Source organism: Semicossyphus pulcher, unplaced genomic scaffold (assembly GCF_022749685.1).
Source record: "Semicossyphus pulcher isolate SPU_LCO1_2020_fin unplaced genomic scaffold, fSemPul1.0.p SCAF_11, whole genome shotgun sequence".
NCBI classification, from domain to species: domain Eukaryota; kingdom Metazoa; phylum Chordata; class Actinopteri; order Labriformes; family Labridae; genus Semicossyphus; species Semicossyphus pulcher.
Window position 1 is genome coordinate 14,737,851 of NW_027211615.1, and position 72,089 is coordinate 14,809,939.

The following is a 72,089-nucleotide window of genomic DNA, read 5'->3' on the forward strand; positions in this document are numbered from 1 at the left end:
TCTTCCTGGGGTCTCCATTATTTCATTAACAACATTTCATTAGCTGGATTACATACATCCATAACATTGTACAACAAAAGTACAACAAAAACATTCATCCATAACGTTCATACTCACAGTACAACAAAAATCACTACAATACATCACACAACAATCAACACAAGATCAAAAGCTGTTGAGCTCTCCATAATCTATGTTCTGTTCAAAAGTTGAGAAAAGAAAGTACCTGAAAACGTATCCCCTAAATCACAAAAAACATTGGATCAATAGCGCAAAGTCCATTTCATATCTTCCAGGTCATTAAGTGTCGTCCCTATTTTTCTACTGTCTAATTTAACATCTCTGATCTCATTTTGATAGTTAATCCTTTTTTTCCACTCAGTTTTGTTACATAATTCCTTAATTTACAATATATATTCCACGGTAACACATCACCTGATTTCTGTTTCTTTGCATCATATATTTTTTTGAGTTCATGCACCTGAAGCTGGGGAAACCCCGATTCTGATTCTGATGAAGCATTTCCAGGGACCTCATAAAGATGTGACTTAATTTTTCCAGAGGGTTCAGAGGTAGCAAAGAGACTTACCTACACCTGGCTGCAGTTTCCACTTCCACTTCCACTTTTAAAACACTGTATATTAAAAGCTAATTAATGCCACTCACTCACTTGTTTACCATAGTGAGTGAGCATCTGTAGCTATATAATTCTAATGTCTGAAGTAGTATGGAATCTGCTGAACCATAGAGCCTATTTCTCAGCATTTTTATATTTTATATTTTATCTTCATTTCTTATTTATTGTAAATATTCTGCACATACTTGACACATTTCTTACTTCTATCTATATTTCCTATATTTCTTCAGGATTCTCTCTGTGTCAGAGCAACTGTAATTCCCCCCCGGGAATCAATAAAGTATTTCTGATTCTGATAAATGATGATCCACTTGTGCTGAAGTTGCCACACAGAAAGATCAGGATGAATGTTAAACAGTGCCATCTTGTGGATCGACTGTTACTCTACAACAAATGGCGTGTAGAAGCATTTAAGCAAGGAACCTGATGCACACAAGCAGCAACCTCCATGACTGAGGAATTAAGCCAGAGTGCCAAAAGCTACATAAGAAACACAACTACAAAACTACATAAGGAAGAGGCTACCTTATTCAGTCACTGAACTGAACTGAACATCTCGCTTGTGTTTGTGTTGCTGGTGCGTTTGATCGCACTGTTTCAAAACTTGTAAACTAAATGCATGGCTTGATGACTTACCTGACTCCAGCAGCAGAGTCCACAGCCATCTTGTTGACAGCAGCTAAGAAGTTGTTGGTGAAGGTCTTTCCTGCTGTCATGATTGCAGCTGCTCCCACTATGTCAGCCAGCAGGTGTAGTTGGTGAGCTGCGCTGGCTCTCACAGCAGGGCACAGGTGGCTAAAGAAAGACAAAGACAAACAAGTCACTTTGTTTCATTTGATTTCAAGTGCTATTGCTTCTGCACTTTTATGCGTTATATTATATGATTCTTCACTGTATACTTACTTTACCCCAGTGTTCACTAGAACACTTAGTACTGGTCCTGGGTTGCAGTTCTGCACCAGCACCTCCAAGGCCTTGTTGGAGTGCCCTGTAGGACGCCATTTGCACTGGCTTGTGCGATCCTCAGCAGAGCCTGTCTTCTCCGCTTGAGTGTCCATATCGCCCTGCAGGTACGTGAACAGATACACCAGGGTGTGTATTGCTACAGATTTTTAACCTGAAGAGAAGATTTAACGGAATGTGTAAATTAACAGACAAATAAAATAAAGAAACGACTTCCATACCTCCTCTAGCACGATGAAGCACACTTCATGAAGCCTGATCCTGAGTTCGTCGGGATGGTGCTGCGCCAAAGCTTGGATGTTCTCAGTACTTCGATCTTCTCCCTGTGTGAAGAGGACAAAGTTAGTGGACTGTACTTTAGTTTTAATTCAGGAACAGCATTAATGTTCCTGACACACCATCACTTAACATAACATACACATAAAAGACTACTACTTTCAGTGCCAGTTTTGCTCTTCTTGATCGTCTGTATATGAATTGTGGTGTGATGAAGTCCATGATGTGGGTCTTCTTCTCTGTCTTGGAGAACTTTATTATATATTACCTTATAAGAATTTAGCTTCTGTTTGAGCTGTTTCGGTTTTATCTTCACTTTGCTTTTTAATGTGTTTCTTTCCTTTGTTGTCACTTTGAATTGTCTAGTTGCTGAAATGTGCTATATAAATAAACTAGCCTTGCCTTACATGATTTGAGTCTCTATATGTGTGTGTGGTTCTGCAACAATAGAACAGTACAGACTAATTAAGAACGATCAAGTAGTAAATATATACAGTAAATTCAGTTCAAATTCAGTTTGAACACAGAACTAGAAACCACTCAGATAACACCTACAGTGTTATTTGCTTGAGCTAGCTTGTAATGAGTTAATAAGCAGTAATTAGGCCTACCAGAAATATATTAGTCTATTCGCTGTAGCCGATTGAATACTTCGATTTATAACGTGTTATTATCCAATCGAAATAAATAAAAAACAGGAAGTTATGTTGATTCTTCATTAAAAACTTAACGTAAATAGTGTAAAAACCACTAAAACATTGTTCAGGCCATAAACGCACTCACGCAGACGGTAATGTCAGGCCGGAGGAGCTGCTGGTTTCCTCTATCAGTTCCCGGCTTGGCCAGCAGATGGCAGTGTGTGACCACGACTGCTGAACAGATGTGAAAGTGTGGTACCAAATCTTCAGCCGAAAGAAACAGTGCACAGCAATACTACACGTCATTTGATACAATATACTCCATACTGTGACCTTATTTCTCAACGCTACATGCATTATTTTTGAATTGACATGTGTGCCTTTATTTTGGAAGGTAAGTACCTTTGTTTACCCTCCGAGAGAGCTAAGACCAGTGGACAATAATGAGGATGATGATGCATAAATCTACTCTGACAGCAGCTAAGTGAGTTTATAAGTTGTAACAGAGCTGAGATAGAAAGGGAGCAGTGGAGGGAAGTGATTTAATGAATCTAATCTAGGATATAAGACATGCGGGATTTGTGTAGATCATCATTTGTAGATAGAGGAATAACAGCTACAGAAGATACTATCAGAGTTTTCTAATTATGTAGAACACTGATGGTCGGTGAGATAGTGATTTCAAAAAACAACTTGTTCCCCAGTTATATTCCTGCTGATAAACCTTGAGAGGATATTTTGTACTGCGACTTGTCAGACCCGACATGTCGAACTGTCGGCCGGACAAGTGCAGAGAGTTCAAACTTTAATGTGTTCCATCCCAACAGTCCTGTAATAATGTAACTCTTAGTGGTTAAAATTCTTTCCTCGCTTTATCCCCTTCCCAGGAAGTAAGAGGTCAGAGGTCACCTACACAATAACCCCCCCTGGATCTGTGAGACATTCAGGGTCCTGTGTAAAGACACAATAAAACATGGACACCACCTTGAACCCCAGGAGAAGGACTTCTCTCTTAACACACACAAACGCTAACCTGATGAAACCCTACAGAAGAGACTGCATTTTATTTCTGCCTGAATTATAACTGACAAAACTGTGCATCAGAAAAATCAATACTCCTCTTGTGCAATATAAATCTGCTCTGCTGAATTGGAGTCATTAATATCGTTTGGCCTGGGGTGGCCTTATCGGTCAATAATTCGCCTGCAAACTGGTGTGTCCACACACACACACACACGGACACTTGGACGTCACCATCATCGTTGTGTAAGGTTGCTGACGCATGGACGGGGGTAAAGTCCAGTCTCAACCAAAGTGGGGCGATTGGCAATGGTCAGGATTTGTCAGTGTTTACCTTTTGATCTTCATTCTTTACTTTTATTGGTTCAACCTTTAACTTTAAAAATGTTTTTGTGTGCTTATTCACTTTGCACACTTTTGTGCCAATGTCAATATGAGTTATATAAAAGCGATGTGTGTGTGTTTCATCCACTTTTCGACCATGTAACAATAATGAAAAGAAGTTTTTCAGGTGTAATAAAGTTAAACTTTTATTGCAAACCAAACATGGTCACATAAATCTTAAACAATTTTACAATTTACAGTACATTTAACATGAATTGTTACATATACATATTTAAGCATACCTTTTTGTTCATTATACATTAAAACTAGTACACATGACTCCAAATATACAAACAAACTTAAATACCGTCAAACTGCATTACAGCAATATTAAAATGGAATGTTCAGTTTCGATGTCGTCAGCTCGGCTCGACGCCGCTGTTACATTTTCGTGAGGCGAATGGAAGACTATGTGAGGGGGACGTGTTGGCAAGCAAGAACTACGCAAACGCTTCACTCTCTTTCTAGCAGCAGTGCTCTCTCAGTTCTCTCTCTCTCTATCAGCGTTACTGTTTTACGTGCAAATGAAGATATGAAACATCCTCTGAGTTCCTACGTCTCACGTGTTAAAGACAGAGCGGGTGTTTTAATTTAGTGCTACATCGTTCCTCTCTGGTGACTCCAAAATAAAACGGACAAACCCAAAAAAGATGCGAGTTCTGATGGAGAGAAAAAAATAAAGGCACATTTGAGAGAAACAAATTTAAACATCCCCCTCTGTAACATTCAGCTTCAGATGAATCCCTTTCCAGACAGTAAATGAGAAGAAACTAAAGCACCACAATGAATGTCGTCTCCAAGCTACTCAAAAAGTCGGTCCTTGTGGGTGCTTCGACAGAATCTCAAGATGTTTTTCGCTACATGGATGGAAGATGGAAATCCTGCCCAGGGCTGGTACAGTACGGTCCAGCCTGACGCGTGTGCTTGTCGGTTGTAGTTGCTTGTTAGCCGCCTCAGATGTGTGCAAAGGACGTCCAGGCTGCAGAGCTTTTATGGTGAAGTGTTGTTGTAGAAAGGATTTGTGCGTCGGTACATCAGGGCATGATGGAGGATTACAACCCCGGCGAGTTCTTTTATTTTGGCGGGCATCCTCTTGCAGGAAGTCTTCTAATTGCATTCAGGAGTTGGAGAGATTGTGAAAAGTTTGCATGTACAGATTGTTTCAGGTTTTTGCAGGGGTTGTTTCGGATCTTTCCATCATCCTGATTGGAAATGTAAAGTGGGGTCAAGATGCAAGTTCATGGACAAACCCCAGTTAATGTCCTGTGAGTCTGCATTGGGGTCTGTATTGAGTGTCTGTTTAATCCTATAGGTAGGAGTCCATAGACGGGGCGTAGGAGAAGCCCACGAAGGCCTCAGCTGCCTCTTTGATGCTGGCCGTGACGAGCACGCTGTCCGGGGAGCAGCCAATGGAGCTGGGCACCGGCTCGTCTGTGAACTCTGGATCAAAGTGCCGCAGGTCGTTGGGTCCCGTCTGAGGGGGGAGGAAGGAGGGAAGGAGAGGGGATTAGTCAGGCTGGAATAGTCAAAATTCCTTCCCATAATTGGAGATGTTTTAATTCACAGGGAGGATGTTCCATTCCCTTGATCTAGTTATGTAAAGGTAAATATTTGCCATTGTGGACTTTGGCTACTTTACTGTCGGACATCATGAGGACTTATTAGAGTGTTATGAAAGGAACGTACCACGTTGGGGTTGAAGGGAGGGGTGATCTTCTTTGCATTGAGGTCGTCCCAGTTGATCGGGGAGAAGAATATGTGGTTCTTTATTTCAATCTGTAATAAACACAGACAACCAATAATTAAATGATGCCCTTTAAGACATGTATTATGTTAATGTCGGATCACATGACCAAACACTTACAAAGTCCTCTGTGCAGCCCAGCCTCTTGGTGCGGTCCTTCTGCAGCAGGCCCTCCAGCAGGTGTCGGGCTGCGTTGGAAATGTTGGGTTTGAGCTGCAGCGGCTTGTTCAGGATGTTGTCGTACATTTCTGCTGTGTTGCGGCTGTAGAACGGAGGCTGGGGAGGGACAAAAAGGAGAGTGAGATTAGCATCTGGACAACAACAATAAGGAAGAAATGCACATGACGAAGAATGATTGTATCTTTTAAGTAATGCATAGATTCAGGTAGAAACACGTGGAACACAAATAAGATAAGGACTTGACCAGGTTGTTTTCAGCATACAGTGTTGCTCAGTAGTATAGTATGCATTTGTAATGCTTCAAGCTATTTATGCAAGGTGAATGTGACTATTACTCACCAGGCCGTAGAGCATCTCATAGAGAACAGCTCCTAAACACCACCAGTCTACTGTTCTGTCGTACGGCTGCTTGTGTAGAACCTCAGGAGCTAAATACTGCAGAGCAAACAGGAACAGATGGTGAGAAACATGACTAAATAAAACAGAATTACACCAAAAGAAAAGAACAAGGGAGTTCTGACTGAGTGTTTTTTTTTTTTTGTCCTTACCTCTGGCGTACCACAGAAAGTCGACGTGGTCCCATTGGGTTCGATGTTCTCCTTGCACAGGCCGAAATCTGTAAGGATGATGTGTCCCTGCGAGTCCAGCAGGATGTTCTCCGGCTTCAGGTCTCTGTAGACGATGTTGAGGGAGTGGAGGTACCCGAGCGCGCTGGCGATCTCTGCAGCATAGAACCGTGCTCGGGGCTCGAGGAAGCAGCGCTCTCTCTGTAGGTGGTAGAAGAGCTGGAAGAGAGAAAGAGAACAGAGGTTATAGTAACTTTAAATGTCTTCATTGTGTCATAGATGAAACGAGGGCCTAAGGTGGAGTGAGAGAGGGAAGAAAAGAGAAAGGGAAGAAGGAGAAGGAGGCTAAATGCGCCCTGTTTCCCGATGAGGCTCATATTTAATCAGCGCTGTCTCTGCTCGTGCAACAATCACAGGAAATTAGCTCGATTAGACACACACTGAGCCTGCTAATTTTGGCCCACAGTCTCTCCCGCTGTCCCAACCCACCCCACGATTTCCTGAGAGGTGTTTCCTTTAGAGTGAAAGAAAGACTTATATTCTGCCTCTCATGACAGGATATCCCCCGTGTCTGTCTGCCTGCCTCTGTCTGTGTCTGACTCCGAACACTCCTGTCCTTTCATTTCTTCCTCGAGCTTTATCCATCTTTCTAATTTCCTCCTCCCTTATTCATTCATCTTTAGCTCCTTCTTTAAATAGCCCAGCTTCTCGCTTTTCTCTTCCATCACCCCTGCTTCATTTCCTTATCTTTTTTAGCCACTAACTCACCTCTCCTCCGTTGATGTAGTCCAAGATGAAGTAGAGCTTGTCCGCCGTTTGGAAAGAGTAGTGCAGGCCCACCAAGAACGGATGCTTGACATTCTTTAGCAGCACATTCCTCTCTGACATGATGTGCTTTTCCTGAAAAACACAAAGAGAAAGGTGGTTAAACATGAGACACCTTGTGTCGTATGTGTGAGAAGTTTGTATGAGAGCGCGAGTGTGTATTTACCTCCTTCTTCTTGAGGATGGCCTTCTTCTGTAAGACTTTGACGGCGTAAAACTCGTCATCGGTGCGGTGTCGTGCGAGCAGGACTTTGCCGAAGCTGCCCTTGCCAATGACTTTGAGGAAGTGGAAGTCGCTGGGTTTGGCTGAGGGGTTTGAGGAAGGACCGAGGTTGATCTGTTGGGATGGACTGGGCTGTGAGAGGAGAAGGAAAGGGAGAAAAAGGGTGAGGATGTTAGAGCCATAAATATAAGCAAAGGAAGGAGCAGACAATTCAGTGTTTAGTGCAAAAGATACTCACAGGAGGAGATGGGTTTGTGTTCATGAGCTCAGCATCCTGAGGCGGACTCAAGTTCAGAATAGACTGAACTTCAGGACTGCAAAAACAAAGAGTTCAAACTTAGTTTATCTCATAACAAAGAACAACATTATCATCCCGCATTGTTGACGTCTGAATCAGCTGATCTGGGAGGCAAATGAAGTCACAGAGTGTCTCCACAGGACAGCTAACTGGCTTGTATTTCCCAATGCTTTGCCCCACCGCTGACTGCAGAACAATAACATGAGTCAGATGGTACTCACTGCTTGCAGGCGTAGGAGTTTGTGGCGAGCCGTTGAATGAAGTCGTTCAGCCCCATCCTCCTCTGTTTCATAAAAGCTGCAACACAAAAGAGAAAAAAGAAGAAGAAAAATTTAGTTTTGAATAAAAAGTTAAAATAAATCCATCCGTGTCGAGAAGAATGAGCATAAAAACATCCAGCTATGATTCCATACCGGTGACTAAAGCCACTAGTCCTCTACATTTGGAGTAAGTCATGACCGGCTTCTCTGTCTCTGTTTTGATCGTCATGATGATGAGTCGAAAAGCAGCTCTGCACTCATCAACTGTCTGAAGCCAAAATATAACTCTCTCTCTTTTTGGCTCAACTTTTATTAACAGGATGAGGGAGGAGCTGCCCCCCCCTTCCTCCCCAAAATAACACACACCCACACCCCACTGGTGGGCGTCCTCCTATGCAAACATCGCCTCCTGCTAAGTGGACCGTGAGGACAGGATCAATCCCGCGCTCGGCCAATCAGAGGTCGTTGCGCTCCCGGCACGTCATAGCCACACCTTTTAAAATGTGCTTGCGTCAAAAACATTGGAAAAAGGAGGAAAAAAAAGTTCCTTACCACAAGTCCAGTCAATGAAAGGCCGGGTTGTACTATTTGTACATATGTTTGTGCAATGCCATAGAAACGCAGCTTCCCATGTGTCATACAGTCTGTAAACGTCTCCAAGACAGCAAAGTATCTACACAAGGCTGCAAAAACAAATACTATACTCTAATGGCATCCAGATGCGTCCACTCAGAAACATGTGGTGCCTTTAATGTCCCAGGAGTACTGCGTAAACAGCAGAATGTAAATGTAAGCGCATGAACTCCTAAAGAGAGTTCTTGAGATTTTTAGGGATTATTCTCCAAGTTCCTCATTGTTTATGTAACCCTGAGTCCATGCTCTCTATCCGACCCTTCTCAGTTTGCAGCCTGGTCCTAAACAAATAATCTGATAGCCTTTTAACCAAGCCTATCAGCTTCTCTGTTTGGCTGCCTCTCAATTAAAACGGCCCGGGTGACGCAGGTTCCCTCGGTATACAAAAGACGCGAGGGGAGAGCCTGAGCAGGGGGAGAGGCTCCGTGCCAAGAAAAAGCCGCTGCAAGTGGAAAAGTACAGACTGAGAAACTCCTGAACTCGCCAAGCTCAAACAAGAGAGGGAGATACGAGACTCACAATCTGTTTTAACCAACTGTGGAAACCTCCCGGAAGCTGCCAAAGTAGTTCAGTGTCATGGTCAGAATGAAATTATGAGTAAAAATGGCACCATGAGCTGCGTTCTGTGCGCTGGTTGGCACACTGTGGCGCGGAGCAGACGGGCTCAGTTAGGTACGGTTATGTAAGGCACCTGGTTTTTATCTACACTCCTGCGTGGAATGGAAGTAGGCCTATGAGTCTGACTCACCTATGGAGGCCAAATCCATTTTAAAAGGGTATTAAAAAGCGTGCGTAAAAATGAAAGAAACAGACAAAAGACTATCCAAACTTGCGTAGATGACGCAACTCGGGACAATACAAATAATGAACTTCAACTTTGCTGCACAACACAAACAGCAACAAATGCATGCGCAAAATTACAACCAACGTATAATTTGACATGTAACCAGAGTCTAAATAGCCTGTGCTTCATCAAACACACTCCGGATTCAGTTTCCAGGCACAACAAACAAACCTTTCAGTTCTGACCGAGTTTCATTTCAAAGCCTGTCGCCAAGGAGTTCAACAAGTTGCTAAACACAGTTGCCAAGGCGCCTCTGGCACTTTTCACAAGACCCCCTGTCAGCTAGGCTTCATACAACGGCACCATAAATCCAGGTCACTGGATTATGGGGTGAACGGAGCGCCCCCCAAGAATGTCTGCCAACGCTTTCTCCCCCGCCACAGACAGAGAGTGGGCTGGGATCCTCAGATGTCCCCTCACAAAGAAACTATTCATATCTCAACAAGAGGGTAAACGAAGAACTAGCATTAAGTCCAACATTAAGATTGTTATCGATCTACAATGAAAACAAAGAGTGTTATACGATTTATTCCCCGAATGGAGACATCCTTTAAAAAATGTATGTGCAGTCTACTCACACGTGAGAGCGGTCGTTTTGTCTTTCATAAGGAGGCTTTATTTGTCCGATTCACAAGAAGAAGAAGAGAGACTCAAGCTGTAGGTTCCTCGGCAGGAAGGTTATCAAACTACTCAGTATTGCCCTCCTTGTAGAGTTTCATCCACAGAATTTTTTTTTCCCTCCTTTCTTTTTTTCAGGGCGGAGACGTCCCGCCCTCTATTTCCTTCCACTCTACAGTTTGTGTTTCATGCATGGTCGGCTGCATGGGTTCTCCTGCAGGGCGGGAAGGGGGGTTATGCTGCTTTCAGAGGCTCCTCATGAGCTCCTAATTTTGAGTCCATTATAAATGTAGACCAAAATGACGTTATTTATCTATTCCATTAGTTAGTTACCTCTGATTTTTGTGCCAGATATTTCTATGAGCCTTTGAACTGTAAGGAAGTACTATAAACTAAACATTGTTGTACCAACTTGCAACAGTTACGATCACCATATTGCAATATATTGACACGAAATCAAGGTCAAAATAAAGGCTAGTAAATAAAAACAAGATGCAATCATTTGGATTACTTAGGTTCACTCTCAGTTGAGCTTCACTAGTCGGCAGTTATTTTCCACTACAGCCTGCTGAGGTCATTCACCCGCTGAGCTGGCAATTAAATAGTAACCTGGATTTGGAAATTTACTGAGTTAACATTAAGTCAAAGTTAGGAGCTGCGGGAAGTCAAACCCATTACTTAACCATGTCTCCTCATGAATTGTCCTTGAGCTTCAACTCGGGTATTTGCTCAGGGTAATGTTTTGCAGGATTTTAGACGAGTGGACAGACGTAATAAATGAACGGTATGAGGATACAAGTGGCAAAGGAGTCACAAAGTAAGGAATAAAGTGTGTTTGGAAAGGTGTTGAATTGTTATTAAACTGAAAAGGCTGAGCTAAAGTCATGCAGCATTTAAGGCTCCTCCTTAGATGACTAAGAGTCAGGAACATGGCTTATGTGTGTATGAGAGAAAGAGAGAGAAAGAAAGTTTCTATTCTTCTGCTCCTGACCTTTGACCTCTAATCATTGTGTTCCTGCATGTGTGACTCTGCAGTTTTTAAATATAGCCCCCAACTTTTTACTGTCGTCTCTCTCCCTCGACTCAGGTCAAATCTATTATTAATCGTCCCCAGTAGCCACCTGATGCACACACACACACACACACACGACTCGAGCACATTCATATTCACACAAACACACTTGCAGAGCTGGAGGGCAAAACAAACCTGCAGGGAGTCTGACAGCACACACGCACATGCATGCACACATACTCACACATTCTGGAGGGCAAAAACAAGCCTGCAGAGAGGCTGTCAGAACATGCACACACACATCCTCACACACTTTCTAAAACAGAGAGAGAAAAAAGAGCACATCAGGTACCTGCTTTACTCCCTCAAGGTGTCCAACAACCCTCCTCTCCCTCTGTGCACCAGCTAGAACTTAACACATTTCTGTCAGAAATAGATATTTCTCCTTGAGACAGCAAAGGTTGCAGCACCGCCACGCTTCAAGAAACATTTAATCTACAATACGTCAGCACTGACACTACAGCTGCACTCCATGTGGGACTCAAACCTACTTCTCCCATCAGCACTTGAAAGCATCAAACAAGTGAAACATCACATTTTGCCCTTTCAGATAATCTGAACACAGGGAAAGTGTGAGCTAGAAAAATGTCGCCCTTGAAAAGTTGCACAGATGTACTCAAGAAGACCCTCAGTTAATAAGCAGCTGTGTAAATAACACAAGTTATATGTAAGCTCTAAAGAAGAGATAGCCTCGTAAAACTGTGATTCTTTACGTCTATATATTGCCTTTCGTATTGCATTAATCCTCCGTCGTCCAATTTCCTGTTTACGTGCAAACGGCTTTTATTCTGAAATGATAATACTAATGAGAGACTTCCTGCGGATCGTTAATCTGACGTAAACGAGGAAAAACGGTAGAAAAGAAGGTCAAGGTGTGAAATATTTCACGTCTTAACACTACATGAAGAAACATAAGGTTAGTTTCTGCTCAAATATCGTTATGTTTAGATATCATTTGTGTTTTAAATACGTTTTTAGCTAAAATAACCCCTGCTAATTGTTGACTAAGCTAGTTTTGTGCTAATTAACTGTGTGCTGTAACCAGCTTTTATGTTGGGTTAGTTGTTTTCAATCAAGCTTAAAATTACAGTTAAGTGTCAGACAATCTTTCTGAGGTAGAGGATTAAAAGTAGCAATGAAGAAGAAGACATTACCTTCTCCGTTGGGGTGTAATCGCTGCTCTTGTGTCTGCATCTGTGCTTATAGCCCCGAGTTGAATGAAAAGACGGAGAGGTGTTGAGAGAAGATGAGGAGAAGAGGAAGAAAAAAGAGAGAGAGGGAGAGAGGGAGAGAGCGAGAGCGAGGGAGCGGTTCAAAACAAAAGATCCCCTCAGTAGTTTTCCTATCTGGCGCTCCTTCCCGTCTGGATTTACAGGCTGGTTGCGTTTGGGCCCTGAACAAGAGGAGGCTCCGCAATTACTTGAGCTGTGTTTGTTGCTTTTCTATTTCTGTGTGTGTGTGTGTGTGTATGTGAGGCTAGTATGTTATGTAACCCACTAGTGGTACTGTCATCGGTGCCAAAGCCATGATTGACTCTCACACACACACACACACACACACACACACACACACACACGCTCAAACACTTAGCGGGCCATTTCGTGAAAGGACAGGAAGCGGTTCACTGCAGTGCCCGAGGGGTTGAGGTGCAGGATATTGGAGTTTTGGTACAAACACACACAAACACACTCTACCCACCCACCTAGAGTGTAACGACACACACTCATAGTCCAGCATATGCCCATTTTCACGCTGTCTTCAGGGCAGACGACATCTGTCCATTAAATCTGCTCATCCCTTTCATTTTCCCATGATCCCTCAGTCTTGAAATGCCGCCGCTCTCTGCAGAAGAGGATGAGGAGGGTTTTTGTGGCTATACTTGATCTGGCGTTGAATGAGAATGAGCCTCGGTGGTGAGGAACCAAATGACACCGTTACATAAAGGCTATTCAGAGAAGGACAGCCAGGCTTTTATTTTGCCATGGTGGTCTGTTGTGTGTGTGTGTGTGTGTGCGCGCGCTCGTGTGTGTGTAGCCTACTTGTGACAATCATCCAAAGGTTGAGACTTTTCTGTGTTTGATAGTCTTGGCTGCTGTGTTTCAGTCCGCTGCTCTGAGTGGGTTCATGAGTGTGTTTTATTTTAAAGGGCCCAGAGTTTCGTAACGATTTCCCTGAAATGAACTGATATATAACAAGACAGTTAATTGAAAGCATCTTGTTAATTGGTGCTCATTATGGGGGGGAAATGGAGACACTGCTCAATGGATAAACACGCAAGTATCTAATTCTCATTAATTGCTATCATAAGCGTTAGTTGGGGAAGCTAAATATGGAATGAGTGAAAACAACAGTACTTTTGGGGCATGTCATGCCTTGATCAGATTGTGAAAGCTGAGAGATGACAGGCGATGAGAGGCAGAGGAGGAATGTAGCAAAGGTGAGTAACAGGAAGTAAAGTGGAACTAATTGTAAAGACCTTCCAGTTAACATCAAGTGTTTAACCTTGTAAACACCTCCATGTGGTGTTCTTCTTCATGTGCTACAAGACATATCAGGGACAACATCAGCAGTCATCTCCATGGCTGGGCCTGTCTGCTTTTAAACTGCGATGTACAGAGGACAGGCTGAACAACACGTTTTCAGATTGGCAGGTTTGTGATGTAACAAACCTAAGGAGCCAATCCTGTTAATGGACGGGGGAGATGGATTTTTACGGTAATTAAACTCATTTAGCAGAAAAAAAACATATCAGACACAATTTATAATTTCAAGCAGAGCATTTTATAAGTCAAAAAACATGACTGGAGCTGCTCTTTAAAGTCACTATAAAACAGAGAGCGTATTTGACACGAAGTATTCACGTCACTCCAGTAAAAATGGACATTAAGGAGTGACTTGTCTCTATGATTGATTACAGTTTAAAGTGAAGGAGCAGATTCAGAACGTCTAATCATGTAAGGGGAATCAGGTAAGGGTGAGTGGTGGGAAAATCTAAAGGGTTAGAAAGCATTGGATGCGAACCTGCTAGCTAGCTTGTAGGTGCTACCTTCCAGACGATACTGGCAGCACTTGTAGTCATGTAGTCAACTTTGACCCCTAGGCCACCAGGAGGGCCCAAAAAGTGAGAACATTTTTGCAAAGGTTAGATGTTTAGTTTTGTGTAGAGGGACACGTGAGAGCTCAGATTTGGCTTAAGGCTAGAATCATGTTGTGGTTGTGGAGGCGAAATGTACACAACCTTCATTCAAGTAGAAGTACAAACGCTTGTGACTCTGTTAATACTAGAGTAATGTAGTGTTTGTACTTTGGTAGTTCCACCTCATGGTCTAAGGAACAGGGAGCAGCACATTACGTCATCGGCTGTCCTTCCTCTGAATGCATCGGTCTGTTTTCAGCCTGTGCTTTAAAGCTTCAGCACGAAAACGACAACAAACAAGTTCAGGCTCTTCACAGACTTCCATACAACTGTCAGGACTTGGGAGTGTCTTTGTGAACTATAAAGTACACACATATGTTTGTGTTGTATTATTGAGTATGTGCGTGTCAGTGTGAAGGTGTGCATGTTTGCCTCTGAAGGGCAGGTTGACACAGGTGAGCCTTGCGTCATGAATAGAGGCAGAAAAGAGTAAATAACAGCTCCAGAGAGGGAGCTGCACTGGGGATATTATTTGGGTTAATGAGAACAAAAGTGTAAAGTTTGGGCATGAAACACACTCTGGTTTTGTAATAACACGTTGCGTAAACCTTTTGGCTTGTCAGGCAGAAGAGCACCTCAAGTCAGAGTGAAAAACAGATTACCTATGCTGCTCTGAGGTGATAAACATGCTAATGTGTTTAAAGAATCAGGGTTTCATCTGCGGAAAATCTTTGTTACATAAGAACATTTTCTGAGACGAGCGAAAGATCACAGACATTTGTTCTTCCTGACGGTTCAAACTTTACTTTGTGTAATCATTATCACTGAATGTGTTCCTCTCTCTACTGCTCCCTACATCCCTGTTAATGACTCATCATATGTGACAAACTTCAACTTAAAGCGCCCTTAAAACCAGTAATTGCCGCACAGGGAACAACAGGGTGAAGCAGCATCACAGCCGAGGCCACAGGAACAGCTCGTCACCAGCTCGGCTAATTACTCACATTTCTCTCCGTACAATGGAAACTACTGTAATTAGGTGGATAACTTCTTCCAGTGAAAAACACATCATGTTAATGTGGTTCTTCTTGTCACATTTCTTTCATGGAGATGTTGCAGGAGGCAGCAGTTCCTTGCAGGTCTGCCACAAAGGGTTGCAACTGTAGCAAAGTGACGAGTGATGGTGGGAAGTGAGTGAGTATATGTACTCCAGATCTGTATTTAAGTACAAATTTGAGACACTTTTATTTTCACTTTTCTACACACCCTTATTTTCCTAGTTACTCTACATATGAAGACATTGCATACAAAACATATGACCAGCTTACGACATACGAAAGATAAAACAGGATATTAAACTGTTGAAATTAGCTACACCTACAACAGTTTAATTGTACCTACACACTGTTGCATCACCAATTATAATCCAAACATATATAATCTGTAATCAATATGGTAAATGGCCAGCCTCTTTCTAGTCTTCCAACCAATCAAGGTCCTCCACAATACATGTCATATTCACCCTTTCACACACACTCATCATCATGCCATGCGAGGCCACTAATCAGCTAAGCACTCACACATCGTAGGCTATGCCACGGAATCTTAAAGAGATTGTCGACAGAGTGAGGCGTGAGGGATCGAACCGCCAACCTTCCGTTGGAGTGGGCGACCCACTTTACTTCTGAGCCACATCCGCCCCAAAAACTGTGCAATTTTCGGAATCACACGTACGTTAAGTGGATTTTTATACTGCAGTATTGCAACATTTACATACCATCCAAAAGCAATAATTGCATAGATTCCTATGCAGAAAATGTATAGTAGTAGTATAGTTAAATAATGCAATGCATTTGATATTAGAATATGTTTGAAATTGCCTTTGTCACATTATGATAAACAGTTTAAATATATCGGTTTAAAGTGACAGAAAGTTTTTTCCCCATGAGCTCAACCACACACACGAACAAGCTAACCTGAAGAGCTGCTGTACACGCTTGGCTCGTACACGATTCTCAGCTGAGTTAAAGGTATCAATAAAAAAGTAAACACATAAACTTTATGGCAAAATGTGATCCGCACACATGAAGTATTTCGTACTTTGGATCTGACTCTGATTTGTGTCAGTTATATAGGGCATGATGGTAAATTAAAGCCACTTAAAGTCTTATTGGCTGTAAAGCAATGCTGCACTCTAATCCAGTGACACACATATGCGGTTAGCAACCAACCTAGAAACATGCACGCATTATTCTGCTGCAGAAGGTGGCAGAGGCTGTAAACAGATGTCTCAAAGGTCACCGAGTGTGTGCGTGATGATCAGCGCTCAGCACCGTCTCTTTAAGTACTGTTTTGCTTTCGAAGCTGGATTCCAGAAAACAACAAATAGTCATCTTGGTTTATGAACAATGGTTATTATCCTGCAGCTTAGAGGGTGGATGAGCGAGCCAAGTGGTACAGTAAAGTTACAAAGTGAGTGTGTGTGTGCAGGCTGAATCATTATTCCGATGTTGAAAATAAACAAAATGGTAGATAGTAAAGAGAAATGACCCGGGCCTGATGGCGAGGGATGATGGAGAAAGATAACAGAGTGTGAAAGACAGACGGGGAAAAGACGGAGGGACAGGAGGAAGTGGAAGGATACAGAAGAATGGCGTGAGGTGCTGGTGTACTTACTGTTCTCAGGGCAACAATAGCTGTCTGGGTCTGACTCATTGTGGTAGTACAGGTCCATCGCCTGGGGGAGAAATAGGGCAATGGTTAATTTACATAAAGAACACTTACACGAGAACTACATGCAAATGAAAGAGTTAACAAGTGTAAAGGTGCATAGATTATTGATGCATTCACACTGCTTTAAGAGAGATTCAGATGTGAATTCAGTTCCAGTCATGCATGTTCACACCATATACAGTAAATGACCTGATACATTAGGTAACGCACTGCTGTTGTTGTGACAACCCTGCTAATCCAGTTTCCAGGTTATAGTCCTGTTTGCATTTTGAACAATAATAATAGGTTTTCTTTATCTTGCAACTGTACAGCCCTGAGGCTTATAACGACTTTTAATTTCCTGTTAGAAAAATTCAAAATAAAGGCCACAATCCAGGTCGCTGAATTGTCCTTTTTCCTTAAAACGCTTGAAACATTACCTGTAATATTTATTTTAAAAAGGGGGAACATTATTCTTTGTTTGAACTGTAAACACCTTGCTTTGTTTTGAGCAGCTTAAAGCAGAAAAGTTTGCAAAGCACTGACGGCTGCCTGTCTCAGCTCCTGAAAAGAGCATGGTGACTGTGAGAGAGGTCACGTTTTTAAACAGCCAGGCTCTAAATCAGCATTTTTTTTTAAAGCTGCTGGTTCTGACCCAGACTTGTTCTTGCCCCAGTTTCACTTGGATCCCCACATGGTGTGTTTTAATGAGGCTGGGTTTCCAGGGTGAGACTGCATTAAATCACAGGAGTCCTGCGCTGAGAGTGGTGGGAAACCTCTGCTCTAGGAACATGACGACAGAGTGATATTGTGGGATAAAAAGCTAGAAGTACTGGTCTTTGGTGATAAATATATGTAGTAATCTGTCTGTACATGTAAAAGCTTCAAATCCAACCATCAACTAATGTACTGACTTTTCAGAAAGTGAAAGTACTCAGAAAGTAATTGTGGTTTAAAAGGAAAATGTTTCTTTGGTGGAACTGAAAACAGCTTCTTGACAGGTGGGCCTCAACTGGTAACTACACTTTTGTATGTTGCCACAAGCCATTTGGTAAATGGTTTAATGTAACTTTTAGTCTAAAAACTAAGTAGTAAGCCTGAAATCACTGAGTGCTGCGCTAAAGGTGGTGGAAAGCCTGCTCTGAGAACATGACGACAGATTGTTATTGTGCTAAAGTGAGACTTGATGCCAGAGCAAAACTGGTCTCACTCAGGTTGGGCCAGAAATGAATGTAAGAATAATTGGTTACAATTAAAGGAATGGCATTCGAAATCCAACTCTGGTAGAAGTCCATCAGCGTAATCAGCACAATGTCCTGAAAGTTACAAATGTAAAGTGCTCACTCTACAGACAAATGGCTGCTGTAACTGGTATAAAACCATCGTTTCAAACTGAGGTGTGAGGCCCAGTCTTTTCTCTTATCTTTGCCTTTATTTTGAAATAGTGAAAAAGTTGGACTTGCAACATTATGTTGATGAAATCATCAGACAGGTTTCACTGGAAAGTACTCTTTACACAGTCTGACAACATCTCTGCTTTTATTGTGAAATGTTGAGTAATTTTGACATGAAAACAAATTATAATGAAATCACCTGAAAGGGGTTATGGTTTAAAGATCTCCTTGGATATTCTGAAAATAACTTTGCTTTTATTTTGAAATTTATAGACAAGGGGCCCCAACTAGAAGCTGTTGCCACAATCCTTTAGTAATGTGGTAAATGTAAACTTTTACTTTGAAAAGCAACTTGTAACTCAAGCTGTCAAATACACCTAGTGGAGCAAAAGAATGGTGTAGACGTATAATGGTTTAGGTGTGTGTGTGTGTGTGTGTGTGTTGATTTTAACTTGACCCATTTGATTATAAAGTAAACACACTGCTCCATACGTGGCTTCATGAATAGCTCAGACACACCAGCGGGTGTGCACAAAGGTTCACTCACACAAATGTCTTAACAGCAACTACTTAAGTCTGTCCTACTTTTCCCTTCCACACACGGTAACTTAAAATCTGCAGCCGTCTCAGGACCTGCAGCATTTGCATCTCAGGACGTCCCTGTCGTGTCAGATATGAGTTTTTTTCGTGATGTCGCTGTCAATCACACTCTTCAAAGTGTTTCTGTAAAATACGATCTTAGCCTAGTTTGTTATTCCACTCCGCGGCTCTGAACACTCACGCAGCGCTCGGTGTTCTCCCATGGGTGTTTTTCCCAAGACAAGCTGAGGCATGTGTGTGTGTTCTGGGTCGGTGTGTGCGTGAGTCGTTTCAATCTCATCAGTTTGTTTATTCAGTCGATGCTTTCAACTATCTGCCTATCATGCTGGTCATTTCAACTCCATACAAGTCTTAATATAGCTGACTGCACACTTACAGTACACACACATACATATTGCATGCTGATGATACCCCCTTTTACGTCCACATCTTTTACCCTTCATGCCCCCTTTCCTCCTTTCTTTCTCTTTCTCCCTGTTGTTTATTGGTTCGGTATAGAGATCTGATGGAGTTGTGCCCACAGTGAGGCTGAATCCAGGCTTTCTGTTCATAAATATTTTATGTTGGATTTATGTTTCCAAAGAAGACTGAAAGTTTGAGCTGTTGAGGGAGAGAGGGAGGACTGCTTTTTGTGTGTGTAAGGGTCAAGGAGAGGTAGAGGCTCGGGTGACTCGACTGTGAGTCAGAAGGTAAAACATTTAACAGCAGAACAGAATTATAAACTACACCATATTTTATGTTATAGTTGACATTACCATCAAGAATCTCTTTGTGTTTTAAGACACTAATCTGTCAATGATTTCTTACACTGTGATAAAAGAACTACCTCAGACTGGTTTTGTTTGGTTGGAATGCAGGAAAGGTACAAAGCACAAACAAGACATGGACTCTTAAGAAATATTACCTTGTTGTTACACATTGCCTGAATGATGCTTACAACTGTGGATGCCGCAGTATTGCTTTGGGTTTGTGACATTTAAGAAACCATTCGAAACCCTTCTAACCTCTAAAGTAACATCATGACAACAACAAGCATTGCTCCAAAGGTGGGTCATGTTAGGTTGAAGAATAATTAGCAGTCAGCAATAAAAGAGGTGTGTGCATCAGCGAATGGAGCCAAAAGATCTTTGGCCTAACTAAAGATGCTACAATGTGTATAGAGCGATACATTTAAACTGTACCAGAAGAATTTACACCCTGGGCTGATCACAAGTCAGTCACAGGGCTGATACATCCACACCTTAAGGGTCACCAATGAACCTAACGAGCATGTCTTTGGACTGCGGGAGGAAGCCGGAGTACCCGGAGGGAACCCGCACATTCACCGGGAGAACATGCATACTCCACACAGGAAGGCCCATTTCGTCCAAACTGGGATTTGAACCAGGAAGCTGAGAAAGTTTCCATTGATGATTACTTAATTTAAACTGTGAGGAACTTTCATTTTATGACTAATCTGGCGACCTTTGTTGACATCTTATCTTTTTGATGATCCTGTCCTGGACATGCCTGTGTAATATTCTCAAACAAGGAATCTTGTACTGGATTACATACCAGTCACTGATGTTAATCGCTTTGTTGGGAATCGACCCTTTAAAATAATTTGATAGTGGAATAGTGGATCTTGTCAATAGACAGAGAGTCTCTTTCATGACCAGTAAAAATACTCACTGTACGTTTAACTTAAAGTCCTATGACACGTTTTCCCCTCAGATTAAATCTCATTAAGTCACCTCCCAGTTGGTTCATCATATAATTAACCATCTGAGAATTCAAGTAAAAACAATCTTTAATTGAACATGATGAACATCTATTATATAATATTACAAAGACATTCAGAGTCCATAAAACCTCTGGGGGTTTCCTGTTTGTGTAATGACCTGTCAGCAGAATGAGCTTACCTGTGTGCGTTGACGTGGCTGCCAGGTGTCCTCCAGGGTGTAGCTGATGTAGGGCCCGCTGCAGATGGAGCACTCCAGCATGACTGGGCTGGCCATGAAGGGCGAGGCGTGGACCCCCCAGGACTGACACCCGCCCAGGTGGACGTCTGACTCTGCTTCTTTCTGCTTGCTCGCACCGTCGCCGTGATGGCGAGCCAGCATCCTCCACTTCCTGACCTGCAGGTGAGAACATGGAACAAACGGGTAAGCCTCTGTGAAAACTAGTCACACGCTTACCTGCAGCTTTGAAACGGACTAACATGTAATCATTCCCTTAAGCACATAACCATAAGCTACAGCCTAAGTGACTGATAGAGTTTAGATAGAATTAAGTGACACACTCAGGGTTTAACATGCAAACCAAGTAAATCACCATCATAACCATTACTTAAAAACAATACATGCATTGGGATCTTATCTGAAATTATTGTGTCACTGTTGAGTAAAAATCACATTCTTCCAGATTTGCTGAGTTTGAATTTTTCAGATAAACCTCAAAGCTGATAACAGGTCTGTTTTTCCTTAGCTCCTCAAAGTTGATGTTTTGCATTCATGGTTTGTCACAGTAAAGAAAAGTAACGTTCACTGCATAACTGATGTGTATTACCTCATCAAAACATTTCCAGCTGTTCCCTTGATAAAGGTCATACCTTAATTATATTTAAGAGCCTTTTTTTTATAACATTTGAGACTATATTTTCATAAAGCTGATAAATAAACATTACAAATGATTATATTGGAGGCTCCATAGGTTTCAAAGTCCTTATTATGTCTTTTCCTTCACAGTATAGTATTCATCGCCCTCAAACTTTTCCATATGTCGCCATATTATTGCTGAAAGTGGATTGGATGAATTTCAGGGGCAGCTGTGGCTCAGTGGTAGAGTCAGTCGTCTTTCATTTGGAAGGTTGGTGGTTCGATCTCCAGCTCCCTCAGTCTACATGTAGAAGTGTCCTTGGACATTGAACCCCAAATTGCTCCCGATGGGATAGCCATTCAAAATGAACAGCTAGACAAAGAGGGTGAGTACCTATGCGATAGGACTTCTAAATACTTGTGTTGTAATGCTTACAATAAAGCTTTATTTAAAAAGGTACATGAAATATTTCAATCATAGTTGCTGATTAACCAATCCAATGCTCTTAACCAATAACTAATAACCAAGCTCTTGAGCACACTTATATAAGGGTCATTTTAATTCTTCAAAAAGTTGAAGTCAGCGATTAAAATTAATAATTAAACCACCACAGCAGAGTCAACATCAGGTTTTGGGTCACATTGGCGTTGCACAGGAGGCAGTGAGTAAGTAAACCTCAGCCTTAATCTCATGTGTCAGCTGTTCACTGACACACTGTCCTGAAGACATTGAAACCTCTCAATTGTCACTTAGCGTTTGACTGGCAACACAGGCTGAATACATGTCATGGACATAAAACACAAATACCCTTCACACACACACACACACACACACACACACACGCACACACACACACAGGGGAGAGAAGGTGTATGGAATATAAGACACGTGTGGAATTTAAGATCAAGGTGCACATAGCTGTAGAGGAAACCAACTTGCACAGATGGATGTGTCAGTGACCCAGAATGGCTGTTATGTAAGGTAAATGGCGTCCTTGGCACACAGAGCGCACAGGTTCAGCGACTGCAGCCATTTCAAATGAGTCTTATCAAGGCCTCTATCAGCGGCTGCTGCTCTGCTGGCCTTTACATCACTACTATTTGGCAAGAGGAGGAGATGTGTGTGAGTGTATATGTGTGCATTAGAGTCTAAACGTGCAACTCGGCAAAAAAAAACCAACTTTCCCCCTGTGTGAATGGTTGCTCCCCGGACCATAGTTATAGCTCGGTGCTGGAAGGACAGAATGGATCCACACGATTACTGAAGGTGTTGAACACAATAGGATATCATTCTGTACAATACAGTACAATATGTTACTTAACGATACAGTACAATACACGACAATAAGATACTGTACAATACTCTACAATACGTTACTTTACGATACTGTACCATACAGTACAATACATTACAATATGTTACTATACGATACAGCGCAATACAATACAGTAAGATACAATACCATACAGTATGATATGATACGACACAGTACGATACAATCTACTTTTACTTTAAGTTATTACAACACAAATAGCATATGTTTGTTTAAGGTTCAGTTTTACGCTTATTTTGTTTTGATTTACACAAATGTATAATTCACATGTAACACACTAATTCATGTCTTTCCTTAAGCTCCAACACACATAAATGCTTATGTGTGCTATATGAAGTGCATATGAGAGTAAATGTTTGCTGCCAACTACAATTTATAAACCCAAAGTTGAGCCTAAGACGGAGTGTAGGTATCTGTGTGTGGGTCAAAAACAGAGTTTCTCTTGAGGCAACATTTCATCATAGTTATGTAGAAACAGACCCATAAACTGCTTTTTATTAGGCTAAACTGTACATATGTATCATGCAGATTATCCTTCATTATACAACCTCCTACTGAACCTTGTTCCAAACTAAGTACCATGCATTTCTTCATGTAATAAGAAACTACGTGCACAGGAAGTGTAACAGACACACACAGGCCAGCACGCATATACACACAACATTTCCAGACTCCCCTTCCTCTTGACCTCTGACCTTGCCCTCTGACTCGGTTTTTGTTGCGAACCGAGCCTTTAAGACAACATCAGCCCTGCTATTAGTTATGTTACATAAGACCTCTGTAAGATCTGTCCCCCTCATAAACTCAGGATACAGGGGAACTCATAAGACCAGGATGCACACATCAGCCGCACAGTGTCATAAATCAACAAGTAAAAACATCAGACGCACCATATCCAGACCTCATCAGCCCAATACTCCTCATAACCTCTTTAACTGCCCTTTGACTGTGTCATACACACATTATCTATTAAAAACAACTGTGTTGTTATCACTAATAAGAATTAATCTTCACTCTTATACAATAGACCCGGCCATAAATTACATCACTGTTTGATAAAGCTGCAATTGAAAACACTGCTATCATGAATATTGTAAAGAAACACCACATCACTCGCTGTATACCCACTGCAACACGGCTCATACTGCAAGAACACAACTACAACAAACATATACATGATACATTAGGAAAGATTCTGTATATAACTTTATACACTGAGTGCAATACAGAAGCCCTACAGTGAGTACTGATTTGACAAAGCTCATAATATTCAGCTTTTGTTTGGACTGTCAGAGTTATTTGTTATTTTTAAAACGTCGTCTGTTTTTCTGGAGGAGTTTTCCTAAAGTCTGTTTGTGCTTCAAGTTTCAAGCAGAAAAAACAGCCTTACAAAGTCATATCTGCTGATGAAGGGTACATCTGGAGGTGAGAGACAACACTTCTGGTGTCAGAAGCATTTTGTTTTTGAATTGTGGTCTGAGTTTTTGTATCTTTTTTTAGGGGGGCTTTTGCCTTTCTTATATAGGACAGCTGAAGAGAGACAGGAAGTGTGGGGAGGAGAGAGCGGGGGATGACATGCAACCAAATGATCGGTGGACCAGCGGCAATCAGTGCGTCGAGGATTGTGGCCTCTGTACACGGGGCGACTGCTCTACCAACTGAGCTAAACCAGCGCACCCCAGTTATGTTTAAACATGCTTTGGTATCTGTGAAGGTTCTCCAGCTCATGGTTAACTCTAAGCTTAATCCAAAAGGCAACTGGACTTGAAAACCTAAGTTAGAATGTGGTTGTATGTAGCATAACTGTCCTCACTGAGAGCAAAACTCTTTGGTCTAAATCCAAAGCAGCTACAGTCCAACTATGATTTAGCTTTTTATCAATCTCTCTCAAGAGATCTCTGCATATGACTGCACATAACAATCCAGTTGTTGATGTTGTCTCTCAACTCCAGCTCCAATCTCGCTTCTTAAGTTGCCAGTGGAACTGTGAATAAAAACAAAGCCATGGCCTGGATATCTGTTGGCAGTGATCTGGACAACTAGGGGCGGCTGTGGCTCAGTGTCGTCTTTCAGTCGGAAGGCTGACGGTTCGATCCCCTGCTCCCTCAGTCTACACATCGAACCCCTAAATTGCTCCCGGTGGCATAGCAATCAGTGTGTAAATGTGATGACTGATTGACAGCTGGGCTCTTTACGTAGCAGCCTCTGCCATCAGTGTGTGAATGTGTGTGTGAAATAGCATAATCCAGATTTATGGGAAAATATGACATCACTGGATCAACACATTAGTATTATTGTCCTTCATTTTCCTCATCAGTTGGTGTTATAATTAACCACATTATGAACGACGTTTTATAGTAAAGGTAACCATGACACTGGGGTTAAAGTAGAGCTAGTTTAATTTGAAGCCTGATTTCCTCGTTCATTGACCTCAAAGTCTAAAAAGGTAAGCGCTGATAGACGCCAGTGCTCGGTCATTAGTGGCAATAATGTGTTGATGGTTGATAAGAGTCTAGGACATTGTGTGCTCAGCAGTCCCTTTTAATAGTCATTGGATATAAGGAAATTACAATGAACTATAAAGGGTATTAAAAGACACTGAAGTGTAAGCAAACCAAAAGTCAGTTAGTCTCTTATTAATTTTCACGATGACTCACAAAAACAGAACAATCTGCTCATTTACGCTCCTATATTGGGTGTTTTCTGTTCATCTGTTCATCCAATCCAAGTAATACCTCTACCCAAGGCCTCTGTGCAACACACAGTAGATAAGGACAGTGTTTATAGTGGTGCGATAGCCATTCTGCCTGCCTGTCACTCTCTCAAGTAACCCTCTTTCGGCCTTGTCCCGTCCTCCACCAGCTCCCCGCGGTGACTTCCTCTACCTTTATGTCCCACATATGTCTGGGCATCAAAGAGTAATGAAATGAGGGGAAGACGAGAGAGCGTGGGCGGGAGGGAATCTTAAAGTAGAAGAAGGGAATGAGGTGCAAGCAGAGATACGACACAAAGAAAAATATGTTTGAAAGATAAACAGAGAGAACGAGTGAGTGAGATCTTACATAAGCCGTCCCATTCTCTGTCAGAGATAAGACTTGCTCATTAACACCGAGGTCACCGCGTCTTTCTTCTGCCTTTCTTGTCCTCGCTTGTGTTGCTGGAATCGCAAAAAGTGCGAGGGAGGGGAAACGTCAGATCCAAATGGGTTTAGAGGCAAAGAACTATGATTCAGCACCAATACAGCGGGACATGAAGCCTAAGTTATATATTGTTTGGAGCAAGAAAACGAGAGGAAGAGAGGACCCTACAAATTAAGAGCGTGTATAAGACAACAAGCCACATTGTAATGTAATGTTGTTGAACAGGGAAACAGACCAAAAGGGCAAATTTGGGATTTCAAGATGTTGATGCTAAGCTGCTTGTTTGCAGCCATTCTCATCCTCCAGGGTCGTCCTCCGAGGTCCTTTTATCTTGAAATCCTGAGGAGCACTGAGGCCTCTGAACCCTGACTTCCTTACACAGTATTAATATTAATGTTCATCCTCTGCGCCTGTTGGGTTTCTTGGAAATGAAATAGCTGCACTCACTGGGCTTTCTTAGCATGTTCTAGCATATTTCTCTTTGTCTCTTTCGAGTTCTAAAAACAGAACGGATGTGGCACAGAGACTATTTACTTACTGCAACGGCTATTATGGGATTTGTTTTGTTCTCCTTTGACTTGACATTAAGCCTCACCTCAAGTCTCTGTGAGATATTCATAACAACCCAAACATTTCACATTGCATAAGCACAGTTTGACCTAAATTTGCTCAGCTTAAAACTGAATCACTGACTTTAAAATCGCTGCAAAATACATTCACAGACACGGCTCATCTTACTTCAGATGTTTGAGGTTAATATGTTTGGATGACCTAATTGGACAAAAGTTACCGGATGCCAGCTCTCTCTTGCATAAGAACATTTGATATGAACTTCACAGACGTTTGTGAATGATCATGCACATTTAGAGTCTACGGCCAAGAGAGCAGCTCGGTGAGACGAGGGAAAAGTGGAGGTTTGAGTGCTAACATCAACAAGCTAACCGCTCAGTAGGTTAAAAGCAGGTATAACGTGTCTGAGTAAAGCCTATCGACCTATCTAATCACACGAACATTAGCCAACAAGTACACAGGTGTGCGTGAGGCTAAAAACAATACCATTGTATTTTAAGTTTGTAGGCTAATACAGATATTAGTCGTCTTGGTGATGAAGAGTTGTGGAGACTTTTACTGAAAACACAAATTTCAACATGCTGTTGGTGCTGGTGGAAAAGTTCAGGGATCGGCAAAGTAGGGCTGCAAGATTATGACCAAATTGATAATCAGGATTATTTGGATCAGTACTGAGATCACGATTATTAATCACGATTATGTCATAACTTAGGGACCCCTTTCTTTAAGGTACTTTCACATTTAAAGCATCTTTCAGGCTCATGCACACATTTTGCATCAAAGACTTAATTGGATTTTCTACATGAATTTAGTGCATCTTCTAGAGGCAAAATGCAACGCAAATTGCATTCGTAATTTCAGTGTATCTTTGGTAGCTGGGCGGATGGGGTGTTGCACTGAACGGATGTCTGACTTGATGTTGGACAAGCAGCGACGTTATACCTTTTTTTCTTGCTTAACATCAGCTGCCCTAAACCTGAAATACCTCCAAACAACCGACGACGAGCCATTTCAGGGGGACCGGTGTTTCGGTTAAACGTGTAACTTTCTCTCTTCCTGTTTTAGCGTAACAACAAGCAGCTTTCAAAACACGACTGAGCGTTAGCAGCCTACATGACACATTTGCACAAACAACACTTCAAAGACGTAACAGATCAGTATATGTTGAGATCGTAATGAGAGGCATTCACGGGGACAGCTTCCTATTCTCTTCCCGTTTTCAACAGCTGCTGTAACTACGACAACCACATTCGGCTGAAAGTCACCGGTTAACATGGTCACTCGTTGAACCGAAACACCAATCTCTGTCGTTTCCTCTTCCAATCTAAACTGCTGCTGCAAGGTAGGCGCTGATGACATGATGTGCCAGCTCCCCCAAAATCGAAGCCAAAGCCCTCTTGAACGCCCCCTGGGGGAGTGGCTGTAGATTTAGGGAGCGCTTGATTTGACATGCAGCAGAGTTTTCTACGGGTGGAGCAAGCATTTTAAATGTCAATATCGCCGTCAATCAATTCTTAATATTCGATTAATTGTGCAGCCCTACAGCAGAGTCATCATAGGATTCATCTTCTGGGGAGCATGAGTGTTGTAACAAAATTTCACAGCAAACCAATACCTTGGAGATATTTCTGTCTGGATTAAACAGGTGGACCAAACGCTCAAACAACTAACGTTAACTAAAGCAGATTTGTCTAATTTCTTCATATTAATGCCAAAGATCCATTCTTAACTCTGGTTTCATTTCACTCATTTAGCATCCTGACTATAGATGTTAGCTTATCCTTTTTTGTTGCTGTGTAACATTGGATTTTGTTAAGTGATCTCAGGGATTTCATCACTACAAAGCTCATCTGACAGCTTTAGGCTGACCTGCACTGGGAATTGAATACCAGCAGCTAAGACCACTAGCTTCAGGCTTTAACAGCACAACAAACTGCAGTAAGTAACAAAGCACATGTTGTCCATGTGGAATCAGATCAGGTCAACTCCGAGCTCAGGTTTCCAATGTGAGCCATAATCCCCAAAACCCCAGTGCACTACAAAGCAGTTTCGACAGAGCTGAGTGTGTGAATAGAAGAGAGAAAAAAAAAAAAGTTACAGTGCTTAGTCAGGGTGCTGCTGAGCCTCTGTGGCGAAGCAGTTTTGGCTTCAGCTCTGGAACATCAAGATGGAAGAAGGGATTAGCCGGGTTCTCAGGGTAGATTAGAACAACAATAATACCCAAACTCCCTTACAATGAGACTGGGAGGAGAGGATGCTCCTTTTTTTACTAGTGGGCCAAGGTCAGTGGGGAGAAAGGGGAGGAGGGAGGGGCATTAGGGAGGGGAACTCATGCTGGTGGAGCTCCCTGATACTTCAGACTTAATCCAAGGAAGGTGTTTGGATTGAATTTAACATCACCTAGAATACCTAAGTATAACTGACAAAACATCATCTCTTATGTCACAGTTATGATTTGTATCACCTGTCCTCATTATTTAACCCCATTTCTTAATCACTGATTAAAACCTTTCGAAATAAAGCTCCCTCACAATGACTTCACCAAACGGCATGCAGTCACGCGTATTTATATCTCGCTCTGTGCGTACGTCGGATGCCTTTGTGATGTGTATCAAACCAGACGCAGATTAGTCAGGATAGCTCTCAGTATCACAAACAACCTGCCTTGCGTTACCTTCGACAGCTCCCCTCCCGCTTGTTATTGCGAGGATTAGGTAAAACACTACAAAGCGAATTCACACATCCACCCGTATCACAACAAATCCGGGGAACCGCAGCCAAGATATGAAGCACCTTCTCTCTGCTGCTTTATTTTCCTTTTTTTTTTTGGCAGAGCCGTCTTGTATAATGCTGCAGCAGCAATGGAAACAAATGCACTGAGCCATTTCTTGGGTGTATATATACGTCTACTGTAATCAAAGAGGAGAGAACGTGCAGGGAAAGCACTTCCAAGTTTATTACTCCAACCACATTCTTCCAGTGCCAGAGAACTTGGCTTGGGAACAAAAGAATAGCAGCGGATTAGCAGTTTTCCATTGCTTAGTGTATGCTAAACAGTGGCAGCTTAGAACTGCGATCCAAACCCTGGGAGAGTTCCCTCATTTAAATGCTGCTTATAAATGTTGAAATCAGAGGAGGGGAAAATATGAGTCTTAACAGCAGGGAGGACACTGGGTGATGGCAAGAAAAGATCACGTTTGTAAAGATGTTAGGCTTGATTTTAAGAGAGGAAGATCATTGTAAGAATAAAGTGAAAGTCAAGGCCTTTAACAAGATATCAGCTGACGTTATCAGGTATTAAAATGAGCTGGAACGATACAAACTAGCTTTATGCTAATGCTAAACTGGCAGCTCACTAGTTTCATTACCAAGCACTGAATTTGAAAGACTCAGGGGATTCAGAGTTTTGGAAGTCTGAATGTTTAACTATGCTCGTATTTAATGAGGAGAAAAAAAAAAGTTTTGAGTTAATTAGCAGAACTAATCAAAAGAGCATAAACAGAAGTTTGAAATGTGCTGCATTTCTCCCTGGTATTGCAACAGTATGCATGACGAGCCAACAACCTGGAAAGGGATTTTGGCTCCCAGAACTCTCTGTGAAACTCTTTGTATCAAATATAATTGGACCTCGTGGGCTGCTCTTATTAATTCCTTCTTATTTCCAACATGTGCTAAAAAAAACACTTGACAGTTATGAGGTTCATGGCAAATGCAACTAAGGCTGGAATGCAAGCAAGTGAAGAGGGAGTGAAGTGAAGAGGGGCGTGGCCGAAAGAGTTCACCAGGTCATTAGATAGAGAGTTATCTGAAAGAAGAGCCATTTAGTGGTCCACAGTTTGGATTTTGTTCCAATATTGTCCTATGTTGTTGAAAATTTTAACAAAATTAGAGGTGGATCAAGATTGTCCATCCAGTTGACACAGGTTAAACTAAAACAGCTGCTCGGGAGATGGCCTGGAGTCCAAAGTTTGTGTCATCACTGCAAAAATGTCAGCGAAGTGCCAGTGAAAGGTCACAAGTCAAGTGGTGTTATCTTAAAATGTGACACCCAAGTCATTAACCATTAGCTCCATTAAGCTGTGAACTGCCTGCTTCTCAGAATGGACAACTAACTCTGAGATAAGCCTACGTCAAGAGCCAAAGTCTGGCGCTCAAGGTCCAGCTGCTACGTATTCTGACATTGCGAAGAGCAAAGACGATGATGTAAACAGGCGATACATTGCCCGAAGATGTGAGTATTCTACTTATAAAGTCCCCCTGGCTTGTTATCTGATGAAACCCCCTTGTAATTCTGATCGATTCACAGTCATACTTGACAGAATCTGTGAATGAGCCCACCATCTTTGCATCATTGGCTGACGCAGACACGTAGCATTAGCATTCGTCTAACAGCCTGCAGGGCCTTGTCACTGCTGACGGAGAACAAGTGAGGAGGATTTGTCACAGGTCGTCTCGTTCTGTTCTGTCTCTCTGGAGAAAGACACTTCACAGCTGACTTACACACGAGAAACATGTTTTCAAACCCCAGTGACCCACAGATGATTGGAGCCAAGCGTTTATAACGTTGAGGACAAAGATACTGTGTGAAATTACGTCACTGACAAATGAGATAAGGCTTCTCCTGCTTCCAAGAAAATGACTAGAAATTCATATGCAGTTTTTCGCCCTCTACTTTGTTCCCCCACTTACAGCTGAGATCTAATCAATAGTCACCAACGTCTCACAGGCTGCATGGGAGTAGATAAGAATCGCTGTTCCCGTAGGACACGGTTGGTTTCTCTCATCTCCCCCCTTCTCCCCTGTCTCTGCTTCACTTCCTGCCTTACTCGTCCCTCCTGCCCTCTCTCCCTGTCTTTATCCTGCATGAATGAGTTTTGGACAGTTAACACAAATAGGACCAGAAAGAGTCGAGCCTTTCTGGGTAAAGGTGATAACACCTGATCCATACCCAGAACAGGCCTTAGGGAAATTGGAACCAAATTTGTACTTCTTCTCAGAGTCACAGGTCCAAGAAGTAATTTTAAGGTTCCTTCAGTTTCAAATTTACCTGTTGGTCCGTAATTGAATGGTTACATTGCAAACAGGAAGTGCTTAAATATGATACGACGTACTTCAAATGGTGCAGATAAAAAAAGTAAAGAAATAATGGCTAAAAATGAGGCCCACCTAGCTAACTCATTTATCCTGCATTCATGTGTTCATCCGTTACTGGAAAAATAAATTGCATATTTCACTTTTCTCTTTGTCGCCAAAAAAAGAAAATCCTCAAAGCACTGTTTCTGTTTCTCTCCTACTTCTTGGCAGGTAGCTGTGTACCAGCAGAAGGTAAACCTTCAGTTGTGTCAGTGCGCATGCGTAGCTAGCTAATTCAACTAGCGAGATGAACAGCGTTTACTTAGTGAAAATATTCCCATTATTTTGAATTTTTTGGCTAAAGGGACAAGAGCAACATCACGGTGAAGTTGTGTCTGGAGGATAAATACTTGTCATCAGTGAAGAGCTCGACTTCTAAAGTAGCATCTGCAGCTTAACACAGCTCCACAACACTGGTGGGACTAAGATCCTGTGCTGTATTGTTTTCATTGAGACAGCTGTGCCTAACACTGTATGCCTGTCAGTTTGTTAGCATGATAAAGAGCTGTAAAGGTTATACTGTGTCTGTCATTCCTGTTATTAGGCGGCAGAGTTACACATTATGGGCCGTAAACGAGGCTATGCAATGACGGTAGAGTCAATACATTCAAAGGTAGACGTACAGTAGGCTACACGCCGTCCTGACAATATAACCGACATGTGTTACGATTTACTGCTTTTAAAAGTAATGTTACCCAACACTGGAAACTGTCATCATTTAGGAATGCGTATCGATTTTTACCCACTATTAGCTGTAAGGTTGGAGTTTATAACCGTTTGTTGCTGTCCATGAAGAGTGACCTTCATTAGTCAGATGCAGTACAATAAAATACGTCTTCTTTGTTGCATCATTGGTGTTTCTACGTTACGACTTAAAGCTTGGTAAGCCATCAAAGTTGAAAGAACGATGTCCTAACTCGGGAAAGGAACTATCTGAGGAGTACCTGAAAGAGGGGTTACTTCATGGCAGCATTATACTTCCTGTTTACATAACCTTAAGACCACAAATAATGGGAACTGTAGTTCAAAAAGTTATAGTGGTGTATTTCGTAAGTACAGACATATATTGTGTTTCTTACATGCATTGTATTTTAGCGATAGTTCTTTGTCATCAGGTCAGAGCAGGGAAAATGTAGGGAAAAGATCCCTTATTATGGTGTAAGTCTGGGGTATGAGGGTATATGGGCTGTAAAATAAACCTTCAGCCTTTACATTGTGTTACTTTCCAGGTTGTATTTCACTGTATATACAAAACATTAAGACTGTGGGCCTTGTAGAAAAACAGTGAAACTGTATGCAAGTTGAGATAACGTGCCGGGACATCCTGCCGACAGCAGAAGTTAATGTCCTTTCCTCTTTTCATGAAGTCTTCATCAAGAACAGTACGGCTTGATGAAAGAGATTAGAGGAAAGTACTGCGTTTGCAATAGCTTTGTGTGTGTCTGTGTGCATCTGACAGTGTGTTGGTGTGTACATGGGACAGTACAGGACGTCCTTATCAGGAGGATTTATACGCTTTTGATTTCTGCTCATGCTCAGACGTTGGGGCAAAAGCTCTGACCTCATCCTCTATCTTCTAATAAAACTGTCCTCTCAGCTCTCCTCGTCTCTCTCTCTATAGATCACTGCTGTTTACCCTCTTTATGTCTTTTTGCTTTTATGTCTCCTCTCCAGCCGTTATGATTCACCCTTTGTCCACTTTTTAATCCTAATTTCTTCCAAACACCCCCATTACCATGACGTCTTCTCTCCTACTTACAGTTAACCTCCCCTCCTCTCTGCCCTTGTTTTATTTGCAGTCATCGCCCAATAGAGGCAATATGCAGGGGTCATACATTCAGTGCACTGATTTCATAATATAATAAGATCAGCACAATAATGTTGGTCTATTTTTAACTTTGGCTGTGATGAATGTAGCTGCAGGGAGAAGGCTATGCAAAGGGTCAAGGCTAAGCTAACAACACTTTAAATGGTGAGAGTTAAAGGTGCTGCGATGGATTTTTAACAAGGAGGAGGAGACGTCAGAGGTTGCAGGAAGTATTTTGGAGATAAAACAATGCAGGGAAATGTCCTGATGTTAATTCAAACATCAGAAAGTTCATCATTTATGTATTTGTTGCCTCTAAACTTTAATTTCAGCTCAGATGCAGCGCCTCCAGAAACAAACTGCTGCAGCAAAGCAGAACAATTCTGCTCACAATTGAGCAGAAGCGCTACAGAAAGCAGCACAATAACATTCAGTATGAAACAAAACAGGACTCTTAAGGCAAAGTAATATCCTTCTAGATTTACATCATCGTATCAGACCATGACGAACGTCCCCGGAGCTTTCTCTTCTGTCTCATTCATCATTTAAGCGTAAGCTGACACTGTCTGTCAACGTCTGCCGTCTTATTCATCTCCTCCTCCTCCTCCTCATGTGACAGCAGCCTCTCGGCGTCATCACCCCTACGTTCTTAAGTCAGAGTCTGAGATACTCGTTAGACAGCGCGAGACACGCTTCACTTTGATGGGCTGACACATTTGCATTTGAGGCAGGCCGTGGGTGGCCCGCTGGAGAGCCGAGCGGTGGGTTTGGCGCGCGAGGGGAGGTGTGTTTCTGTTGCTGCTGCTGCTCGGTTTTTGGTGAAGAGTTTGGCAGACAAACTTTAAGGGCCGGAGCTGTTACATGATCAGTGTTTGGACAGAGTGTGCGGAGGTATCGTACAGTGTGTGAGGACAGTACAGAACATGATGTCTGTGTAGTGTTCTGCAATGCCACACATGAAGAGTGTATGCTGCTTCATCTGAAGAATATGCATCTCACTGAGTTTGTTTGCAGATTGAAGTTGATCATTTATCAAGCCTTGGATCAAAAACCACAGAGGAGCTAAGAACAGCTACTGTACGTCCAGCACCTTCTAACTCCAGAGATGTAAATATGGCAGCGTAATGTCTTGATTTGTTGTGAAGGTCAGGGGAGGTAGTATGAAGAGCACGAAAGTCTGTTTAGGGTGGTGGATGGGGTGATTTTTTTTTTAACCACTTTTGAATCCTGTGGGGAAAAAAAGTATGACTTCAAGTTACTTAGGATACTGTGAGGAGTTTTTAACTGGTCATATAACAAATTTATTTCATACTGATTCCTCTGTATCAGCTACAGAAGCCAACCAGACCATCAGGAAGAATTATTCAGAAAGTTTTGACACCATTCACCGCCACCACCTGGTTGGTTTTCATCGAAGCGATAACAGCATTTTGCTGATGGCTTTTGTTTACATTTTCCCCGGCAGTGAGCGGAAAGTTAAGCAGTTAAAGGGAGGTATGATAACATTTTGTTACCCCCATGTATAGTACAGGATGAGCAAAGAGATTAGACGTTGCCTTGTCCTCATCGACACAGAATGAAAGTTCCTGACAGTAGTTCTAACTTAAGCTACGTCAAATTGGATCGGTCAGTTAGTTAGCTTTCTTTCATTATGTAATGAATGGATGTTACTTATTTCACCTCAAACTATGATCTTTTTGTAAACCTACCATAATATCTGGAATATAAGATGCAGTATGTTTTTGGGGGTATTCCAAAGAGAGGAAAGGTTTTCTATAGATAATTAGTAATAAAAAAATGTGTATACAACTTATTTTAACACTATTTATTTTAATTTGAAACGAATTCAAAACACACAAAAAATCTGTTTTCGCCATGTCCATTTGCAATCCTGCTAACTACCGCTGTGGTCGTTGATCTCAGCCTACGGTAACGTTGATTGCTGGGGTGTGGCGGCTGCACTGGCGATCATGACGGCGCATGTCTGTGACGAAGCTTTAGCTAGATCATAGCATCATTGTCTGGGTGAAATACCATAATTGGTCGCACTGGTATGTAGGAAAAAAGGAATTAAAATTGAGTCTTGAACACAGAATTTTACCGAATTAATTTTGATGTCAAAACCAACCCAAGGTGCGACCATCTCGCAGCGTTAACCCTGTGCTAAGGATTGTTGCACGTCGGAAAGTCGTGAAAGTTGTAATCAAATCTAACCAGATGTTGCTTATTTATTATCACCAACTTGACTGCTTTATTTAGAAAGTCCAATCCTAATTGCATACCGTATCGCTAGCTTGACCACACAGCTGAGATTGGTACCTGAATAGTCATATTTTGAAGCTTAGGGACTCTGACAAAGCTACCATGTTTGAAGAGGAATAAAAACGTGTAGGTCAGTCCTGTTTAACTCCACATTGGCTCTGTAAGACCTTCACACACACACGCACACACACACACTGCAGTGAAATGACTCACCACAGAGCCCCCTCCTCTTTAACCCCCCCACCCAGCCTGCTCCCACCTCGCTGAAAACACCCATTAATTCTCCACACGCACACACCGGTTATCTCCAGCGAGACATTAGTGACAGATCTATCTGTTGTGAGGGCAAGAGGTGGAATTGATGGAGAGATGGAGTGAGACAGAACGACCCTGGAAGGAAGAAAACCATGAGAGAAAATGTAGACGACTAAAGGGCTGCAGGAGAGAGAATGAAGTGATGGACAATAACACGGCGGGTGTTTTATATTCCCACACACTTCAACATTGTTTGGCAGTGCACACACACACTCACATGCAAACACACACACACACAGTACAGTGTGGCTTTGTCTCGCTGGGACGGTGATGACTCATTCTCGGCTGTCACCCATGGGACTTGAGAAACACACACACACACACACACACACACACACACACACACACGGGGGAAGAACCAATAGATGGGTGTGATGATTGATAGGAGTGGGATAGCTAATACGATTGCAGTTGCATAACCAAGGACAAGCTGGACACCCGGTGAGTGGATTTGTGTCGCGTTTGTTGACAGTTTCATCTTCGCACCTCCTTCCATGCGCTGCTTTTTGTTTTTATTTGTGTTAGTTTAATTCTTAATACATATTCTCTGCTGATTTAATGCCTCCTGCTCTAATTTCAGAAACAGCCGCCCCTGGTGAGCAACAACAACGGGTCCTTTGAAAAACGCCCTCAGTCGCCCCAGTGTTTGTGTTACGTAACAACACTCGTGGTAGAGCTTAAAACGCAGACAAACAGAGCAATGTCTGGAGCCCTGTTAGTACCTGATATACTTTTTTTTCAATGCAGTATTGGGTGAACAGAGGGAGGTCTGTTAAGGTGTCTGTTAGCTGATGTAGGAGTGAGAGATTTGTGGTGAGTGGATGGAGAAATGTGTGGCACATTGACCTCATTAACTCTTCATTTACACCTTAGATTTCCCATTTACTGTCTTTAAATGTATTTCAACAATATTACAATATCACGTGTACATTACATTGGAAACACAGGTCGCTCCATTATTATACCAGTCTCGCCCTGTTGAATTTTGTAACAGCGATGTCATTGGTGGATAAAATGTTGTCACCAGCCAAGCTATTAAAAGAAGGCTTAAGTTGTATTAACCTCTAATTCTTTAAACGTAGATTTAACATAATCACTGCATACAGTTGTTTGTGTCAGGGGTGAGGGCAGGGAGCTCCTGAAATCTGATTGGCCACCCTAGTTGCTACCCTATTATACTAAAATATGATTGGCTAACTGCCAGGTAAGAGGCGAGGCCTTAGTTTGAACCAACTGTTTTGGCTTCGTTTCAAGCGGCAGCTTTACGCTTTTGTGACATTTCAATGAAGCATTTTATTTGTTCAAGGTTTGTACAGTAGAGTGGAAATTTTCACCCAATTTTATCAATATAATTTTTTGCGTACATTTGCTTTTTTGATTAAATTTAGTTGGTACTTTATTCTGTGATTGTAAATTTTTTTTGTATGTACTTTTGGAGATTTTTTTGATTTTTTTTACATGGACTTTGAGTAACTTGTGTAAAGTACAAGAATTTAAAGAGTTGGCATTATGCTGTTTCAAAACATATATATAATGTTACAATGTTGGATGTCCAGACTTAACGTGGGTAAAGTTTCAAATCTGTAGGTAAAAGTATGTTGGAGTAATCCCCTGGCCTCTCAGCTCTGTCTGCACTTTGTGACATCACAAAGTGCAGACGCAGCTGGCCAATCAGAAGAAAGTGGGCTTTTAGGGGTGGGGTTTCTTAAACGGACAGAGCTGACTGAGTGGTTTCAGGCAGAGGCTGTATTAGGGCCTGCACAGAGCACCAGTGTGAGTTTTTTTTCAACTGTAAATTATGCTAAGCTACTCCACAGGTAACACAGAGTGAATTATGAAACTTGAAATTAGCATTATACCCCCCCTTTAATTAAAAGTAAGATACATGTGTGTGTTTTTGTTCATGATTACACATACACGTGTACTCTAAGCCCCCCCTTCATACGTCAGTGCCCTATTTGGTTGACCCCTGTCAAAAACAAACCTTGACACGCCACCTGTGTGTGTGATGAAGGTTGCGAGGGTTAGTCACACAGACACATCCACTGACACACAAACACACTCTCTGTGTTATCATTGTACCTTGCAGCCTTTGTTCTTGTCATGGCCGCTGGTCTGTCCGCTGGCGGGGCACGGCGAGCACGGCTCCTGGTGGTAGTACGTGCCGCCCTGCAGGCCGCTGTAGTGGCAGCAGCCGTACGGCGAGGGGAAGTGTGTGTACCACAAGTCGTCGTTCAGCGGACACTTCGGACAGGGGTAGAGGAGGCCTTTCCCCTGGGCCTTCTCCACGCTCACCTTGGGGTTCCTCATCCATCTTCGTACCTGTGTCATGTCAGAAGCAGTTTGAGAAATTAATTCATCCGAAGAACAAGGGTTGGTGTCACTTTTACTGTTTCCTCTTTTTTTATTCACGTGTGTTTCAAGAAGTTGCGCAGGTGTTCCTCAAACACACACACACACTGTCAACCCTGCCAGCTGCCCCTTTGATCAGAGGAAGAAGACTTGCTCATGTTATCCCCGATTACATGTCAGTTTAAGTGGGACACACACACACTAACAGATGCACTTCAAAGAGGCACAGACTTCTGCCTCTCTGCTCTGCCACACTTTGAACACATGAATCAGAGAGGGAACACATGCAGAACGACATACATGCACACACACCTGTCGCACGCTGATGACATTGTGCTGATGACACCCTTTAAATCCTATTTCTTTGACTTGCAGAGGACTTCAATCCATATGAAGCTATTATGACTAATTAACACAAATTAACACCCTTCTACAAACAGATGTTCACGTTATGCAGCGACACAGTACCAACAGCTAGTGTGAGATTGAGTTTAATGATGAGAAATCACCAACATGTGCAGGTTGGTGCACTCAAGAACATTGCGCACACACACACACACCAGTCCTGCAGTGACTAATACTTTCCAAAAAAGCACCGTCACAAACCGGGGAAGCAGAAATAAAGAGACACATGGTGGGAGAGAAAGGAAACATTGTCTCAAGAATCCGTATGAAATCTCATCCTGCTGGGTTAGTTGGACATTCAGTAAACACACACTGCAGGGGCAGAGTCCAGGCAGATGTGTCACACACACACGCACAACCACACACTGAGATTGAATGCCTGAGTCGAAGGGAAGCCAGACAGCATGTCAAGGCATGTCGGGGTGAGAGAAAAACAAACTTGGAAAAACACTGCAGCAGGTCAGTGCACAAACAAACCAACCACTGACGGAGCCGCACAGACGTCCACTGACACAAACCTATAATAAGACCTACACATAACATGAATTGAGTGTGCTTGTGAGTGACTTAACATCCAATTAGAGGACTTTTTTCCTTTGTTATTTGTCATCATATTCAAAGCAGAGTGAGTAATGTGTTGGCAAATTAAACTGTCATACCTTTTGTTTAACGTGTTGCACTGAAGATGACACTGATGAGATGCGTCATCCGAAGCTAAACACTTATTCACCTCTGGCACAAAAGCACACAGCAGCACAGAATATTTTCCCACCCATAACACACGAAATGTTATATCATCTTTCTGAGGGGTTGGTTTGTGCATGCCTAACGCATATCTCAGAAACAAGCAGGGGTGTGTCCAGCATTTTTAACTGGGGTGGCCCAACTGGGGCACTGCCTAATGCAGGGGTGGGCATGAAGAAACGTGCACACACAAGTCCGAAGTGCATGTAATTACCATTTCTGTTCCCACTTATCATATTTACTTCAACTACTAGTTTTAAGGTACATAGTAGCATTCCTTTGTGTACGTTTTTTATTTTGAAAAATGGCAACATTTATATTTTCCATGCTTGGTTCTTTAAGGGCTTAAAAAGAAGATGTATCTCTAAAAGTCACGGTAAAATTTTCCATCTATCCATTATCTTCTGCTTATCCAGGGTCAGGTTGTGGTGGCAGCAGGCTTAGCAAGTTACCCCAATCATCCCTCTCCCTAGCAACATTTTCCAGCTTCTCCCTGGGAATTCCGAGGCGTTCCCAGGCCAGATGGGATATATAATCCCTCCAGCGAGATTTGGGTCTACCCCAGGGTCTCCTCCTAGTTGGAGGAGCCCAGAAAACCTCCAAAGGGAGGCGCCCAGGAGGCATCCTAATCAGATGCCCGAACCACCTGAACTGGCTCCTGTTGATGCGAAGGAGTAGCGGCTCTCCTCCGAGCTCCCTCCAGATGTCTCCTTACCCTATCTCTAAGGCTGAGCCCAGACACCCTGCAGAGGAAAATCATTCTGTCAGCTTGTTTCAGCGACCTCATTCTTTCGGTCACTACTCAAAGCTAATGACCGTAGGTGAGGGTTGGAACAAAGGTAAACTGAGAGCTTTGCCGTACGGGTCAGTAAACAAAAATATGCTACATTGGAATGCAACCAAAGCTGCTTTTAGCCTGTTGCAACACAACCCAATGAGTTGGTTAAAACTTAAGTCCTGCCTCTGACCAGGCAGATAACCAATCATAGTATTTAGGGTAAGATTTCGGGGTGGGCCATGGCACCCTAGGGCACCCTCTGGAAACACCCCTGGTTTTTTTGCCTGGTTGCCCAAATGCCAGGTCTAATCAAAGTTAAAAGGAGAAAAAATTGTTGTCTGAATGTCTGAAGTCGCAGACAAAAACACACAAACACAGACACTGCTATTGATTTTATCCTCCCTTCCATCGTTACCCTTACTCATTTGTATGACACAAAGTGCTCCGCCTGGACTCGTGCCCTCCCTGTTATATAATTAGGCTTATTTAGGCACAAATAGAGAGACGAATAAACCCTGAACAGCAGCGGGCATTATTCTGATCCTGGGCTGTGTGCTGATGCTTATCTGGAAGCTTCTGTTGCTCTTAGGCAGAGTGGAGGAAAGCTATGTTTACGTATCCAGAAGATAGATAGATAGATAGATAGATAGATAGATAGACAGATAGATAGATAGATAGATAGATGTCAAGGCTCTTTATTACTGTTTAATATGAATACATTAAAATAAAATCCCATGTGAGACTCATCGCAGCAGCAGAATGTGCCTGTGGGAGTGCGTGTGTGTTTGTGCGTGGGTGTTAACACAACACAATCTGCCCATATTAACACGCCGAGTCATCAGTGATACACACCATACTGCACACCATCTGAGACCTACACATGACAACACTCACTTCGGACAAACCGACTGCGAGCAAGAACACACGCCGAAACTACAACCAGACAACAAGAGTGTCTAAATCTACCCGGCAACAAAGAGATGATACATTTATCAACTCAGTGATCATTGATTGCTTCCAATTTGTCATTCTACGGGAACATGTTCACTCCCCAAGGCTAAACAATAATATCCTGTGCAATAAACTCTTATTTTATTATCTGATTTTCTTCACATAACACTGTTTGGATAATAAGAAAAAATAATATGCAATATTCCCAAAGCAATACACTGATTACTGAGTGAATGCATCAACCCGCCTCTCCTCTCCACAAGCTGGAAGTGATGTTAGTCATTCTCTCCCCGTCGTTCCCCGCAGTCATCGTACTCCGTGTTCTTCTTTGATCTCATGTAAATCGGCTGCGAATAATTCAGCTTTCAGGAAGCACTAAGTTGAACTGTTTGTCGAGCTCGGCATGTTGTGAGTGAGTGAAACAAATGCTGATGGAGGTGTGGACAGATTGCAGCAGTGAGTGATACATAGGACTGTTAAAGAAAGCAGGATGAGACTTTTTGTTAAAAACCACCACTTAAGCATGTACAGGACAAAAAACAGCAAAGAGATAAGGGGTACAGTTTTGACCACTGGGGGCGCCAAAATCAACACAAACAGAAAGTTCCTCACAGCAGCTTTAATGTTTTTATTTACTTTATTTACTATTTACTTTTATATACAATCTTTAAGCATAAGGTTTGCCAGTGCATGACTAAAATGCACCTTTTAATACTTTCTTTGCTTCGTGTTATTAGCTTGTTTACATCTTTTTATGACTGGAACTAACCGTTGTTTTTATTGATTTATTGTTCACAATTATTTCATTATTTCAATTCAATCATTCTTTAGAGAACTACAAAAACACAAGGCAACGTTTCCCTTTGAAACATCAGATCCTCTCACTTTTTTGGCACCCTAAAAATTAATCACTGATGACGAGATGATTAATCAATTCTGAAAAATAATGGAGATTAATTTGCTGCAGATGGATGTATTTTACGTTCCTTGCACTTGCATATATTTTAAGCACCGTACACTCTACTACTGTCATTTAAAGCCTGTTTTGTAAAGGGTAAGCAAGTTGTCTTACTCATGTTAATTTACAACTTTTTAAGGCTTTATTTTGCTGTAAAAGTTCAACTGAAAGACAACTTTTAAGTGCCTGATTGTGAAGAATCACTGCTTCATATCATCCCCAAGAAAACCCACTATCTTCTCTGAGCTCTTTCTCTCATCATGAGGCCTTTTAAACAGTCGACCCTTTATTATTGACTTACAAAAGTTTAACTCTGCAGCTTTGAATGGTGTTTAAAAATGAGTCATTCATTAATAAGAGGTTGAGGGGTTTCTCACTTTGTCAACATGATGTCATAATATTGTATAATGCTAATGTTCAGATTAGGCTGTAATTGGTTGGAATTGTAGGCATTAATGTCTGCAGCAAAAGCTAATGAGACAAAGCTTTTATTTTTAACAACAAATGATTTATGAAGCCGTTAGTTACAACTTGTAAACCTTTTCAAAATGAGCCAAATTGGAACGCCACAGAGCAGTTTGGTTGTCCATTAAATCACTGAATTGTCACTAGATTGTGCTTTTATTTTGAAAAAGTCAGCACACACACTCATGACACAAACAAACCCACCAAAGAAACCATTTAAAGCAGACCATTAACATCACACAGCCTTGTTACAGCACTGCAGCAGAAAGCAGGAAATGCTGAGTAGATCTAAACTAAAGGACCCTGCTGGCTCTGTGATGTCATCATTTCTACACACAGCGGCAGACACTTGTGGGTCCTGTGAAGCAACAGTGTTGTGGAGCGCACACACATGCCTGCACAAACAATGTAAACACAGATGCACAGGCCACAGATCTTTCGCCTGATTAACGCAGCTTCGCTCTCACAATGACATCATCTCTGGCACGCGCACACCGACACACACAAGAGGGTACACTCCTGCTGTGACACCTCCTCGCTCGGCCATGCACATCTCTCACTCTGCTCGTGTAGGTGTGTGTGTGTAGGCACATACATCCATACCCACGTGTGTGTGTGTGTGTGTGTGTGTGTGTGTGTGTGTGTGTGTGTGTGTCATCCCAAACTCACCTTCCTCTTCACAAACTGGAAAGCTGAGCACTTCTTAAAGGAAAAGGCAGTCTTCTCTCCACCTCCTCCACCTCCCCCACCACCTCCACCTCCTCCTCCCCCGTTCACCAGCTTCATGGCCGACACCGGCACGCCGCTTGCCTCCGTAGATCCCAGGATGACGGACAGACTAATAGAGGGAGAGAGAGAGATAGGGGAGAGTTGTCTGAGGCATGGGGAAGAAAGCGGTGGCTTTAGCTGAGACGAGCGCGGGACAACAAATGAGAGAGAGGGAGAGAGAGGAGGTGAAAAAAGGAGGATGCAAGGAGGAGGTGGAGGAGGCAGATGGACAAAAATGTGAGAGGATGGAGATAGAGGTAAAGGAAGGAGGGAAGGAAGGAAGATAGAAGGATGCACACAAAAAAGAAGAGGAGGAGGAGGAGGAGGGTACCAGCTCCTGTTGCTGCGAGGAGGCAACAGCTTTGTTTACAGCCAGAGAGCATCTTACAAACTGTCTGATGAGTGTGTGAAGTTTATCCATCTCTACATATCAAACAACAACAAAGTGTGTGTGTGTGTGTGTTTTTGTACCTGTGTGCTGCTGTGTCGTCTGGTTCCGCTGATCCAGCTGCAGCCTTAACAGCCTCTTTAAAATCTGACGCCTCCTCCTGAAAAAACTGCTCCCAGATCAGATGAGATGCTCCGAGTCCCGCTCCTCAGTTACAGGTGTCTCTTCTCTGCTGCCACACAACTATATACCCGCAAGAGGAGAGAGAGAGAGAGAGAGGCTGCGATGATGTTCAGCAAGAGTGTGTGTGTCCTCAGTGTGAATGCACTGATGCCCATGCGGTGTCAGCCTGTAAACAAACACCCAGGAAGTGTGCGTGTGTGTGTGCGAGCAGGATGTGTGTGATGTGTCCAGCTGCAGTCCTCCAACGCTACTTTATCAATGAAAGGCTCTGCAGTGAGCAGATGCCGCCTCCCCTCCTCCTCTTCCTCTCTCTCTCTCTCTCTCCCTCACTGTCCCTCATCACCACTCTGCCCTCCCCCTTTTCTCGTTCATGTTTCTGCTGCAGTCGCCGATGGAGCCTCCTTTCTTCTATCTCTATCCACCTCTTCTCTCTCTTCTCGTCCCTTGAACTGACCCACTGCGGACGGAAGAGGACGGGGACGCCCAAAAATATCTCCACCAGAGTGAGCGTGTAAGGGGTTTAATGTAGCGTACTATCTTTCCTGACAGCTTTGGTCCAGCTGGGTTTGATACACACACGAAAACACACACACACACATCTCATCATATCTGTGTGTGCCCTTGCCTCTGTACCTCGGTTAATTTCCTGATGTGACACCCATGAACTATAAAGCTGAATCATGATCCCCTTATGAATCCATGCACTCCACATGTCTAATTATATCACGTTACAAGTTGGAACCAGGCTACACTAGCTTGAAATAATGCTAATGAGTTAAATATCAAGTTAAAACCACTATATAGTTATTGGTGCAGGTTTTTCTTGTTTAACGTCCATCATGTATCAATTAAAAGCTCTTGTTTACAGACTTGTTTTCGCTACCGATGAGGATATAAGTATAAACTTGACCTTTGCCAGCTGTAGCTAACAAACTCCAATGGCCTGAGGCTTGTATAGCAGCAAATGTCAAAGTGTGACCTGAATTATAATTGAGGCCAGATCTCAGGCTTTGTTTGTCTTGCCTTTTTTCTTTCACAAGAAAGTCTCTGATGAGTTCTTGTTCAACATCAGTGAGATAAGTTTATACCTGGACAGAAAACCTGTAAGTGTTTTTTGCCTTTCATCCAAAGGGTTGTCAACCGCTAACGATAACTTGTTCAAGAAATGCGAAAAACATCGGCATATTTAGATTCATTAACATCTTTTACCGTGTTTAGTTAAAGCATGACTATGCTAGGCTATTACCATACAACATATTTCTTACCGCTTAGACATTGAAGGGATTAAATGAATTTGTTTTGGTAATATAGCCTTACTTGGTCTGGTATGACAAGTAGCATATGTTGGCTAATTAAACTAAACAACTTTAGCTAAATCTTGAATCAGAATCAGGGTTTATTGCCAAGCAGGTTTAGGTAAAAATAAAGATATAAAAAGTATTAAATATGTTCAACAGGTGTAATTACGGCAATACAGTCAGCTAACTGACCAATCCTCACAAAACAATGCTTAGTATTTTAGCTAAATGCTAAAAATTGCTAAGTGTCTGATGTCGTCCAAAATTTCATTCGTAGCCTCAGTGGCTGCTGTTCAACCAAAGTTACATATTCTGACTTTAATATGTATGAAAACCAAAGTGTAAAAACAACACAATATAGTTAAACAGGTTAGAAAATCTTTCTTGACAGGGCCTAGTAGCTATCTAGCTCTTTCTCCTTGCTAGCAGTCTTGCTAGCTTAGTTAAGCTAACCAACCATCTCCTGGCTCTAAATGGCGCTTGTCTAGTCTTTACGACCACTCAAAGCTGCTTTTTACACTGCATATCACATTCACCCATTCACAAACACACTCTGATGGCAGAGGCTGCTACATAAAGTGCCCAACTGTCAATCAGTTATCACATTCATACCCACAGTGTCTTGCCCAAGGACACTTCGACATGTAGCCTGAGGGAGCTGGGGACTGAACGTCCGACCTTCCGATTGAAAGACGACCGACTCTACCACTGAGCCACAGCCGCCCCTAACTAGCTTTATATTTAGCATAAGGACACGAGACTGGTGTTTAATGGAACATTTAGCTTTTAGCAAAGAAGCTGAAAGTGTTGAACTGTTGATTTTTACATAACCAAAGAGGGTAAAAACATGGTAATACGTAGGATAAGGTAGGACTACTACTGCTTCCTTTCATTCAAGTCTTGCTATAAAAGATGTATGGTGAAAAGTATGTACTCCAGTTTCACTTAACTCACTTAACATCTGATTTGTACTAACTTGGCAGAAATGAATGTAAATGCAGAACTTTTCTGATAAACATAAAAGAAATTAGAAGTAATCACTTTTCTGGGGTGTTTTATTTAATACAACGGTACAATTAAATTGCTTGTTACTGCATTGAACAAGACAGAACCAATTAGAAAGTGCAGCCTAAGAACCTGATAAATCAATGAGAACAAACACCACCTCCACTCTCCGGGTAAATTAAAAGGTATTTCTTAATAATACTGCGCTGCATATGTGCTGAGCGTTCAGCGGAAATTAAACTCTTATTACACAGCAAGCGAGTCACTTTGCCTCTGCTCTTTATTGAGACGGATGTAGTGCTCCTTGCGGGGGGAAACAATGACTGTGCAGTATTCCCTGTAATCAGGATCAGTCAGAGGCCCAATCAACGGTGACTCAGCGGTAATGACACGGAACAATGATTGCTGGGAAATCAGCTTTGCACCCAGCTGCATGAAAACAGAGGGAGGCCTGCAATTTAGCATCGGAAGAAAGCTATGCATTTTTACATGCATCTTCCAAATTGTTATTTGCTTATGACAAAATGCTGTTTTAACTTGAGCCTGCAGGTTTTAATTGCATGTGTTATACATAAGTAGGCTACAAAATAAGATGTAAGTGATTGTTTGAACTATTAAGTTCATCTTTGATACTCCTCCCTGCATCGAGTCAGGAGAATAAAGGAAACACTATTTGGTTTTTTAGCTTTCAAGCACCAGTGCTTTGCTTTATTAAATCCAGTCATAAGAAGAAGACAAAAAACCTAGTTTGCAAAAATCTCTCCTCTAAGAGTTTTAAGGGCTCCGGGGTGCTATTATACAGTCTGACAGCAGCTACAGTCTTACATAACCGCAACAATTCCTCACTCAAATATACGGCTCTATGATACATAAATTATTCTGTTATCTCCCAAAAGACCCCAAAGATTCTCTGCTGCTTTAGTGGTTTTAAAATGCAGCAGATAAATAATTAATAGCAAGATTACTTTAATGGTTCAGAGAATCACCAAAATGATCGCAACGTCAATAAATTATGGATTTTTTCCCCCCTCAAAGTGGGCTAGATGGAGTAAAGTATCATATGTAAAGCCTCCAACTGTGACAAACACGTGATAGTGTATGTTCATGCTTATTATTTACCCAGGATAATCAGAGTACATTTCAGTCTAAGAACTTTTAATTGAAAGCCAAACGAGGCTGTTTTAAGCCCTCGGATGGTCAGAGGTGATGTACACTTGGTTATCCCAGACTGCTAATGAGCTCCGCTGGGTATGTTTTGATCGTACACCGAACAAGACCTGAAGAAGAAAAACTCTGTTAATCCTTTTCAGCCTTTTTAGAGAGAAAAAGCAGCCTGACTCCTCTCGACTTCGCTGGACTCTCTGATGAAACCCCGCGCATCTGAGGGATCACAGAGACAATGCAAACAACTAATAAAATGTTTTTCAATTACATTATCTTAGATTAAGTTTTTTAAAACTCCTTAAAAACACTTAACAATCTTCTTTTCTGCTCTAGAGTTAGTGTTCCTGTGGATTTTTCTCCAGCCCATGCAAAGTGCAAAGAAGGCTCCACTTCTACAGCCAGTTTAGCAACTTTCACAATTGACACTTAGCGAAGTCCCTTGGTTACTGTTGCTACGCCTGTCAAGCTTTCACACCAGCATGTAAATAGTATGGCGTTTTCAACTATAACAATGAGAGATTTTAAGGGAAATAAGAGCAAATTTCTGGAAAAAATTGTTCCCAAATATCAGAGAGAAGCAGACAGAAAGGACGATGATACGCAGTCAGTGGAGTGTTGAGAATGAAGAGGACATAAAAATTGAGGCAAAAGCTCACTGGTCCCAATGCAGGCATCAGGCACCCCACGTCTGCACAATTCATGTTAAGGACAAACATATACAGGAACCGTCTTTGTTTGCTAACATGCTAACCATGCCGAGTTATTTAGCATCTTACATGGGAGCAAACAAAGGAGTTTTTGTTGATCTTCGATGGATTAAGCTGCGAGTGCGGTCTTCCACATTTTTAATCCATGTCCGACAACTCTCATCTCGAGTTTTTGGCTTCGGGAAAGTGAAAATAAACTTTGAGGATATCTGCTGTCGGACTTGCAGATTCCATACGCACCGTTTTGGCATCTCTACTTGTTCTGAAAGCTTGACAGGCCTCCCGCACCTAGTTACGGTTGCTAACATAGGATTGGACAGAGGCCGTTCAAGGGAGGGGCTTAGCCAAGGGTTAATTATAGCAAATTTAAAGTAAAGAGCAAATTAGCCACTGATAAGGTCTACCCCTCACTCTTTTATTTATGTCTTTGACCTTTAACCTGTCTCCTCCGCCTCTAACACAATTGATTTCCGCTGCCCTCCTTAGCTCTTCCTGTCAGCTCAGAACGGCGGAGTCATGGCCTGTCACCTCGCCAAGGTTGACGTCTTCCTGCGAAGGGACAGTCTGGCCACCGACACCCTAAGGTGAGCTCATCGCTGGGAACGATGCCGCCAAATTTCCTCCACCCCTTGAACCTGTCTGCGTGCGTCTCTTTCAGTTTCATTTTCCGTCTTCTCTCTATCTTTCCCAGAGAAGCCGCTCTTGACTCTGAGTCACTTTCATAAATTAACCATCTTCCTGCTCGGCGCCCGTAAGCTGCAGCAAAGGGCATCTATAGGGAAAAGTGCTTCTCTGGTACAACGCTGCCAGTCACACGTTCTCTCCCAGGCTGAAAATAGTGACTCTGCCTTGCATAGGTGTTGCAACAAAGTTCCCAGTTCTGATTCGCCGGGTGAAAAATGTGCATATGTGTGAGTGTTAAGGTGTGTGTGCTTTTGTTTTGACACCTGTTTGACTGAGAGATTGTTAGCGTGTATGCAAAATGACAGCGCAAGGAAGAAAAATGTGTTGGAATAACAGAGGATCAAAGTATAAGTTATAAATATGTGTGAGTGTGTGTGTGTGTGTGTGTGTGTGTGTGCGTGTGTGATGAGTAAGATTGAGTGAAGGACGCCCACCTGCAAGTAAAAGCAGACTTTTGACAGGTGCAGTAAACACCATTAATTCACTAAGACGTCCATATTTAAGTAATAAACAGATTGATGAACACCATTTTGGGGTAAGTGTGTGTGTGTGTGTGTGTGTGTGTGTGTGTGTGTGCGTGTAAGTCTCTTTCATACTTACTCATTAGGTGTATTTTACCTCAAGGCTCTCCCAGGGCCTAAAGTCAAGCTTACTGAATCTATCATCGCCTAATGAGCGGCACACATATAGCCACGTGCCTACCGATGGTGCCAGTGTGTGTGTGTGTGTGTTTGCGTGGGAGTTCGTCAGGATGGTGGTTGCAGAAGGCGGGATGTGCTGTGAGGATCTGTTGGGGCGCACACACACACCCTCACGTGCCAGTGATCGTGGTGCCTTTGAGGGAGGATATGTGTGTTTTTGTTTGCCAGGGTACAGTGCCGTGCTGGCTCCTGTGTGTGTGTGTGTGACGGTGTGTGCGTGGGAGGGAGTGAAGCCGTGAAACAAATCCCGGTGGGACCAACAACACTGCAGTGCTGAGCCGAGGAGACAGAGGGAAAGAGACGGAGAAGAGAGAACCAATTACAAAGGCTCAGTGGCCGACTCTCATCACTGTGCTCAGTCAGCTAAAACAGAAGCAGCGACTGCGACACGCAGCGAGTCAAAGTCCCTCACTCAGAGTTTGTTTCATATAATGTTTTATATGCCATGACTTTTAAAACTAAGTGTTATAGCTTGTGTAGTCTGAAGTCAAAGTTAGTTCAGTCCTAATGACATCAGACTTGACAAAATCAAAGAAGTTTGGCTTTAAAGTATCAGGCTAACTACTGTTTGTATATTGTATTTATGTTATTAAATTACACTCAAAGAATCCCATTGAATACCAAAAACCAACAGTATATTGGTCCTTACTAAGATGCATTGCCTGTGTAGCTAAAGGCTAATACACAGTAGCTCTCTAACTCTCTGCACCGTAGACCCTCATTTATGTTTTGAAAACACATCAGTGAGACACATTATTGCACATTATTGCATCTTCCTTCATTACAGAAAACATGGCTGCTCTACATTGTCTTCAGTCCATCCTACAGACACTGTAGCCACACTGGTCCGATGAAATAAAGGCCACGAATCATACAGATGTCTTTAGATGATATATTTCATCTCTCTCTCTTTTGACAGCAGACAGAAAATGAAAGACATGAAAGGTTCAAATATTTAAAGTCATCATGTTGAAGATTTTCATTTAAATAAATGTCTGTTAAGTCACTGTCAATCACCGAATGAGGTAACACAATGGTGATTGAGCCTGTGGCCCACTGATGAAAGCCTTTGCATTTGCAGTATATAGTATTATCATGGACTGGGAGTCTGTGGCGAAAATCACAAGCGGCGCCCAGTTAGTGACGTGTTTTCCATCAGCCAGCAGTGGTTGGTCTGCCAGAGAGGGTAGGCGGAGCTAAGCGGCTGCTTTTCCGGTCTCTGCAAGTGTTGCGAGTAAACAGTAATCTACTATGGCTGAACAAACAAAGAAAAGATGGATGACTACAGATACAACTTCAAAAATAAGTGAAAATCCAAAGAAAAGGAAACAAATTGGACGCACAGATGAAGGCAAACAGTCAGTACAGTTACAACTGGAGCCAACCGAGGAAATTTGGTTAAATTGGGAAGTGTACTCCTGTAATGACATTACATTTATTGCCATTATGTGCCGCCACAGAGAACGAAACTGAAATCAGACATAGCTCAAGAGAAATGTGCTGAAAACTAATAAAATTACTGCAAATGACTCACATATCAACAAATATTATGCACAGATATGAAACAAATTAAAGACAATTAACCATTTGTGCCTCTTGTACCTCGTGCAGAATAAGGTTATTATGGGGCCGCATGTCTTTCCTCTGCAGCCATGTTTGTTCTGACCCATAATACCACGGGGTGTACTCTTAACATATACAATAAACATTTAATGTTAAATGTCTCTGAGACAGTTACATACACCATCCTGCTAACTTAAAAACTCACTAGCGCACCAAATGTACATTAATCCGCAGCTAAAAATAGTCCCAAACAAACGCAGTAATCTCTGGATGATATTTATTTAAAGGTATGGTACCAGTATATTTAAGAAGACGACTTAGCCTCTTTGAGAAAGATTAGCATTGTAAAAAAAAAAAAAAGTATGACTGGAATTAGGCCTTAGAGCCAGACAGGGCAAACACGAGTGCATTACAGCATTATGTAATATTGTACAACAACACATGTTAGTGTTGTATATCAAAGTACTTGAGAGTTAAATAAACATTTGGTTGATTTTGTTGGCAAAATGTCAACAATTTCTGTGGTTTCGTCCGACGCTTGCTCATCCTATTCTGGGCAAGGCAAGTTTGTTAGTAAAGTGAAACACATCAGAAATCTGACAGGTTTTACATAATGTATTACATAAATATAGACACCTGTTCAGGGAGACTCCATACTTCATAACATGTCATCTTTATATAATTACCTCAGCGTGAGACTCGATGCTGTTTGTTTGCAGAGAGCACATTTCAATAGACCTGGCCTAAGTGTCTCTCTGTGGAAGTACGCTGTCAGGAAATGAAGTGAGGCACTTTCTCACACTTCAGAAATCAGTCGAGGTTTTCTGTTTGACTGAGTGTTGACTGTTTGATCACTTACTGAGCATGAACAGCAATGTGTTGATGAAGGAGGACTTTGTAGCTCCGAAATGTTCCCTGTTCAGCAAAACAGGAACGCCGTGTTGTAGCTAAACCAACGTGCATTTCCAAGTTCACACAGTGTCTTTTTTGTGAAAGAAGTTTACTTCACATTAGAAATGGGTCAAAGTTTTGTTTTTTTAAAGATTCCCAAAAGTAATTTGGAATTTTGTGCTGCACGTTGGTGCAGTGGTTAGCGCTGTCACATCACACCTAGAAGGTTCCTGGTTCGAATCCTGGTTCAGACAAAGTGGGCAGAGTTTGCATCTTGCATGCGTGGGTTCCCTCTGGCTTCCTCCCTCAGTCCAAAGACATGCTCGTTAGGTTCATTGGTGGCTCTAAAATTGTAGCCCTGTAGGTGTGAATGTGAGCGTGAAAGGTTGTCTGTCTCTGTGTGTCAGCCCTGTGATTGACTGGCGACCAGTCCAGGGTGTACCCTGCCTCTCGCCCAATGACAGCTGGGATAGGCTCCCCCGTGACCCTGAACAGGATAAGATGTATTAAGTTGTATTTGATTAATACAATTTTATACATGTTGAGCTCGACCGGCACGTCTGTATCAGGTGTATCAGGTAAAAATCCATCTACTTGCTTGAGTTTTTTTGACCACATCACATGGTCCTCATCTGCAGACTTTGTTTGCTGAAGCAAAAACTAAATTGACTGACTTACTTACGGAGTTCTTATTCATGTTCACATAAAAAATGATCTTGACAGGTCATTCTTTAACTCTAAGCATGTCTGTCTTTCTCTCTCTATCTCTTCATCTTTACCCAGCCGGAAGCAGCAGATGTCTGTTCACCCATGACTCTGGTTCTGGTTGAGGTTTCTGTCAACCAGGAAAGGACGTTTTTCAAGCTCATGCACTGTAATCATAAGTAAACCACGTGTAAACATCTCAGTGATACTGCTCATGTTTACATCTCGTAACAGCCTCCTGTTTGTTTCCCCTCCTGCACAAGGACGTTTGTACCTTTCTATCAAGGGTCAAGAAAAGGGTGTCTCTGTGTGTGTTTGTGTTGTGGGAGCACCCTGTTTTTCTTTAAGACGGACTTGCATTCAATACATACCTGTGTGAGGAGTTCTGAACGACGTTAAGCCCCAAGCATCACACGATCTTCGTCTCACTCAGTTTTCAAAGCGAAGACAGGCGAGGAATGTGGAGTGTTTGGGTGTGAAGTTCATCCATCAGCTTTTTCACTTTCAGCTATTTTCTGACAGTCACCTGAGAGCCGAAGGGACTGGAAGAACAGGAGCAGTGAGAATGTATCGTGTGACAGTCCTGGACAAAAATGTGATTTAATATGATATAATATAGTATCATAGTAGAGTGAATGTTACCACGGCCTACAGGGGTCATTTGGTGCTGGTTTCGGGGATGTTACATATTCAGTGTTTTGCATTTCATCAATCTTAGACCAAAAAAAGGACATGAACAATTTGCACCAAGATTTAATGCACATTGATTCTAATTTACTCCCTTCTTCCTTACATCAAAAAGAGGAAAAAGTCAAAAAATGCACAGTGACAATAAAAAAATCCAAACATGTGTGACAAAAACCTCATGACCCCTTAAGTCCATTAAGTTAATCTTGAATATTTTACTGATTTTATAATTTAAAGCTTGCAATATTTTTTAAATCATACCCTCTGATAACAGTTTCATTCATTTGAGAGGGTTTTTGTCAGTTATATGACCAGAAAGGTGAGGCATGTAAGGTATGTACTGTATGTAAATCACCAGACATCATCAGGTGCTTTTGTTATTGCACAATACATACAGATGTAAGCCTGTCATACTATATATAGTATACTGCGAGTCAAGTTGAATTGGACTCAACAGACAAATAACACCATGTCAGATTACATCTTGATTTGTGTGCAGGTCCTCCCTCCTCCGTGCACCTGATTTGACCCTGTGTTATTTCAATGCACCTTGTGACTTTGCTGCCCCGCCTGTTTACCTTGTCTGCTTTGACCGGCCGCTGAATCTCATGGCCAAATCTCTTGGAAGTATGAGGAAGGGAGAGTGCGGGCTCGGCGTCGTGCCTCCGGCTGTGGCTTGCTGATGCAACATACCAGAGAAGGTGACTCACCTGTCTGATGCCGGGCAGGTTGGGTAAGAATCAAAAAGAAACATTCTGTTCTTTAGTCAGACTTCATGTTTAATAAACCAAGAATGTGAATCAGACACAAGCGCCTTACAAATAGAGTGCTAATGAACATTTAAAGCATGTGTCATTTTCATAATAACCTGTAGCTGTTTTGTTAGCTGCATTCAGTTGCTTGCGTTTGTTCTCTGAAGGTGACAACAAGCATCCTGTGCAACGCTAACATGAGACAGAAAGTGATTGACAAGCACACCATTTATACACCCTAGTTTTAGTTACATGATTTATAGTTGACGAAAATACACATAGTTTCTCATAATATCTAAGTATCACCGACCATGTTAACTAGTGAAGTAATTTGGCCAGCTAGCCAACTAGTGTTTTGCAACTGATAATATCAGTAAGCAAGCAACCTTATTTTAGCTAGCTAGCTTTAACCTAGCTATATGGAAACATTTGACATCAGTTGCTTTGTAATGTTAGCTAATAAAGCAAACAGCATTCAAGGAAATTTACCTGCTGGAAGTCTGGTTGACTTAGCATCCACTTGAGACTGAATTTTGCTACGTTAACTAGCTAGCAAAAATAAAACAAACAAAGGTACCCCAGAGAATCAAATGCCCTGTGGATATTAATCCTAGTGTCCTGTGATGTTGGACACATTGCTGTTTGGACAGACGAGCTTCTGTATAACTTCCAGTCCTTTGTTGATGTTAGCTAGTGTAACACACTGTTAGCACTGTAGGGGAGCTAAAGAGAAGCAAACATCACATCCTTTACAGTATCCAGTAAGAAACCGCAACAGACACGGATGTTTTTTTTTCAGTTACATCACAATCTGGCACACATTAGAAAAAACAACATGACTGAACATTACATCACAAAGTACCTTCAAGTGAGGTATTTTCTTTTTTCACTTTTTGTAGCAGGCTTTTGTGCAAACCTTGTGTTCCCTTTCTTGTCTATTTTGATCCAATAACTTTTTAAAATATTCGGCCCCGTCTTCCCGTCTGTTTAGTGAAAGCCTTGTGACCTTTTCAGTAATACCGACTTCAGTGGATGATTGACAGGAATAAGCCAGGGGACACACACACTCACACACACACACACATACACACACACCTTAACCTGAGTCATGTGTCTCTCAGGACAACAGCGCGAAGGGCAACTTAACATATCTTTTCATCTTTGACTTGATACTGATCTTTCTGTATTCTGCCAAGAAAACACAAAGGCAGGAAGAAGGGAATATGAAAACTGTTGACTCCTAACGTTTTTAAGCATTTAAGAATGCAAATCTTTGCATCCTTCCTTTGAGAATATCTAATAAAACACAAAATGCTATCTTAGCTGGCAGTTAGCCCTTATATAAAATCCTCATTTAAAGTGTCCTGTAAGTTGGGCCACTCCTGAACCCAAAACCATAACTTTTAACGTATGAAAATGATACTATGCTTTTGTTGTTGTTGCATATATAACATAAACAAAGCTAGTGCAGGAAAATATTGTTTTTTTCATAAGGTAAAACTATTCTCGTCTGAAAAGGTGCAGGTACACATTTATACTCCCTGACTCCCCTGTGTGCAGACCTTGACACTGTGCTTTCTGTGCATTTGAGTAGACAGAATACAGAACAGTATGTTCCATAAGCACCATGAACACTTATCCTCCATCTCAGCACAAACCAGTTAGTTTGGATCAACAGCACACACGTGATTAAGATGAAAGTGTGTCTGCTAATTTGCTCCGTGTTCACACTAATAGAGTGAAACAAGTGAAAGTAGAGAGTCCTGTTCAGTGTTAGTAAAAACATTATGTAAAAACTTCTGTATGAAACCCTGATTTATTAAATCCCAGATGCAGTAAACCACTGAAAAAGTTATGAGAGTGGAAAGCTGAGCGAGCTGTAAAGTTTCTCACTAGACATAAAAAGTGTCTTTATTCATATTGAATATGTTTTTTTGCAGAGTTGAATTTTTTGTGGGGTTTGACTCTCCCAAAGTCTGCAAAATTCAGAATTTCAAGGGAAAGTCTGAGAGATGGCAGGGGAGTAGATTTTCAGCCTGTGGTGTTTCTACTTTTAAAATACACTGAATCATAAATCCTCTTCTGTACACAACAAGACCAAGTCATGTTTTTGTCATTGTGTGTCTGTCATCATTTCAAAGGTGAAACTACATCATAAAATCCTTATTTTAAAGGACACTTAAATTTTTCTCAAAATAATGGCATATAAGTCTTGAGTGCATACTACTTCTTCCATTGTCTGTTCTCCTTCCACGTATTGTGCATATGAAACCTTTACTTTATCCTGTGTGCCCCTCTCCGTCAGTCCCATTGAACCAGCTGTGGAATTCCAGTCTTTCCAGGAACAATGGGAAGCGTTGACTTCAGAGGAGCGATCCGAGCGATGCCTCTCAGATAAGGAAGTGTGCAGGAGCCGCCGAGAGCACGCAGACGTACAGCAGCTCTATTTACAGACACGCTTTGTTTCTGTCCTTTGTCTCTGTTGGGCGGCACACGGCATGCCAATCATTTCCTTTGGCCCGATCCGTGTGTATATTTACTGTATACCCTGTATGGTAATCTTATGTGCTGTGATTAATGCAGGAATAATTATCATCAGACCAGTTACCAGCTATTGAATGTCAGTTACATCATATCTTATTCAACTTATTTATCAGAACAATGTGCAAATTTATGTTTTTTTTCAGTTAATCAAGCCTGGTGAGCTTTGGTCCCTTTACGTACTTTCCTCATAATTTTACAGGAGTTTAATTTCTATATAACTCAACCCATAACTATGTAAGACCTTAAAGTTATGCGTAATTAGGTGCGTGTCTGCTTAGAGTGACAGGTGAGGCCGCTCTGCTAGGTGTCAGCTAATTTTGAGCAACTGTTCTTGGCATCTCAGACTTCTCAGACATCTCAGTGTTTTTGTTGACGACAATTTTGTGGCAGACAAATATGTCTCAGAGAGGCCAGTCTGTGTTCCTGTGTTTTCAGTGAGTGAAAACTTCTCTGTAGAGCTACAGATCAGCTCCCCTGTGTTCAGTTTGAACTCTTTGCACCGGTAGCTTAGTTGTTATTCAACTTCTCAGTGAAGATGAACGGACAAGGAGACGGACCCAGATTGGTGCCACGCATCTCCCTCTTCAGGCTTCCAACATTTGTAATCCGGGAACCAATTATTTTAATCTTCCTTAATAGGATGAATTTGGCTGAGCACCGGGGTTTTCTTCACTGTCACGGCGATGACAACGACAATAATGTCGTGGATGATGACCCAGGTGCCGAGGTTAACCAGCCAATGGAACAGGAAGACCCGCTGCTTGGTGGATCCAGAGTTTCAGTTTCAGGCGGTGGGATGAATTCATGGACAGCGACTCCAACAGCAGCTTTGACAGTGATATCAGCAGCGTCATGTCTATAAGTGAAGTCAGCAATGAAGAGGATATTGTCGCAGTAGAAGAAGAGGAGGACCCGCATTGTGATACCAGAGAGAGAGAAATATAATCAGTCTTGTTGCTGATGGTCTGGTTTGCTTTTGTAGCTGATATAGAGTCATCAGAATTATTTCAGTCGGTTTCATAACCAGTGAGAAACTCCTCACAGGAGCTTTAAATTGGATATTACAACAATAAGGCAAGGTCGAATGAATGAGAGTTAGCCTGGCTGATGTCACTGTGGCTACGTCCACTTCTATAAACGGTCTATGATACACACAAACACACACATATTCTCACTCTTCTTTTCTTGCCTGAGGTCCAGTGTGTCCTTCATTGTCCACTTCCTGCACAGCGGTCAGCTGCTTCCTGTCTGGCGCCACACCATTGAGTAACCACCGACCCCCCCCGTCACCAGAGTAACACTATGAGGGGGTCAAGAGCAGCGGGAGAATAGATGAAAAATAATGATAGGAAAAAAAGGGACATTCCCGCATTCAAAAGCTGCGGAAATTGCTGAGTGATTTTGCAACGCAGCAGCCGCTTCAGCCTTAAAAGGTGTAAGAACAGGGTGCAGGCTGATACAGGATAATGCCTGGAAAAGAGGCCAGAAACACACTGATTGTTGTGAGACCTTTCCTTTGTTACCAGATATGGAAAGATATATAAAAGCAACCAGGTTTACAACGGATCTTATTACACTATCTTCCAATCATCCGGAATTGCAAGACTTTCTGAAGTGGTTTTATTCATTGTGAAAGATAAATCATGAGTCAAGGCGTCCACTTCAGCCGCAAGGCAAGAATTTCAATTTCAACCTGAATGCAGTGGACATGTACGAAGAGAGAGGGGGGAACCAGTTCAAAGTGAAATCCTGATAGATTCTGAGAAAAGATACGGAGAGCGAGATGAATGAAATACAGGCAGTGTGCTGGAGGGGTGAGTAGATGTGAGCGGAGAGAAAAAGGAGGAATATAAAGAGCAGAGAGAGATGAAGGGAGAGGAGAGATAGAGAGATCTGACAGGGGGGACAGCTCTCTTTCATAAAGAGCATTGGATATGAGGCTCGGTCTGTCTCCCCAGGGGATGTGGCCTGGTTTCTCTTTCCCCAACACACACACACAAACACACACATGTACAGTGAGCTGTCAGTGGAAGCTAACTGTATATTACAAAAAAGCTCCACAAAAAAATATCTACTGCTGGACTGCAAATGCCAAAGTAGGTCAAATCTAAGGTGAGTCCCAACATCAGGCTAATGCCCAGGGCCGAATTAATTTGCCCTCTTTACATATGGATTTACAAACACTTTGATGCAAACTTAAGAGAGAAAAACACGAAGCATCAACAGTAAATGTCAGGCTTTGGTGTGAGTTTTCTCTGCAGCACAGACTCCTTCAGCAGACTTCAAAGCATCACAGGGGCATGTTGCATTTAGCAGACACAGTCCAGGATTGGGTTGCAGCAGCTACTCATGAATCCAATCCTAAAGTTATGTTGTAAAGTTTTCCATGAGTAGCCTGCTAGATAGTTTTAAACTTGTTATCTGCTTAATAAGGTTGCATCATTAAAAACGTGAGGAAGTCACTTTGTCTCAAGCTGTAACTGCCATAATAACTATCATTGTATAAATTACATATGAGAAAATGTGTTTCAGAATAATAAATCAAAATTTGAATAAGTGCTAAATCTATCTCTTTAGAGTACAGGGTGATGTTATTAGCAAAATGCTGGATATGCTGTCTATCGTGTTCATTTTTGTTTAGCATAACTTGAAATATTCTTGCTTTGCTTCACTGTTCAATAACTAGTGTCATGTTGACCTACTTCAGTCCACACACTAAACAGGTGTTATGTTAGCAAGCTAACGTATGTCAGCTCAGTTAGCTCCCTAGCTATTCGCCTAGCTATACTTTTCACCCCAAAAGAGTCAAATGTCAGCAAGCTAACATTAGCTTTGTTGATTAGGTCAAATAGCTGCGTAGCATTGTTATGCCTATTGGTTTTTGAATCTTCAATCTTAACAAATCATCCATTAGCATGCTAACGTAACAAAATCCTACTTTAATAAATATTCAATTTATGAGACTGTTAGTCGATTACCAAGATTTGAAGCAACCAGCATACAGCCCCAAAGTATTTAACACTTTAGCTTTAGCCTTTTGATGCTACGTAAACCTACACATTCATACATGTTCACTGACAGTCATTACACTAGGGGACACATAAAATTATGGTTAATGTAAAAGATTGAAGGAAAGTGGTTACACAAAGGGACATTACAAGAAAATATCTGGAATGCACTTATGACAGAGTGAGGATATACTGTAGAGCAGTGTTAGCAATTCCAGAGGTAGCATTTCCTCTAGCATCAAAGGCTTATCAAGAATTTAGCTTACGTGTCAGTGTTACATGTGTTGTGGAGACTTTTGTGGCCTATTCACCCGGATTCCGACTGTGATATGTTATCAGCTGTGCTCTCTGCTGTCTGAATAGATGACCCTAATAGTCTGGGGAAAGGTTTTTTCCCTTCACTTGGTATTTCCTGTCCTTTAAATTCCATTCAGGCTAAAAGTCAGGTTGACTGGACTGATGCATTCTTGCCACTGAGGTACTGTTAAGTGCTTTCATTGTCTTTGTAATAGTATTTAAAACAAAAGACATGAGCCTACACAGTATGAATATGCAGAGCAGACAGGCAATGAGATCCACTGCTGTACAAACAGACTAATGCTGAAGGAAATATGAAAATAAGCTGAAAAGATAAACATAACTTATCGTATAGGGAGATGCTGAGAAAGACCGAGCGAGCTGAGCTGTGGCCCCCAGTGAGAAACACTTCATCTTTTACTGCTTCTTTATTCTCTTTCATCTTCCAGGCTGCTTTACTCCCCCTGTTTCACATGCATTTGTTATCAATGCGCTTTTTTTGGGCTCTTATATTACACCCACTCCCACCTCCAGTACTCATCTGCACATCTACTTCAGAGCACACACACATGCACGTAACTGCATATAACACCCTCATGATTCATTCATGTGTATTTTCAGATATCAGCGAATGTTCATGCAAACTCAAAAACTAGAATCGCAACTGACTCTTTTTTTGCAAATGTCCAATTTTGAATGCACCAAACTGCAACGAGAAACACTAATGTATGCCAGACTGGGAAAAATACATTTCCTGGCAGCCTGGCTCTCGAGAAATTTGGGGAATTTGTCACAACATTTAAATTCTGTGTTCTGTGATCAAAAAACGAGGGAGAAAACGAGTCTCTAAAGCCAAATGATCGTGTGGAAGGTAACAAACCTGCATGCATATCTCTAGTGGGTTGGGTAAGTTAACATAAGCAGTGCTTAAATCAATGTGGCTAGCTGCCTTCTCTGCAGGGAAACAGCAGCAATCATGACTCCCATGCAAAGCAGGCCATGTGTCCAGTATTTGCATGAAAAAAATTCCAAAGCTGATGTCATTGTTTCTGAGTGGAATCAGCTGAGGTGACACGTCATTTTGCAATACTTTAAGCCTTAGTATCATTTGAATGGGGGAGTTAGATAAAAATGGACCTGGTAATTTTTTATTCAAGGCTATAAACTTCTTTAAATTCTACTGTAGAAGTAATTTTAGTATTGGCCTCTATTGGGATTGACTCACTTTTGAAGCCAGCCCCCAGTGGCCAGTTAAGGAACTGCAGTTTTGTACATTTCCTTGTTAGCGTCATTTTAAGTCGGTTGCTGTTTGATTGACAAGGAAAATTACGCTGGGAAAAGGCTGAAAGCAGCTCCACCAACAAGTAAACAAATATATATACCATATTAAGTACTGAGTGATTGCAAATCGGAAAAAAAATTATACTAAAGAGTATAAGGTAGCTTCTTGTAGGCAAAGCACTTTTACATTTCCACTCTTTAAACTACCTCCGCTCATCTCTCTGAGTGATGAACAGGTAAAAATGCTGTATCTAATTTGTGTTAGTGGCACATAATCCTTAAGAACATAATCTTCACATTAGTCTTACCTGTGCATCATAATATGCATTTTAAATACTTGTGCAAACAGACACACAGAAAGAAACTAGGTAAGATTTATGCTAATTTGTTAAACATTTCTCTGCAGACAGAAAGTATGTATTTTATTGGACAGGCGTTGGCTGAGGACTCTCTGTTTTTGTTTCTCTGTCTGTTCCTTATTCACCTCACTTAGTTTCTCTCTGGGTAAGAGGTGCATTTCCTCCTCCAGTTTTTATTCGTGTGCCTTTGAAGAGTGTACAAAGATAACAGCTTTGCTTTTGGGTAAGAGGCAAACAGAGATGTCACCGAATATTTGAGTCGAAATTTTCACAGAGCTGTCCTCATCACGGGGTTCAGCTGCCTGACACACATACTTACTCGAGCACTGATCCACACACACACACACACACACACACACATATACACACACATACTGAATTTATAGACTCCAGCGTTGCTTTGAAATGAAAATGTTTCTCCCATGTTCCAGGGAATACTGAGCAGAGACACAACAACTCTCTAAAGACACAATGTGACTTTGTAAGATTTTCAAGATGTGTTTGTCTCCAAGTATGTGTGAGATTTGTAATGAATCATTCAGATATTTTGTGACATCAGTTTATTATCAAGTTGTAGGAAAAGGATCCCAAAGTTGGCCATGGTTGCCCTGTAAGAGCTGTTAATACAGACAGGTGAGCTAATGCACAGCACATTTTTCTACCTGCAACTTCAGCAGTAAGAAATGAGCGGGCAGCCTCTGTAGTGATTACATATACACATTTAATGTAATCATGTTGTCAGTGTACAGTATAATACTAACCTGATTATATTTTCCTATACGGGACATTCTAGTAAAATGTTCAGTGCTAACATTTCATTACTTTTATTTTAATTCAGGTTAAGTTCTGTGGCTGCAGGTTAATGAGGTTGTATTAAAAAGCCAAGGCCTGCGACAATTATGAGACAGGATCGGAGCTGGTGTTAAAAGCAAATGCTTATTAATTTTCTGCTTACCTTTGGCATCATGGGAATAAAGTAAACACATGGTTTGGTTTGGTTTAGTGTAGACAAGAAAAATATTCAGGTAAAGCTGCTGTGAGGTTGATTTTGGCACCCCCGGTGGACAAAGCCGTACCTCTGATCTCTTTGCTGATTTTGTCCTGTACATGTACGTGTTTCACTCACTTTAACTTTTTGCCCTGGAAAATGTAAAACTCCTCACAGGAGCTTTAACTAAGTCTAGTTTGAAGAAAATTGGTTTGGGTTGTAATAAGTGTGTTAGACTGACGGACTGACGTACAGTTAGTCAGTGATGTTAGATACATAAGTGTTAATAAATCAATCATTGGTTTCTCTTGAGACTGGAACAGCGGTGTTCTTCTGTGTTATCTACTTGGATCTCCTCACAATGTGACTTGTTCGCTATAAACACTGTATCACCTGACAGCTTTTTCTCTATGACATTCGTGCTGAAAAGACTGTTTCTGCTTAATATAGGCAGAGTCCTCGAAAAAGGCACAAATTCACTCGACAAAATGACATGCTATACACTATTTGGTGAGACAAGGCTGCATATAATTAATATAACTTTAATCCTGCCAGAAGATTAGAAATGAAAGACATTTCAGGCACATAGTCTTGTCTGTAGTGTACTGCTAACCTTGACACATAAGTTTTAAAGGTCTGTAGTTTAGGTTTAACCTACAGGAAGCCAACAACGAATAACTGACTACACTGACTGCAGACGGTGCTTCTTCAGCCTCTGCAGTTGGTTTCTCATTGCTTCTTTTATCTCCATTAACCGGCATGAGCAAGGAAGAGGTAGGCAGCTCGACAGAATAATAAATAAGCGTTGTGTACTGAAAGCTCTGATTGCCTCGTGAGATGACTTCACAGCCTGAAGGAATCACTAATTTTCTACATCCACTGGCCTGATTATTTGTGTTCTTGTTGACCATCTATCCTGCTGCTTCTCTCTCACTCTGTACTTCTTCACACACACCTTAATTTCCTGCATGCACACACACACATGCCGGCACTGCCATAAAATCCTGCTGCTCTTTCATTGGCCGAGGCAGCGCATCCCGCGAACCAATGAGGTACCAGGGACAGGTCTGTGGACTGCTGGCCCGGTGAAACTACTCGGTGACTGAATCATCTTGGTATGCCAATTCATGCACACACACACACACACACACACACACACACATATAGAGGGCAGATGAGGAGAAGCGGGACACGTCTCGCATACAAAGCAGGCAAACCTGTCTCCTCGAGGAGGAGGATGCAGGAAAAGGGGCATCAATATTATTAGTACTGATTGCTTGACTCTCTCTCTCATTCTCTCTCTCTCTCTCTCTCTCTGTCCAGTCTTCTGTCTGCTCTGCCTCCTCCTTTTCTCCTCCTCCCATCACCTCTTACTAATTGACTCCAATACACCAGCGAGCATTTCCCTCCTTCCTCTACTGTCTCTCCTCAAATTGTATATCAGGGCCCAAACCCTCCCTGCTGCTCCTCCATCTTCCTCCCTCTGCTCCTCATTTTAAACAATAAAATCTCTGTCCTCAAGCCTCAATTTATCTTCATTCCCCTCATCTCATCTCCTTTACTTAACCCCTCCTCCCTAACTTCCTACATCCTCCTTTCCTCGATTTCCTCTTCCTCCCCGGGTCTTGCACGATGCTTCCTACTGACAGACTCATTAGTTTCTCTGGGCCGGAGTATTCTCAGCAAGGACACACACATTCATAAATCAGCAGTGTGCTCACTGCACAAGCGTCTATAAGCTTGGGTCAGAGAAGGACACAAAAATAGACGAGGAAAGTGACAAAAAAAAGGAGTGTAGGGCTAAATAAAGCTGGAAGAAGAGAGTGATGAAGGGGAGAACAAGCTCACCGCCCGTCTTTAAACTTGGGATTGGAAGATGAAGTTATCACGTGTACTTTAGGTGAATGAAAAGAAGGCCTCCCACCGTCTCCTGTGAGCGCGCTCTGTCTGTCTGTCTGTCTGTCAGCGAATATTAACATCACACTTCTGCTTTTGTCAGAGACGCAGCGGCGCCACAGGCTGCAGTTACGCTGACGTTACATCACTTTCGTCATGGTTGCATCATGGGAGCGATCGGATTGGTGATCGCAATGAAGAGATGAGGGTATACCTCGTGTCAGAGTGCTGTATGAGGAACAATCAGATATAACAAAGATATTAGATCTAACAGGTCAAACAACATTATGTCAAACCTGCTTTGTTCGCTGACCTCCTTTATAAGCTGTTTATAAGCTGTACAAATGTCATTAGTCATGCTTATTAAAATCACCTACTTAAATGAGCTCCAAGCTCTATAACACTGTCATGCAATCAAACTCATCAGTCCTTCTATATATTACCATTTAAACACTGTAATTGTCTATTGCAACCTGGGTATAAAGGAGTCAGAGGACAACAAGCATGCATTAAATCCAGTGTAACTGTGTTTGAATGTGTCCTGACTGCTCCTGTACCTCATGTGTATTTAGTTACTGCTGATGCAAATCAAACATTTCACACTTCTGCTTCTTTATATTATAAACAAACAAGCGAGACATTGGGAGACTTTTATTGTGAAACAATCCCAGGAAACGCACTGTATCTGTAACTGCTGACGACAATAAAACATGTATCAGTAAAACAACATGACTTTGTTTGGCTGAGCTGTAAACAGGCAGGCCACTCGCTTTTTTTAATTGAGAGAAAATGTGAAGACCATACAAGTTTTACACGGGACATTATCAACAACTAAAGAAAAAAGAAAAGGAAGAAGAAGAAAACAAAAGTTGTGTTCGATGGCCTTGAGAAGGTAGAGAGTGAAATGAGAGGAGTTTCTGTTTGTAAATAGATTTGTTGTATTTCTGACGATGTAGCTATCTAAACCGATTATCTCGTTCAGAGTCGCGGGCGGGCTGGAGGTTATCCCAGCTCTCATTGGGCGAGAGGCGGGGTACACCCTGGACTGATCGCCTGTCAATCACAGGGCTGACACACAGAGACAGACAACCTTGCACGCTCACACCTAGGGGAAATTTAAGCTGCTTTCCCACTTGTCAAAAAACCCACTAACACCCGGCTTTTTTGCTTAATGGGAAAGGTTACAATCGACGTTCAGAGACAGAGACAATCGGCATCTGTATGTGGGTCTTCCCACAACCTGTGTCAAAACACTAAATTTACAGTTACAATTACAACCATATAATAGCAAATTTTTGGTGTCCAGGTTGTGAATTCTTGTGGTTGTTATTATTCCTTTGTGGTTATGGAGCACTGCTTAATCCATCAGTGCGATACATGGATTTTGGTTAAGAACCTCTGCAGCCCTTTAGAAGGTATTATGCACCACCTGAAACCAAACAATGTTCTTGTTAAAGCTTAATAACTGTTGGTAACAACTTGCAAACCTGTTATAAAGGATGCCTCATTGGATACTCACTCTTTTGACAGACTAATAAGATCTTATTTTTCTTTTGCAGTGTCATATCTATTAAACATCACACTCCTGGCCATGTGTCTCTGGCTCCGAGTGTGCGTGCTACTATTTGCTTGGATGCAGAAGCCCGTTTTCGAGCCAACTGCCAAAATAGGACAGATGCTATTTTGCAAATTCTTTCACAGGGTTTCATTTCTCCTCTTCATGTGCCAGATGGGTACGGTGCGCCTCGCAGGACAATGCAATGAGTCATAGAGTATAGACAATCGCAGGAAAGTATTTGAGAGTGGATTCATTAAACCTTTCTTTGTCCTGGCACTCAGAGGAGATGGAGATTGAAGTATTTTAAGTACAGCTCGGTCCAGGTTTGAGTGGTTGGTTTCCAATTTAAAACGACACCTCTGCACTCTCTTTTATCTAATCTCTGTGTAGGCAGCAACTTTCCTGCTTCAAAACTCACTTCTGTAACGCAGCGTCCCATATATTTCTGCTATGATGCTTCTTATGGACAGATTAGATCGTAACACACACACACACACAAACTCTCACCAAAGCTTTTCAGGTAGTGTGGGTGTTCTTCGAAATCTTGCCACTCTCCTCTGCTTGATACATATCAGCCATTACGTAAAGGTGCTGACTGCCTCAGCGCGCGAGCAGCGAGCAGAGCGGTGCTGACTGCAGGACTGAAATGTCAAGTGCTGTCAGAAGAACAGTTTCATCAGATACTGCAGGGCTGCCGTCCCAGTGCTGCCCGCCCAGAGGACTTCTGATATCTATCAAACCAGGGTCAAATAAGTGTCAGGGTATACTTTATCCTCTGTGGAGAACTAGCAGGGTGGGATGAGGTGCATTTGGAAAAACAGTGCAGGGTAAGTTGTCAGCCCCAGAAAACTCTGGTAACTGTTGCATCAACTCTGACAGCGCTAACAGAGTCTAAGCAAACAGGTGGAGACAGAGACATAGACATGGGATGGCCTCAGCACGTTTTGTCTCCCACTCTGTCAGTCACAAATGTCAAGCTGACAAGCGAAATAACACAAAGCTTCTTCTGTGGAGTGAGAATTTAACGGGCGAGGATTACAGGCAAACTGATGGCCTGGAGATACACAGGGGCAAATGTGATGTAAAGTTAACCTTTAATTCTAAAGTAATTTTTATTTTCACTTTTTTTCACTAATCTCACTTTGAGAATCGTAAAGGTCTAATACTGTGTTGACTGTCTTTACTTCCTGACTTACAAAATATTTGTACGCCTCTGTTACTACCTCGGATTCCAGCTCAGAGGCGGAACAAGTTCGCCCCACTAATCGACCTCTGGGCGTAATGTAGAAGAGGCTACTGATACTTAGTCAGAACTGCAACACTTGAGCAGGAATATGCAGTGTTGGTTAAAAGTACACACCATCTTTACTCAAGTAAAATTAAAGATACTTGTGTAAAAAGTACAGGATCTGAAATGTTTTGTCTCGATACATCTTTTACCCAAAGGAAACTTATTCTTCTCTTTATTGTGTGTTACTGTCCCATCCATTGAGCATGAAATCAGCGTTGATGTTGAGATGGTGAATTGCAATTATACAGAATAAAAATAATTGATTAGTCCAGTCGAATGCATTAAAGAAAAACAACAAGCCTGTTTTGAAAATGTAAAGATTTAATTTATATTTATTTAATAACCTCCCACCCCTGGAAATAAATTATATGCAGTTTGCAAAGGTACAAAACTACCGTATGACTACAAAACAATGTTGTGTTTGTGGGCAATTGAGTGGTTATGTAAGCACTGGACATCAGTCACTATTTTTGTGTAGAAAGCTGAAATGTCACCATACATCAGATTCAAGTGCAATGCTTTGGGGTCTCTAGTGTCAGCATGAATCAGGAGTCAAACTCAGTTTTTAACAAGCTGACAAATAACTCACTTTAACTCAGAAGCCATGTTATTCATATATGACGTAGATCCCGACATCGATAACAGATGTGAGGGTTTACATTTGGCACACTACTGAAGCCCCCTCCCATTGTCCTTTGCCAATGTTTTACATCCTCAAAGAATAGCCAGCAGTGAAATGGTTTCCCCCCTGGTGCCTGTGTGTCTACTGTCCACTCAGTGCAGCTCAGGGGTGTGTCGGACACTCGTGGAGTCGTCTGCAGGAGGAAAGGAACAGACACTGGAACACTTCAGACAATAGCTCTGACCTGCCTCTGCTATTTTGAGAGGCTGCCTCCACCTTTAGCCTCGCCCCGAGCTTCACCCGGCCTCCTCTGCTCGATCCGGCTCTGTCTTCTAGGTCTCGTGCTAGCAGGAGTCCAATCTAGAGCAAAGGGTGAGTCAGACTGTGTGCAGGACTTCTTGTGGATTGAAACAGCTTCCTGGATGCCGTTCCTGTCCGAACGACCCGCCGCCACCCGAACAATCAGCCTGTTCTTATTTCCAAGTCCACAATTGCCGACTCTTTGTCACCGCCCATGGCATCTCATGCAGACGTGCAGACACCACATTACAGTGTCTGCATGAGAGGCACCACAAGAGCAAGAGCAGCACAGGACAACTGCTCTTGTGACATAGTTGATGAACCAATATTGGGTTGTTGATCAGAGGCGATGGACGGGCCAGAAATGCAGGACTTTAACCCCGCAGAGAGGGTTCAAATGTTGTGTGAAATCAAAAGTCAACATTGAGTTTTTCTTAAATTAACCCAGTTACCTTGATCCAACCCAACAGACTATTAAAAATGCTACCTTGTGCATCTGGATGAGACACTATGACAAAGTTTCAAAGCAATATCTGGCGTTGCAGTGTCTCATGTTATAGGTTTACACTGAAGTTAGTTCAAAGCTAAGGGATCGTGGGTCTTGTGCTGTGGTTTTCTCACCAGACAAGCTGGGAAAAAGGTCTTTTCCTACTTCCATGGACTTGGAATATTGTAGTTTTGAATATTTGTAGTTTATTAGAGGGTATTTTCCATTCGAATTATTTGGTATCCTTGGAAAAATGAAAGGCAATGTTAAAAGTCTATGTAACTGAGAAATAATATTTTTTTGTCTTTATTTGTTAATATTTGTATTCTAATTTATTCTAATTCTAAAGTGAAACTGGTGTGCTATCTTCTGCAGGTCCTCTTGGAACTAAGATTTAAAATTTAAGGCACTTCCTGGTTAAATAAAAAAAAAAATCTGACGACTTGTGAATGTGAACACTTTGGAACAAATGGGAAATAAATGGCCAGTGAGAGTAATAAATTAGATGGTAGAAGTAAATTTAGATTTCCTTTTAATAGCCTCGAAGTGGAATATACCACTAACATCATAGACATACTTTCCTTTTAACTGTATGTGGTTGTATTGACTTACCCTACTTGGTGCAGAAAATGATCCAACAGAGAAATCTACAGTACACACACAAACTGTATCAGCGCCCTCAGCACAGGAAGCCCAGCCTTCCGATGACAGGAAGCAGCCCTCGCCATGGAGACAGCAGTCTGAGTGGGTGTCCTGCAGGTCACACACACACACACGCAATCAGATGCCATCTATGGAAGAGGTAGGGACTTCGAAATCTGTGGGGCCAAGAAGAACTGATGCACAAATCCCTTCCCTGTTTATACAGACCATAACCTTTAACCATGGGAGAGCACACGCACACTTTCACTCGACCCTGTGCTCGCCACAGCTCTTTAAATAGATAAAGAGAACAAAGCGTCTGTCAGTCCACGAGGAGGGAATATCTACTCTTTCTTGTCTCATTGTCTTTTGATCTTTCCTCTGTTAATCCCACTTTATTTTAGTACCTTTTAAATTGACTCAGGTTACAACAGCATCCATTGGGTTTAAACTCATATCCATCTGCATCATTAAACTGGAAGCTATGAAACTGTGAATGTGTATCATTCAAAAATAGGAAACTCATTAGTCTCAATAATGTGCTCTTTCAAAATAATGTTATCAGGAATTAGGGGATATGTTTCTATTTTTCATTGATAGAGGTTGCCTGATAATATCAGCCAATACCACACTATACTACGCCTACGAGTTAAACAGAAACCTTCACAGAGAGTGCTGACTTTAGCAACAAGCTAATGAGCTGTTAAACATGCTAGCATACATCATACAAAGACATAAACAATGAAAACACATTTAAAACTTATGTTACTCATAACCTGTTTAAAATTAACTATGTCACAAAACAAAATTTGGCGATGCTGTTGGGTGCTAATGTTGGCTAGCTAACTTTAGCTTAACATCACAGAAATGGCAGACAACCATAACACAAAGAAGAGGTTTCACAGCAATGAAGAGACACTCATAGGACAAATAAACCGTGTCTAATCTAATCTGTCAGAGTGGCTAAAGGTTGTTGTTGTTATCATGACTGACCAGCGATTTATCTTACTTTGCCCTGTGAGTGCTGCTGTTAGCAGTAGCAGCATTGGCAGCAATGGCATCTGTATGCCAAGGACATTCGGCTCCTAGTTTTTGGCTGTGTGTGCATCTGTAGTAACCTTAGTCTGGTGTTCATTCATTCACATCACAGTATGTACGCACCTGGCTTCCTCTGGTGTGTTTATGCTCTGGCTCCATGCTGACCCAAACCCTACGCACACCTTCCTCATACTCCACTACCAAAACATTGACCTTCTCTCCTCCTTCCCTCCCTCCTTTTTCTCACGTACTCTTTCCTTTCCCCCTTTACGCAGTACTAGTGCGTAAACAGCTCTCCATTCCTTTATCAATGATGTCAATGCCGTTTGAGTGTTTGAGGATGTTTCGAGCCCAGCCTAACGTGAGAACAGGTAGCTTTATAGTTAATAATCCATGGGATTCACAGCAGAATAGGCCCTAATGTTTACACACGTGCACTGGCACGACCACGTAAACAGTCTGATACATATTAACAGCCGAACAAATTGGGGGAAAATCAATCCAATAAGGCCTTCTGAGGGTGACAACAGGTTCAGACGTAAAAGTTGATTTGTTATTGTGTTAAACTCAGCCAATGAGGATTGACAAGTGAGGGGGAGTCTCAGGCTAGTCGGAGTGAATAAGGTCAACTGACTGAAAATGGATTGATTTAGGTGAAAAACATTTTCAATGCTCTGTCAGTGCAAAAACAAAGGGTTAAAGATCTGATGTGGCAACGTCACGTTCAGTTGCATCAGGTCACTCTTTGGAAGAAAACATAATGTGGTGTGGGGTCGCATCATAGCTACCACTCATGCTTAAAGGTAGACTGCTTTTCTTTTATATTAAGTCAATATTAATTGCTTTGGTAGATGGTATCGCAGTTAAGATATTTTTGTAAACAAACAAGATGGCTGCTGGCTTATGTGAAATGTTCTTTAAATTTCCTTGAAAACAAGACATTAAGATTTTGATGATTCATCCTACACTCTGGAGCTTAAACTGCTTTTTCGTCCAATGAAATGCTTTCTCTAGTTTTTATGCCCCCTTAATGTCCCTTTTATGTTCCTCCTGTTAGCCCCAAGTTGCCCAGCACCTTTGAGCTAGCTAAGAGGTTAGCATCCCAAGCTTGCTAGCCTTTCTGCTTACCCTGCCTCTTTCTGTGCTTTTCTGCTGGATTTTCAACCCCACAGATTGTTTATATAAGGAATTTATCCTATTTTGTAAGGAATAGTATTAACGTGTCTGTGAGTTGAACTAGAAGTACAATTAATTAGCTGTTGGACTAGCTCCCTAGCCTATAGCAGCCTACAGCTATCCAACAAGTTTCATTGTTCTGATGCGTGTGTGATCCCACGTGGAGGAGCGGCCGCACTGCACTGTCAGTCCAAATTTGTTGAAAACATGGCCGCTCTTGGATCGGTTATTCCGCCTTATATGTATGAGCCAGAACTGCCAGGAGGTATTAGAATGGTAAGTTGAAACCTTGA

General features: G+C 42.0%; 1 protein-coding gene across 4 annotated transcripts; it reads right to left on the minus strand.

Annotated features, from left to right (window-relative positions):
- Nucleotides 1–4,045: 4,045 nt before the first annotated feature.
- On the minus strand, nt 4,046–44,131 carry sgk1 (serum/glucocorticoid regulated kinase 1). Of its 4 annotated transcripts, XM_069684699.1 has the most exons (14): nt 44,053–44,131; nt 43,483–43,651; nt 38,243–38,482; nt 20,925–21,140; nt 16,994–17,054; nt 7,976–8,051; nt 7,695–7,770; nt 7,400–7,588; nt 7,177–7,308; nt 6,391–6,627; nt 6,182–6,277; nt 5,783–5,938; nt 5,605–5,694; nt 4,046–5,392 (listed from the first exon to the last, which is right to left on the minus strand). In XM_069684699.1, exons 2-14 carry the CDS (start codon nt 43,597–43,599, stop codon nt 5,225–5,227), a joined length of 1,854 nt encoding a protein of 617 aa, XP_069540800.1. In that variant the 5' UTR covers nt 43,600–43,651; nt 44,053–44,131; the 3' UTR covers nt 4,046–5,224. The 4 variants fall into 4 exon arrangements, with proteins under 4 accessions (XP_069540800.1, XP_069540818.1, XP_069540826.1 ...); XM_069684717.1 differs by lacking the exons at nt 16,994–17,054; nt 20,925–21,140; nt 38,243–38,482; nt 43,483–43,651; nt 44,053–44,131 and adding an exon at nt 12,336–12,424; XM_069684725.1 differs by lacking the exons at nt 16,994–17,054; nt 20,925–21,140; nt 38,243–38,482; nt 43,483–43,651; nt 44,053–44,131 and adding an exon at nt 10,070–10,327.
- Nucleotides 44,132–72,089: the final 27,958 nt, after the last annotated feature.

What these genes read in the sequence shown, in the direction of transcription:
- sgk1 (XM_069684699.1), bottom strand. Translation starts at nt 43,599, where the DNA reads ATGAAGCTGGTGAACGGGGGAGGAGGAGGTGGAGGTGGTGGGGGAGGT. An exon ending in TCCAGTTTGTGAAGAGGAAG is followed by an intron (nt 38,483 to 43,482) that starts GTGAGTTTGGGA and finishes GACATGACACAG; the next exon opens with GTACGAAGATGGATGAGGAA. An exon ending in ACAAGAACAAAGGCTGCAAG is followed by an intron (nt 21,141 to 38,242) that starts GTACAATGATAA and finishes TCTCACCTGCAG; the next exon opens with GTCAGGAAGTGGAGGATGCT.